Source organism: Rattus norvegicus, chromosome 13 (genome assembly GCF_036323735.1).
Source record: "Rattus norvegicus strain BN/NHsdMcwi chromosome 13, GRCr8, whole genome shotgun sequence".
NCBI classification, from domain to species: Eukaryota; Metazoa; Chordata; class Mammalia; order Rodentia; family Muridae; genus Rattus; species Rattus norvegicus.
The window spans coordinates 104,377,461-104,449,026 of NC_086031.1; the positions used below are offsets into that span (position 1 = coordinate 104,377,461).

Below are 71,566 nucleotides of genomic sequence, written 5' to 3' on the forward strand. Positions count from 1 at the left end.
CAGCAACGGTGGTTTATGATTTTTTCCCCTATTCTTACTGTCATGTAAACCCATCTTTTTATACAAAGAATGCACGTTATGACTTCTCTTCTGTATATCCCAGTTGCTGGCATCTCTACTCTTACACGCTGTGAACAGAATTAAGTAAAATAAAGGTGATCACCCTACTCAGCATGCAACTTAAAACATGGGATGGCATACTTCTGAAAGTTTCTGCTTAACCTTTTCAGGTCTTAGTTGGCCCCAGGTTAATGGGACTGTGAAAGCTGAGTGGATGGTGCAGCTTCCGTCTTCATGAGCACCTGGGTACCAGGACTCAAGTGCCTGTGTAAACACATAAGATGGCTAAGTACTTCCTGGCTGTGCCAGCCAGATAGACTCTGGGAAGGAGTACCCCAAAACTCCCATGACTTAAAGCAACAACGGTTGATTCCTTGTGTTCTTTAAGATCTAGAGCTGGTGATGTGGAGTCTGTGACTCTCTACTCCATGGAAACACCCCAGGGGTCCAGAATGACCCCTTCTAGTGTTAGCTTCTCAGTAAGAGGTCCAGGTTTGCCTGCACTGGTGCTAGTTGATGGCTATAAACAATGGAATGTTTTTGGAGAGTTCTGTTCGTTCATGTTTTGTTATTGTGGACTGCTCACACTGAGTGTAACTGATTTCAAGGTGTAGAGCGGTGCCTCTTTCTCTGTTGCTGGAACCTGAGGAGAATGGGATCTGGGCACCCACGAATCGGGCTTTACTATGGCTTCACCGTTGGTCATACTATTGCCTGTTCGTAGGTGGTGGGAGGTGAGGGGAAGCCCCATATTACGTTGCCTCGTGTGGGGAAGAGTAGAGAATAGGGGAAGTGGGTGAGTCACCAAAATCTCAGACAACTCCCCAGGGAGGAATGTACTCTAAAATACAGCCAGCCGGCGGTCGGAAAGTGTAGATCACTGTGGAGGGGTCAAATCTAGTCTCTGAGGATGGACTCTTCATCTTCTCAGGGCTTACCTTAGCCAGTGAGAACAGAGTGGAGCTAACCTGCTGCCGTCGGGCACGGCTGTCTCCTTCCCCCCACTGTGGATGTCGCTTGAGTGAACTGTCCAAATGCTACTACACATTCTTGTCATCACCATGCCAGTCATCCCATATGTGACCTTGTTGGCTTTAGCTGAGACTATGGCCCATGGCTAGAGAAAAGCCCTGCTCCTGGTCCAGGGATTGAGCCACCATCTTGATTTCCTTAGCATCATGTCCTGACTGACCCTGTCACTACATCTCAGCATCTTATCGAAATAACCAACATCTATAAAAACATTAATCAGATGTAGTTATGCACATGCGTGCGCACACATGCACACACATTCACGTACACATGTACACACATGCATGCATCCTAAACAACTATGTATGCATATTGTGAGGGTGACTGTTGTCAACCTGATAGAATCTAGAATCACCTGGGAGATGGGCTTTTTTGAGCATGCCTACAGGAGACTGTATTAATTACATGAATTGAGGTGAAAAGATTCACCCACTCTGTGTGGGACCATGTCCTAGGTGGGAACCTGGACTGTGCACAGGCAAAGAAAGGGGTTTGAGCAGCAGCATGTAGGTGTTGTCTTCTGTTGCTTGTTTATGGGTGCAGTGTGACAAGCTGTTTCCTGCTCCCCTGACTTCCTGGCCATGGTGGACTGTTCCCTCAAATTGTGAACCAGAGTAAATTCTCCTCCCTTAGGTTGTTTTTGTGCGAGTATTTTATTCCAGTGACAGAACCTAAGGACCTATGACAAACACACACACTGAGGCCTACACAGACACAACTCCCTTTCAGGACACTGGAGGTTATGCTGAAAGTTTAAAATCCACTTTAATGGAGTCTTTTCCTTGTAAAAAAAACAAGTATGGAGATCCCCCAGTCATAGAGTTTTACAGTCAAACACACGCTTTGCTCCTAAGCAGAACCTCCCTGGTCAAGACCGGTGTTGTGAACTGGATCCAGAGAGGACGCCGGGGATGGGACCTCAGCTGCAAAAGACCTAACAAGCCCCTGACCTGACAGCTCGAACAGAATGAACAAACACCTGCACACCCCAAAACCCTCACCACCTTTCAGGCTGGGAGCACCCTGACTATGGTTTCTGTTCCTTTGAGCCACACAAGGAAGGGCAAGATCTTGGAAAACTCGCACGGAAGCACAAGTCTTGACTGTCCCATCTCAGTCATGTCCCCTCAGAAGTCAGCCGCCTGGGCTTTTCTTGGCCCAGGTGAAGAGGTGACTTCCCTCTTTTGAGTCAGTGCTCATAATTGGGCTGACTGTTAGCCAAGGTGGGGAGAAAAACAATGCTAATGAGGTCAGGGGTTCAAGGCCCACGTGGGTCAGTTAGTGTTCTTCTGTTCTTTGGCTAAAAGTCTATATCCTCCATGAATACCCAGTTTTGCTGATGTCAGTGGGGGAGTGCGGAGGGCTCTCCCTGCAGCCCTGCTCTTCCTGTTAAAGAAAACAAGACCTTGCATTGATGATGACATCTCCAGGGCCAGGGACTATGTACAAAAGCAGCAGGGAAAACAATTGCAGGTTTCATTCCCCAATGGTGGCCAGGAGGCTAGAGGGATGGACTAGCAGTTACAAGCCCGGTACCAGCTTGGTCACCTAGTCTAAGGAGAACGTAGCAGCAGTGTAATCCTCATTATCCTGAAGTCCTTCTTTTATTTCTTAGCTGCCAACGTTAAACATTTTATCCACATTTGTGTAAAGACTCGAATAGTTTGCTTCAAATCCCTTCTCTTTTTCCTGTCTACGGTATTCCCTGACATGATTTGAATAACAAAGGTCTCAGAGGAGGCTGGGAAGAGCCCTGAGCATTCCAGACAGATTGTGAACTGGGATCCAGTTACACTTGGAGTCATATATGGTTCATGATTCCATTCTGCAGCTCTGGCTGGCCTAGAACTCACTATGTAGACCAGGCTGACCTCAAACTCACTGAGATCCACTTGCCTTGGGTTCTGGGATTAAAGGCATGCACCATCACTCCCAGAGGAGTTAAGACTAGAAACAGTCACTGAGTAACACTAACCCAGCATGTACCAGGCCCTCAGGACTTGAAAGACAAAAAAGAGGAAAAGGGAAATGGTTCTAAGAGCCCTGATCCCTAACAGAGAGAGTGTTAGCAAAGCTGCCACCACAGCAAGGACACACAGCAACTGTCTCACACCAAAATACCCCCCCCCCCCAGGAATCAAAGCGTGCCTCATCCTGGCCCTCACCTGTGGCAACCAGGAGACCTCTTGAGGTCTGGCTTCTTGCACTTAGCGAGGTAGCTGTGAGATTCCTCCATGCTCTTGTGTGCACCAAGAAAATAGCTCAGCATTTTATCCTGTGGACTGAAGAGAGCTTATCAAGCTTAAGGGACAGTAGGGCTTTGCCACACAGGGTGACTGAGGGTTCAGAGTGGGGGGTGGGGACTAATGCCTGCCGGTTCACTGCAGTGCCAGCACGCTGGGATGCTCCATTCGTGGTAAGGCTGTGCTCTCATCAGCTCTATCTTTCCTTTGCAGGCCTCCACTTCAGCTGTCCATCTGCACAGAAGGCTCTTTCGCCATCACACCAAACTACTCACTCACAACTCCATCACTTCCTGTCAAGGGACAGCCCCTGTGTGGACCTGATACTCTTACCTTGTCACCCCAGTCACAGCCTTCAGTGAGTGAGGAAGCCGTGAGCTACACCTGGCCCTTTATCAGACCAACAAGACATCTGTCTGATGGGTGGATGGGTGGGTACACACCTGAATGGATGAATGTTGTCATTTCATCTCTAATCCATGGTTCCAGTTGGATGTTTCCTCTGAGCATGGCCCAATGCAGCCTCTTAGACACCGCACACGGATGCCTGCTCCTTACCCTGCTTGCCGCCAGCCAAGCGCACGTTGCATGTTTGACAAGTTGGATGCCGAGTGGAGAAACTTGAATGCTTTCATCTATTTACTTTTACCACATGCCATAGAAATTAAAAATACATTGTACCGCAAGTGCTGTATTTAGTGTCTCCCTTTAATTACATTCAAGTGTGTTGCTAAATAGTCTTGAGGAAACCATAATGACCAGCTGTTCTACCCTTTTCCCATATGTCAGAGCTGGTGTCTGAAATCACATTCTGGGACGGGAAGGTTGTATAATTAGACAGTGTACAGTTAACACTTCTAGATCTCCCCCTTAAACTGTGGGGCCTTTACACTAACATATTGTACGATTCTGCCAGTTTGGCACAATACAATTAAGTGGCTTGCCAAAGAGCGAGGAGACTCTCTCAGTACCATCAGCCGTGCGATGACAGCGGAAAGTGTGTGCACTATGCAAGATTCAGTGTGCTCAGCTGACAAATACACTTAGGAAGGAGGACTTTAAATTTTTAATGTCCCCTCACAGTGCCATTTATCTCGTTAGAATTAGACGTGAAAGTAGCTTATTTTTATGAGTCCTTTCAAACAAAGAGGTATCACCCAAATACCCAGCATCCATTTAAGAAAACAGGATGTGACTGAAAATCGCCGGAGTTGGATGAGAAGACAACCTTCCCTATGGATTCTTGTGGGGGAAATGGGATTCTTTTTCTACTGCCAAACCAGAGGTGGAAGATAAGAGATGATGGACAGATATAAATAACTGACTGTTGGGGGGTAACCCGCTGCTCCCAGCCGTTGCACCTCTCAGCTTGGAGAGTCACCTCCAACCATAGTTATACCTCACCTGATCAAGTTCAGCAAGCTCTTTGATTTCTGAAATACAGACAGACATCAAAATAGAAATATAAAATAAAGAGATGTGTTCTTACACGTTTCTCTCCCGAGGAAAATGCCCTTGACGGCTGTCCTAAGCCATGAGTCAAAAATGCAGCTCGGCTCTCACATCAACATGTCCTCAAGAATAGAATCAACTCGTGGCCAAGGCTCTCTTCAGCCCTAAAATAACAATCACTTTTTGAAAAGCCTGAGAGAGGGAGCAACACTCTCCCGAGAAGACCGATTTACAGCATTTTGTCTGTACAGTTTGAATCTCCGGTGACTTATTTAGATGTAAGCGCTGAGAGCTGTAATCGTTTTAAATCTTGCTTTGTGGCCTGAGTTAGAATGCTGTTCAATTGATATTCAGAATAATGGCAGCGGTGTGCTTCTTTGAAAGGGACCTGAGCACACTCCAGTGCTTTGGGAAACAGACTCGCCAGAGGGTTAATCCACATTTAGAACTTGCATTAATAAAAACCCTACCTTGCACCACAGGGTGTGCAAACGACTTCATTTTCTGAATGTTTTAGTTCGGCGACAGGGCTTCCTTTGTCCTGACTTGTAAAGGGATTTAAAAGTTGAGCTCCTATGGCCATTCCGCACTGCCCCTTTTGCAGAGCCAGAAGCTCACAGCTTACAGGTGTGAGGGTGCCTATTGTGTGGTGCAGACCTGCATCTCCAGGATACAGCCCAGGGGTCTTGGCCAGTGATTCTATCTTGATCTTGGTAACTTTAGCTTGTGTTCCCAACCAACATCCAAAGTGTTGTCTACTTTCCTCCAGCTTTCCTCAAGTTTGGTTACCTGAACCCAACAGGTGTGTGTGTGTATGTGTGTGTGTGTGTGTGTGTGTGTGTGTGTGTGTGTGAGAGAGAGAGAGAGAGAGAGAGAGAGAGACAGAGACAGAGACAAAGAGAGACAGAGAGAGACAGAGAGAGACAGAGAGACAGAGAGACAGAGACAGAGAGGAGAGAGAAACACACAGAGACAGAAAGCAGAAGGCTGTTTTAAAAGCCATTGGATGGACTCCGATGGCACAGATGAATGGTATTTATCAACACTGATGACTGGAAAGTTTTTTAAAATACACATAAAACTCTGAGTCCCGCACATATAAACAGAGAGTTTTGTTCTCAATTTAAAATAAAATGTCAAGACAGAAAACAATCCAGGTTTTCAAAAAATGAACTGAACACTCTTGGTTTTTAGCTAAGTGCGAGCAAAATTGAAATGGTATGGTAATGAAAGCAGGGTAGGAAAATCTCTGTCCTGTCTGCATAGAGGGGTTGTTACTGTATCTGAGTAAAATGGTTGTTACTGTATCTGGGTAGAGTGGTTGTTACTGTATCTGGGTAGAGTGGTTGTTACTGTATCTGGGTAGAGTGGTTGTTACTGTATCTGGGTAGAGTGGTTGTTACTGTATCTGGGTAGAGTGGTTGTTACTGTATCTGGGTAGAGTGGTTGTTACTGTATCTGGGTAGAGTGGTTGTTACTGTATCTGGGTAGAGTGGTTGTTATTGTATCTGGGTAGAGTGGTTGTTACTGTATCTGGGTAGAGTGGTTTTTACTGTATCTGGGTAGAGTGGTTGTTACTGTATCTGGGTAGAGTGGTTGTTACTGTATCTGGGTAGAGTGGTTGTTACTGTATCTGGGTAGAGTGGTTGTTACTGTATCTGGGTAGAGTGGTTGTTACTGTATCTGGGTAGAGTGGTTGTTACTGTATCTGGGTAGAGTGGTTGTTACTGTATCTGGGTAGAGTGGTTGTTACTGTATCTGGGTAGAGTGGTTGTTACTGTATCTGGGTAGAGTGGTTGTTACTGTATCTGGGTAGAGTGGTTGTTACTGTATCTGGGTAGAGTGGTTGTTACTGTATCTGGGTAGAGTGGTTGTTACTGTATCTGGGTAGAGTGGTTGTTACTGTATCTGGGTAGAGTGGTTGTTACTGTATCTGGGTAGAGTGGTTGTTACTGTATCTGGGTAGAGTGGTTGTTACTGTATCTGGGTAGAGTGGTTGTTACTGTATCTGGGTAGAGTGGTTGTTACTGTATCTGGGTAGAGTGGTTGTTACTGTATCTGAGTAAAATGGTTGTTACTGTATCTGGGTAGAGTGGTTGTTACTGTATCTGGGTAGAGTGGTTGTTACTGTATCTGGGTAGAGTGGTTGTTACTGTATCTGGGTAGAGTGGTTGTTACTGTATCTGGGTAGAGTGGTTTTTACTGTATCTGGGTAGAGTGGTTGTTACTGTATCTGGGTAGAGTGGTTGTTACTGTATCTGGGTAGAGTGGTTGTTACTGTATCTGAGTAAAATGGTTGTTATTGTATCTGGGTAGAGTGGTTGTTATTGTATCTGGGTAGAGTGGTTGTTATTGCATGACCAGGAAGAGAAGCAACAGTTGACTGATTCCCTCATTCCCCCTAGAGAGACCCCTGTGTGCTTGGCCCATGACTGACCACTTCTCCTCCGTTGAGGAGGATTGATGGGTGGATTACCCCCTCAGTCTGGAGAGATGGCTTAGCCACATAAGCACGAGGCCCAGGGTTTAGACTCGAGCACCTATGCAAATATTGTGTAGGTGTGGCAACCCACCTGTAATTCCAGCATTCTGGAGACAGAGAGAGGGGATCCCTGGAACAAGATGGTTTGTTGATTAAATTAGTAGATTTAGAGGGTGCTGAGCTCAAATGAGACCCTGCCTCCTTAAGCAAGTCAGAGCATGATCAGTGCATTGGTACTCCCCACATCCACATGTATATATACACATGCATGCACACCAAAACACATGAATGCAAAATGCTATCCCTTATTATCTTCCCTTTCTAGAGGCCTCTCTGTGTGTTCTTCATCTTCACAGAGAAATCCTGCTCACTCTTCAATGCCCAGTTTGATGCCACCCTCCCTGTGATTCTTGCTGGACTCTCATGTTGTATCCTCTCCATCTATTTCTTCCCTCTGGCCACTGTGCTTCCTCACTGTGATGCTTATCACAGTGGCTCTGGTGACTTCCTTTTCTCTCCTACACAAATCTGCTATGTAGGGTTCAAAGTTTGTATGTCATGTATTTTTTGAAGGAGCATTTGCCCTTCATTAACTATTAAGCACATTTAGAATCTCAGCAGAAAAAAGAATATCCAAGAATGCATATCCGAGTGCTAGCTTGTTTTCCTTAAGCTAAGTGAACAAAATAGCTCAGAAATTAAGAGCTTAAGTCTACTTTTGAAATGTAAACATTTTCAGGTGAGTGTATATGTGTGTGTACACATTTCTCATTTTCAGTATCTGACCATAAAATGCAATGATACAATATAATGTGATGATTTACTTTTCTGATCTCAGGAGAAAAATAGAATGTAATCAGATTGATTTATGATTTTAACTATACCTGGTCAATTTCCTCGCCTCTAGAAACACTAATGCCTAGATTATGAATTTCCAACAAGATTTTGATCTGATTCAATTTAAGCATATAGATTACATTGAGGAACTGATAAAAACAATTTTCTGCAATCCATAATTGAAAGAAAAGTTTCCTCAACTGTATTGTTCAAAGGCAGAGGTGAGAAGGTGAGGCGTTCCTTTCTCACTGTGGAGGAGGGGCATCTTCACACACTATGCTTTCTCCACAAGCAGAAGGCAAGACTCATGAAGACAAGGGATTAGAAAGCTGCAGCCACAGGCCACATCAGGGTCCTGTTGTTCTTGCAATAATGAAAGGCCACTGATGTGCATTCAAAGTCGGTAACTCTTCACCCACCTTTCTGGTCATCTTGGCAGAGGTGAATATGAAGGCAGCAGAACAAAAAGAAAGAAACCATTCACCACCCAGCTCCTTGATGAAAAGATTTGCCAATGTTTGACCTAGGAGGTTCCTTTTGTTCAGAAAACAGTGCAGCTAGGTGCAGCTAGAAAACAGTGAGCCCTACTCTGTTTGTGTGGTCTCTTGTATCTTTGCAGCACACTGAAAAGGATCCTGATCATGACCCTAGTTTATGTATTTTTTCTTATCTGAGAAGTTATCCATAATTGACTCTGAGCATGTCAAGTATCCCTCTAATGTGAGCCCTGTGTTTGACTTTTCCCTGCATACTAGCATAGGACCTAACATGGCCCCCACCACCATCAGAAACTAATGATGCTTTGGTTAAAAGAATGTCAGTAGTCTACGGCCATACCACCCTGAACGCGCCCGATCTCGTCTGATCTCGGAAGAATGTCAGTAACTGATCAGAAAGGGGGTGCAGAACTGTGGCTTCAACCAGCTGCCACTCAAGGCCCCAGTATACCTTCTTGGGTCCTGTGTACACGTTCTACTAAGTTCTATGGGTTTTCGTTTCTCTGTTCCAACTGAACCTCAGGTAAGGAAATGCAACTGTCACCCATTGTCTGAGTCTGAAAACAAATATATAAAAGAGGATCAAATGGTGTGTGCATGCCGTACTCGGAAGAAGGCTAAAGCCACAGCCTCGTTGCTCAGGGCGTTCAGGGAAGCACAATTGTACTCTTCCTGAGAAATGGTGCAGATGGTGTAATTGGCATCCCCAGCCCACATAGATCAGAGATGCTTTTATTTCCACGACTTTGTTTGCATCGTGACCATTTATCTGGGCTCCTGCTCACATCTAACCTCTTAAAGGGTCATGAGAGAGTGAAGCATTTTGCCCTTGGGATTGACAGGTGGAAGGGATGTTTGTGTTTCCTTCTACCTGCAAAACACTCACTTCTTGCAGCATCAGAAAACATTTGGTTATGTTATCTCGTGGGTCCAGGAGGAGCATGGAGTGTGCCAAATTCAAGAGGCACTGCCAAATGCCGTAGCCTGCATTGTGTAGCCGAGGCCGCCAGTAAAACTGGGGCTAACTAGTTGAACATTCCAGCTCTTGCCTCAGAAGCAAAACAACTCTGTTAGTCATTTCCAATTGGGGCTCCCAATGCTCGCCTTTGGTTAGAAGATGTCCTTGTGTCTGTGTGCAAATGCTGGCCCGTAGGCATGGCTGATTGATTGGCTGCTTGAGTGATCTCTTTAGGCTTGGGACAGTGAGCACTGATCCCTATAGCAAATGGCTAAGACCCTCTTGGGACTTGGACATCATGTTCATAGCAAAAACCCCTGGGAGGCAGGCTCTCGACCTGACCTGAGCCATCCTGCCCTGGGTCTACTTGCAGCTCCCACTTAATCCCTGTGGGTGTTGGTTTCCTTCCCTTTCAGTAAGGGCAATCATAGGGCCCTTATGGGCCTTGCAATGGGTGGGCACACTGGATACATAATCCTCAATATCGTGGCGTGTTGGTACATGGAGGTAGCAAGTGTTTAGTAACTACAACTGTATGAGGTGCTGGAGATGGGATCCTCAGGATGGCATCACCATGATCTCCTGATCTCTCTACTTGACAAGAAGACTGTCTCCAATTGTAGTCCCATGGCTGTAGACCTTAGAAACTAGTATTTGAATACACCCCTATGTTTAATAAACTACTCAGTCCATGGTACCAATCATAATAGCAGAAAACAGTCTAAAACAGACTGATATACTCTGTACAAGACACTTGGAACAGAGTGAGCCCTCAGCTAAAAGACTGATTACCTCTTACTATTATTATCATAATTCTACTATTGACACGCAGTAGTAGAGGAAATCAAATAAAATAATGTTAACTGCACAGAATTTGGAGGGTGTGGGGCTTGCTATTGTAGATGGAAAGACAAGTACTTGAACTTTGCCTCAACATGGGACAGCTTTTGACCCAGAGTCCTCACCTATTTGAGAAGCTACTGTGCCTTGCTCTAGGCCCCCAAGTGCCTAGTGTCCAGCCCTGGGTGGTTAGTTGTGCCAAGGTGTCATCCATCTGTGATGTCCCTATGAAAACGTCCCTGAGCTGAACCAGGCCGCCTCGACTGAACTTCCTGCTAAGCATTGGGTCATCTGGAGGAGGACATTCTTCAAGAGGAACTTGGCAATGACAACAGCATGTGCTGAGAGGCACCTGCCAGCAACCCTTTGAGAACAGAACTTTCTGGCTTGCCTGCATTTGCTTTCTCAGTTGACCTGTTGGTCTAATGGTGGCATTGAGTGGCAGTTACAGCAGCTTGGCCCTCCTTGGACACTGCAAAAGGGGTGATGGTGGTGGGAGAGGCTTGGGGTTGGGGAGCTCTCCTCCTGGTTGCAAGGAGGGAGAGAAGGGAGGCTGCCCTAGGTGACAATGGAGGCCATGGCTCTCCCAGGCCATCTGGTTTATAAGCACACTTCCTTTAAAAGAAAGATTCTTACCACATCCTCTGTCTTGGTGCAAGGAGTCTTAAATTCAGTGAGAAGAGATCTCAGATGCTCAAAGTGAGTGCCAGTAGTTACCACAGTGGAGGATGGTGTCACACACACTTCCTTAAGCACAGAGGCCCAGGGGCCCCAGCAGGACCCAGCTCATGCCACCCAAAGTCCTTGGTGGTATCAATTAGTTGAGGAGGACATCATGTGAATGAGCACTAAGTGGCTCTTCTCCCAAGCCTCTAAGCACACATTCGGCATCCGCCATGAACTCAAGATTAATGTAAGAATAAATATAAACACTAGAGGCCGGGTCTCCTGCAGGAGCCTTTTCTGCATTGGGTTATTTTATCCTGGAGGTGGATTTGATAGACTCAGGAGGAAGCTGATGTAATTATTGCCCATGTTAGAGTAAAGAAATAGAGCTCTGAAGAACTTAAATAGTCTGTTCAAGGCCACACAGCAAGAAGAAGTTGAGCTACAATTGAAATGTTATCCTTGGTGTGGGGTGTGTGTGTGTGTGTGTGTGTGTGTGTGTGTGTGTGTGTGTGTGTTTGTGTCTTACATAGCCCAGGCTGGCCTCAAATTTGCTATGTAAGTTGACCTTGAACTCCTGATCCTCCTCTTCCACCTCCCAAGTCTTAAGACTATGAGTGCTCAGCACCATTCGTGCCTTCAACGTTTAGATTTTTCTATGTACATAACTAGTAAAGATCATGCACATTCAATTAACTTATAGAATTTAGAATAAAATTGGCGATGGATATGAGACCATGAGGGAAAGGAAGAAGGCTGGGGACAGGAGGAAGGGAGGAGGGATGAAAAGAAATTCTGAGACAAATTTGGTGGTATAGATTGGTGTGTGTGTGTGTGCATGTCTGTATGTATGTGTATGTGTGTATATGTTTGTATATGTTTGTATGTATGTGTATGCATGTATGTGTATATATCTGTTTGTATGTGTGTATATATGTGTTTGTGTATATGTGTATGTATATATGTATTTGTGTATGTTTGTATGTGTGTGTATATGTGTGTATATGTATGTGTATATGTGTGTATATGTTTGTTTGCATGTGTATGTATGTGTATGCTTGTACATATGTGTATGTATGTGTATATGTGTGTATGTGTGTACGTATGTGTGTGTGTGTGTCAGAGAGAGAAAGAAAGAATGAAGAAGAGAATACTATTTTTCCTATTACAAGTTTCCATGTTTTCTGTCCTTTGTTGGTGGCCTACCAGATAGAATTTAGCACTTCCTAAGGTACTGTGTTTTGTTTATTTTTCTTGTTCTTTCCCAAATTGCTGTTCTCAGAGAAGTTTCCAATAGTGACCCAGCACATTCAAACACTCCCATTCTAAGCATGTTCCTCAGAAACACAGCCAGAAGAAGTGATGGGCCAGTGAATTGCATGTTGTGTGAGTATGAGGACTTGTGTTTGGTTCCCAGCACCTGGGGAGGCAGAGGTAGCCTGGAGATCCCTGGCCAACTGGTCTACCTTAAATAGGTGTGAGTTCCATGCTGATGAGAGCCACAGTCTCTAAAGATGAGATATGGAGAAATTGAGAAAGATTCCTGTTGTTGTGCCCTAACCTCCACATGTGTGTGCACACATGTTCTTTTGAACACTCACAAGTGCTGGTGCACTTTTCACACAAATACGACCAGGGTGGAGGTGGGGCAGACAGCTATCATCCTTTCCAGCTCCAGCAGTGTGTGGTGTGTGTGTGTGTGTGTGTGTGAGAGAGAGAGAGAGAGAGAGAGAGAGAGAGAGAGAGAGAGAGAATACAACCCAGTAAACCATCATTGCTTTCTGACTTTGGTACAAATCAAACCCGCTGTGTATTTCTATAGTGCCGTGGACAGAACTGAGTGCTCTAAAGTTCGTGCTGAATCTCTGACCCACACAATGACAGGAGTAGGGAACCTGGCTAGCAGGGGTCCTAAGGGTGAGATTGTGGCAGCATCCTCCTCCTTCAGCACTGCTCTCTGTCCTTCACTGAGCAAGGACACGAGGTGAAAGCAGTTGGCTGTAAGCCAGGCAGAGGCCAAACAGGCTGGGACCTTCATCTTGGCTATTCAGCTTCCTTAGCCATAAACCAAGAGAAACAAAAAAGAGAATTTCTGCAGTTAAAGTCACACGGTCTGTATTGTATGAGAGTAGCATGGAAATGTCTGTATTGTATGTCAATACGTGAGAAGTGACCCCAGGCAGGCCTGGGTCCCAGGTGAAGAATGGCCAGGGCTTCAAGCAGGGTCCTACTACATTGTGGTGCTAAGGCGATTCCCCAGCAGGTTTGAGAACTAAGTTAGGCGTGTGTCTAGGAGGGACTCCTATTTATTTTTGAAAACTGTTAGCATTTTAAAATTTAATACTATTGTTTATATATAAATGGTGACTTCATATTCCACTGCACATGTGTAGAGTGTAGTTGTTCAGAGGACAACATTTAGAGACAGTTCTTTCCTTCCAAACCTTTTCATCGGTTTTGGGGATCCAGCTCAGGTCAACTGGCATGCAAGGCAAATGTCTTTACGTGTTGAGCCACCTCACGAGCAGATGAAAAAATGCTATGTAGAAATTAACCCTTTTAATTTGGTGCATTTGCAAAAACAAAGAAACACACACAAACTAGACAAATTTTTATTGTTCTTGTGAAGTATAGATTTCTTAGACCACCTTCAATGTTGAGTACTTCATTTAAAAAAAAAAAAGGAAATTCATGTCTCCCAGTGTTAGGAGTCTTCAAATGGCCTCAAACGAACTCGAGCATCAGAATCAAGAGATTTTCAGAGATGCTGGTAATTAGTTTTCTCCTAAGGGTAAAAGGAAGCTGATTCAATGGTTGTTATGAAGAGCAAGGGATGGGGAGACAGCCCATGTCTCTGAGAAGGAGGCAGCGCCTACCTGTGGTACTATCTTCTCACCTGCTCCTGAGGAGAGGCTGTGCTTGCTTTGTGTTCAGCTGGGAACTGTCCCCACCCCACTCTGGCTCAGCCCTGAGCTTAGCTCTAAACTGGACTCTACCTCCTGGTGTTTGGCCTCACTAAGTCTCTAGCTCTGCTTTCTTCCATCTCCTATCTACTTCCTATCTCTTACAAGACAAGGCATATCCATTTAAGTCAAGGGCTGCAGGAGAAAGCTGTACGCATCTCCTTTCTCCTCAATGCTGATGGTGTCTTGAAATGACCAGGGTTGTCTGTGTGAAGGGAAGAGCATGCAGTGAAGGGCTAAGAAGTCACCAGGGATAGGGATGGAGTGACAGGTCAAGTGGTATAGGGCCTAGAGGGGAATCTGGGTAATGAATCCAGTCATAGACTACTGAAGGTCTGCTGGGACCATCGGTCCAACCTATGTCTCTCCTCCGAAGTGGATTGGCCAATGATAGTGGATAACTCTGAGCATGATAAACTAGTATTTATTAAATGTGGGTTGAGTCGGGGATGGAGAAGGTATCACAGGCATCTCTGTGAGAAGCTCAACAGGACAAGATCTTTCCCAATAAACCCACGGAAGGGAGCACTGCTTCTTGGAGCATAGGCCATAGACTAAGTAGCCATCAATGACAGGAAAGTAGGATCCCTAAGTGGCATGGACTTAGTGAGACATTTTAGATCACACGACTCTGTAAAGAACTTATTGTGTGTGTGGAGGAGGGGTGCCCCCACACACACATGCACACATGAGCGTGTGCAAATGTAGACACATGCATGCATGTGGAGGCTAGGAGGTCAGCCTCAACTTTGGCTCCTCAGCAATCACTCACCTTGGTTTTTGACTCCTGGTCTTTTCATTGGCCTGAAGCTTGCAGATCAGGGTAAACTAGCTGGCTGGTGAGTCTGAGGGCTCTATTTGTCTCTGCCTCCCCAGAGTTGAGATTACATATGGCCACCACCGTGCCTAGCCTTTTTTTTTAAACTGTATTCTGTAACACTTTATTAAGAAGGAACCTATGTCAGTACTACTATGTAAACAATGACAAAGATCAAGGGAAACACATCAGGGATCACATAGACAATAATATTCATTGTCCTTTATATAACTAATGTATAATAGTTAAGGAAACTTTAATCCTACTTAAGCAAACATTTTTGCATACACTGCCTTCTCTTTATCTTTCTGTGCCTTTATCATTTGTTTGGCTTTAAGCAATTCTGCCGGGATAGCTTTATCTCCTGGGCTATCTCCTGAACCTTCTTGAGATCAGCCGATGCTTGATCATTTTCCTTTAATCCTTGCCATCCTCATGCTTTTCGGTATAGTACTTTAGTGTTTGAAGGGTCCACTTCAAGAGCCTCCAAGCAACTGTTAATTGCCCCCTGCCAATTTGACATCTTCAATTGACAAGCATCAATATTGAGCGCACGCCTTAAGGCTATAGGCTGTAGTCTGGACAGATCTGCTTTCTCAATAACAGCCTTTGAACTATCCATGTACTTTAAAACCTTCGCATATTTTTAATAGCCATCTCCCAGTTCTAAGATTTGAAAAAAAGTATTTCTAGTGCTTTTTAAGTCTTCAGATATTGATAAAATTTTATCTACATCTTTTAAATCTATATCTCCATCCTCGGGGAAATCTGGATGACTGTCACCAGAGCCATCTTCAGGGAATATCCCCCAGTCATCCCTTCTTTCAATTCTCCACATTCGGCAATAATACACCGTTTGGCAGGTTTTTCACCATGCCTAGCTTTAAAAATGTGGATTCTGGGGTGTGAAAATGAGATCCTTATGCTTGCAAAACAAGCATTTCACTGACAGTGTCTCCATGCCCTGGCTCTCATTTAAAAGAAGGGGAATTTGAACATCAGAGAGTTTATGAAGAGTTGTACAGGTGCCCCACCTTGTACACGGTGAGGTTGAGACACAAGCAGGGACTTTCTGTGTAGGAACTTCTTGGGTGCTCGTGAATCAGGAAAGGTCATGAACCACCTTGGCTCAGCTGGGTTTTGGGTTTTGAGAATGATGGATTTTGAGTGAGATGAATGGATAGATACGTCTCCTCCCTGGACTGTGCCACCATGAGGTCAAAGACCATGCCTTCATGAGTTATTTCACCCCACATATCTGCTGACTGCACTCTCAAGCAAGGGGCTGAGTTCAGGGATGGGGCTTCACGGGCAGGCAATTGTGTAAGCTTGCTGGCAGAGTGTGAACAAGCAGGCAACTCTCTTGGGCTCTCAGAGGGATAGTCTGGATGAGGATGTGAATGAAAATGATGGCATGGATCGGAGAGAACATGGGTCATGGGAGGCTTCCTTTGGAGCACCCACAGGCCCCTCAGTTATCACTACTAAGCTTTATTGTTCTCAATAAACTACAACATTAAACAAGGTAATGTGTCTGCTTTCTGTGGCTCTAAGATAGATATGACTTCTGCTATCCTGTACTTGCTGGTTATCCTGTGTGTCTCTTTGTCTGCCTGTCTGTCTGCCTGTACATCTGTGTGTTTGTTTCTTGGGAGGGTCAAAGACTCTTTTACTAATCTTTGTGATAAGAAAGTGTCACTCAGGTAGGGAAATAAGGAAAGAACTGCTGCAAGTTTACGTAGAACTTCATGAAAGACAGACAACCCCGACCGACAGGGAGTGCGAAGGCTCCGGGATGTAAGTCTACAGGGAATATGGAGAAGTAAACAGAGTCATGTGATGAGTGGTGCCAGGAAAAGGGTCCAGAGAATAGGGGAACGCTGAGGCCATTTCCAAGGTAGATTTGGGGTTGCTATGTATGGGGGGGGGAGGAAGAGGGCAGATTCACCAGTAGAGAAAGAATGTAGACCACACTGAACAGGTTCAATGAAATGTGAAGGTGGAGCTGGTGGAGTCTGAAGATGAAAGGACCAGAGGAGAGAGCCCTCGTCTCAAGGGCAAACAAGGAGTCTCAGTTTTCAGCTCAAAAGTGATTTAACGGAACTTTTCTAGAAAGAGGATCTCAGTTGATGATTACACTCAGAAATGTTTGACAAGGTCAAGAGCAGGGCAGACAAGTTTTATTTTTAAGGAAGGAGAAATGTGAGCAGCACGTGGGAAAGTCAAGAGGTTGGGAAAAGTGTAGCTCATGAGCACGCACTCGGAGCAGAGGCTACGGCAGGGGATCCAAAGAGAAAGAACCGGCTGGGCCAGGGCTGCAGAAGAGATGCAGGGGTGAGAAGGAAGGAGAGAAGCTGGAAGAGAGGCCTTAGAGGTATTCCCGAGAGAGAACAGTTGAGGGGACCCCAGTTTGGCTCGACTGGTAGACTCTCGAGTCCAGGGAAGAGATTTGCGTAAAGGAGGAGACTTACAGGGAGAGCTGGGGATGCTGATCTGAGGTGTTTATGGAGGCCCAGAGTGATGTGTGTACTTTGCCACTGGAAAGCAGATCGTGCTGAGGATATGGCTTCATTGATAGAGTACCTACCTACATGCATGAGGCCCTGGGTTCAATACCCAGCACTGCATAAATGAGGCATGATCACACCTGTGTGCAATCCTAGCACTCCGACCCGGTAGAGGCAGGAGGATCAGAGGTTCAAGGTCATCCTGTCCTGATGGCTCAACAGGTAAAAGTACTTGCTACAGAAACCCAAAACATGAGTCTGGGCCCTGGCATACATATGAAAGGAGAGAACCAACTATGACAGCAAGTTGTCTTCTGACCTGATCTTGTACATGTCCACACAGAGACATAGACAGATGGATGATAGACAAGGTAGACAGACAGACAGATATAAGAAGAAATTCAACTCCATCCCCAGTTTTATAGCAAGTTCTGGCCTAAAGCAACCTTGTCTTGAAAGATAAATAAAAATTTAAATGGCTGTACTCAGAGTCAGTGTGACCCTCTTCTCCTGACCAACTGGGGTCAAATACACAGGAGTCACCTAGTCCAGGACTAAGTCTGGAATTCTCTTCTCAGTCATGCTTTTTAACCTATAGCTTCACAAGAGAAACCACCCACCTTTCACATGACATCAGCCCCTTCATCCGGTCTACATCCCATCTGGATACGTATTGTTAGGTGCCATGCTTTCTCAGGCAAGCCTGAGTGTCATACATCACACTGCTGTGATGGTGGTGAGATAGGCAGAAACATCATGGCATTGAGGGGACACAGAATGTCATCAGATAGATGGCCCAACTGACCCAAAGTAGAGAGAGCATTTCTGTGTCCTGGGTACAGGACCAAGTCAAGGCTCCATCTCTGGAGAAGCACTTGACTCTCCAAAGGGAGCTCATGGTCCAGTTAGGACAAGCACGGGGGCTGGGGAGATTTGTCAGTTGGTACGATTCTTGCCTCACAAACGTGACTATCCCACATGAATAGGCCAGGCCAGAGGACTGGAGAGATAACTCAGAGGTTAAGAGCACTGGCTGCTCTTGCAAAGGTCGTGAGTTTGATTCCTACCACTCATGTGGTGACTCACAACTATCTACAGCCCCACTTCCAGGGAGTCTGACTCCATTTTCTGATGTGTGTGGCCATTAAGTATGCACATACAGGTAAGAATGCTGCCCCCACACATACAAATGAAAAAATACGAAAAACCAGGCTAGTGGGATTGGTGGGCTCCAGGTACTAGTGTAAGGCCTGTCTCATAAAATCAAGGTTGGTGACTCCTGAGGAACACCCAGAAATGACTCTCTGCATTCCACATGCACATGTTTACACACACACGCGCACACACACACACACACACACACACACACACACACACACGTGTGCACACACATCAGAACAAAACAAAGCTTTGGGCCGGAAGCTGCTGTGTCTTTCTCACAGTCAAACAGGCAATGTCTGGGGAGATCTAGTCAAGACAAAAACGTATAAACGGAACTTCACTCATCAGTTTTAGAAATTCTTTGTAATCTAGCAATACAAGTGTTTTACCTTGAGGCAACTTAAGATTTCTCTCTGAAACCCACAGCCAATATCATGCTTCAAAGTAAAATCATAGGAGCGTTCTTACTAAAGTTAGGGGAACGGTAAGAGTGATGTTGTCATAATTATTTAACACTACCGGCAGTGAAAGGGGCAGGAAACAAGGTAAATATTATTGGAGACGAAAGGAAAATTTGTATTACTTACACATAATATGACTGCCTGCTTTAAAGGCCATGAAAACAAACTAAAACATTTCTAAGTAATTAGCAAGTTTAGAAAGACATTTAGTTACCAGATAAATATATGGAAAGTTTACCACATGCCAGAAACGATCTCCTAAAAGCACAATGAAAAAGAATGTTCTGCCTACAAGAGAAATAATTTAAAATACAGAGGGATAAATTAAATGAAAGTTCTACAAAAGACACATAAAAACCAACTGGAAATTCTTACTGAGAGATGTTTAAAAAAAATAAATAAAACTCAAGCTTCTGTTATGTCCATAAAATGAAAGTACGGTGTTATAGAGAAATGATAGTCCCTGAAGAGAAATATTAATTTAATGTGAATTTATCTGCAAATTCCCAACTGTTTTATGCAACTGGTTAAAATTATCATGACTCTACCTTTATACATGAGCTTTTGAGGACAGCCAAGGGAAAAAGAATTTTTTCTTTCGAAAAGAAAAATGGGTAGAAAAAAAATCTCCAGTCACAGCTGAGAGTCACGGTAGCCCCTGCATTTATGCATTGACAGAGATTGGAGATGGTGAGTAGAAAATGCTAATCCCACCACAAGCCAGCACGATTGGGTGACTGCGTTGGGGTGGGGGTGGAACTGCCCCAGGGGAACCCTGGGAAGCTTCAGTTTGTCAGATGTAAGCAGTCTGAGCTCACCTGACAAGGCTTCTCTGATCATACGGCCTCTGTCCTCCGTCCTCTGTAGTGCTCACAGCCATCATTTCTTTCCTGAAAGGTTTATTTGGTTCACAATTCTAGGGCACAGTCCATACTAGGGGAGTCAAGTGGTGGAAGCCAGAACCAGCTGATCACCTCATATTCACACCCAAGAAGCAGAGATCAACGCATGCTGGGAAGCAATGAGCAATGCATGCTGGGAAGCAGAGGGCAATGCATTCTGGTACTCAGTTCACTTCCTCCTCTTTACACAGTCTGGGATCTCAGCCCAGGAAATGGGGCCGCCCACAGTGATGGGGTCCTCCAGCTTCAATGAACCTAGTCAAGATAATTTCACACACGCATGCCCAGAGCCTGTCTTGGGTGATTCTAGATTTTATCAATCAACAGTTGAGATTAATCGTCATACTGGGCAATGCCAGTCCGGTGCAAACTCCAATCCCTGAGAGCTGATTGATGATTCCTTGCCCCTCCCTCCACCTCTATGTCACTGGACTGACCCATTGATTTCCTCAGTCTCCAAACAATGCAGTGCCACCAGCGGTAGGTACAGTAGCTACGCCTTCTTGTGACTCCAATCTCCCCATTCACCCTGACATCCTGGGATCTCTCTCTACCCAGGCCTTGAAAGGACATTGCCTCAAATTCTGCTTTGTAAGGGAGTAGCGCTGAGACACACTCCTCTTTCCGGCCTCATACCAAAATAAATCACAGACAAACCAGAACACTGCAGTATCCCAAATCCCTAAAATAAAAGGAAAAGCTATTACCTTAGCTATCCATAAGTGTATGCCACTGAGATAAACTGATTAAATGAAAGTTAAATAAATTTGACTTTCTACAGAACTGAGTGGACCCTCTGCAAGTTAGAAATACCATAAATAAAGTTAACGACAGAAAACCAAGAAGACATTCGAATCGCTTCTGGCAAAAGTAGGACTGCGCATGATAATGGGCTGATAAAGTTTAATATATAAAAAGCATTTGGACATCAAAAAAAAAAAAAAAACAGAAAACTCATGAAAAGGGAAATAGAATATGGGCCTGAGTAAGAAAAACGCTTTAAAAAAGAGTATATGGAAAAGATGTTCCACTTCATAAGAGTCAAGCAAATACAAACGAAAGTGATCCCTTCCTTTTTCCTATTAACATATTTGCCAAAATTAATACGGGATGTGGCTTAGTGGGTAGAATGCTTGCTTAGCCCTGGGTTCCATCCCCACCACTATATAAACAGGGTGCATTCGTGTACAGTCAGTCATACAACTCAGGAAGTAAAGACAGGAGGATCAGACGTTCAAGGTCATTTTTGGCTACATACCCAGAATGGCCAGGGACACTCAAGACTCTGTCTCAAAACAAAAATAAAACAACCACCACCAACAAAAATCCCCAAGGTTAGCTTCAGGAAGGCCGGTGGAGCCTATCCAGGTGAACGTTGCTTTTGGAGTATGTTGGGAGCTTTAAGAGTGCCCTGCTCCTGATAGATAGAGCCATAGGCTATAATTTAACCCAAACCAATATCAGAGAACTCAAACTTTCACCCAAGTTTATTCAGGACAGCATTGCTAATAAATAAAAACAGACAGTTCAGAGCCACAGTGCTTAAAACCACAACCACTAACACGGAACCAGAATCGGGTCCCAGGGCCTCTACATGTTAATTAGATGTGCTTTCTTGTCTTGTTTTAAGGTATTTTTGTTGTTCTTGTTGTTGTTCTTGTTGTTGTTTTAAACACAATGGGAAAGTTTTCAAAAATATTTCAGAGCATAAATGTCTGCATATGAAATTATGGAAAATAAAATCTTAAATACAAAACCCTCCAAAGTGGCCACAGAGTGAGTGCAACCAAGACTTTCCTGTCCTGTAAGACCAAGGGGAACCACGCAAGAACCGGAAGCCCCTGGCTTTAGGGAACCAAGGGTCAGTGTCAGTGATTTTTTTGACTAGAATGATTCTTGTTAACTTAGTGATATTATTAAAACGCTTTAAGAACATTTTAGACTATAGACATAAATGTAAAAGCTAAAACTATAAAAATTGCTAGAAGAACACACAAGAGAAAATTTGGGAGACCGTGAGACAATTTTTGTTAATAAGATGTAAAATCTTGAACCATCGTGGAAAAAACACTTTATCAAAATGTGACCCCCATGTGTCTCAAACAAGACCGTCGGTCTGCAGGAATGCAAGCTGCAGAGTGGACGTATCTCGCTACATGCCTTTATCAAAGGCACTATATGCACAAGGCGTGAACGCCATCTGTGTTACTATGATGATACCTCAATGAGGAGAAAAGGGCGAAAGATCTGAACAGACTCCACAAACACACACACAGGAAGAGGTAACGGGTGCACTCGTTCATTGGGAAATGCAAATTGTAGGACAGGGAGATGACACCACACGTTTGTAACATACCCGGATTTAAAGGCACATGACACCAAGCGTTTGCAAGGAGGTGTCACAGCCGATCCTACCCACACCATGCCACTGCCACTGGGAAAATGGAGCACGTACAGAACAATTCTATTTCTATAGGGACCCAGAAAGCATGTGCTAGACTACAGCTTCAAGCCAGGGGTCACTGATGACCAAGGGTGGGATTGGGGGAGAAGTGGAAGGTTCCCTAGTTTCCTTATGTTGTTGTGAGAAGTCATCCCATCTTATAGCTTACAGTCTATCATGAAAGGACGCCAGGGAAGGGACACAGGAAGGAATGTGAGGCAGGAACTGAAGCAGAGACCATGGAGAAACACTCCTTAGTAGCTGCTCTCCACGGCTTCCTCAGATACCCCTTTTATACAGCCCAGGACCACAGTTGTCTGGGCCCTCCCATATCCAATCAAGGAAATGCCCCCACAGACATGGCCATGGGCCAATCCAAGGGGAGCAGCTCCTCGGTTGATGTTTCTTCTTCCTAGGCGTGTCAAATAACAGTCAACAATGGTTTCACAGAGAACAAAGAGACATGGTGGAATCGGGGAGTTTTGAACACCTTCTGTCTCGCCCATGGTGACAGTTTTGTACTGGATAACATACACGCTGGGCACCGGGAAAGTTAGAAAATCTTGTTTTCCTTCTACTGTGGTACTGTAGTCTCTGTTGGAGGAGAGCTACAGAAATGACACCCTTGGCTCATGACCTTTGTTCTGCCTGATCTTTGATTGTCTTGAATTGCTTCTGTGGGGTTTAATATATCCATCCACAAGTGCGTCTCTGTGTCTGTGTGTTTGTGTGTTTGTGTGTGTGTGTGTGTGGGAGGGAGGCCCACAAAGATTCTCAAATGTTTCAGTGAAGAGAAAGTTCCCTATGTCGTGGCATCTGGAACACAGATGGGGATTGGGGCTTACTGCATGGGAGGGCAAGCCACTCGGTAGAGCTGAGATGAGCTGCTTTGGCTTGGTGCTCTGTAGAAACCAAAATGGGAAGAATTCAGCAGAAGCAGAGCAGCTCAAAGCAGGGTGGAAGGTTCCAGACCTTAAGGAGCTTCCATGCCCACCCCCTCCTCAGCAGGCTTGGTCAGCTATTGTTATCCAGTCCTGTGTCTGAGTAGACTTGGAGGGATGAGGAAAGAGAGGGTCTTATGTCTGATGACAGATGGGTCTTTGTCTGGTTTGGGCAAGTGTCACCAAATCTGGCCTCTCTCCAGCTGATGAGAGGACAAGTACTGGCGTGGAGACCCATCTCCAACGAGCAGCCCCAGAGCCTTCCCTCGCTAAGTGTCCTATTATTATACCTACAATATGTGCATTAGAGACCCTTTGCTGTCCACTAGCAGAAAGTGTAGCCTAGCTGAGGGGAATCTCACGAGCCTGCTAAGAGACAAATGCATCTTCTAATCACACCTTTGTACTGTCACCAGTCTTAGTCTGTTGTACTGCAACTGATATAACTTTCCTCATCCAGACGGGGATGAAACACAGGACACAATGGCACCAGATTAGTCAGGTCCAGTCCTCACTGGAGAGCTAAGAGCCACCCATTCGCCAGCTTTTATCCCTGCTGTAAAATCTAGCTACACAGCACACAGGAGTGCGCCGTCCACCCTAAAATATATTGTTAAAAATAGCATGGGTGGATCAGCAGGTGCCTCGGTGGGAAACACTGAGACCTGAGTTCAAACCCCAGGAGAGAACCAAGTCCTAGAAGATGTCCCCTGACCACACACACACACACACACACACACACACACACACACACACACACACACACACACAGAGAGAGAGAGAGAGAGAGAGAGAGAGAGAGAGAGAGAGACATGCATACATACACACTTCTTTTAAAAAGAAAATATTAGCAGAGCAACAAACATTTGGGTCCCTGGACCTCTATAAAGAGGACAGTTGACACGTGACAAGTGGGATCTATTTCTGTTATTCCAATTTGAGATCTCAGAATTTGTTGGTGTGAGGATGTCACACTGTTTATCCAGATTGTTAGACGATTCCCCTTCCACCTTAACTCGGCAGTGGCAGCATCAGTAGACGTTCTGAAGAAGAAGGGAGGATATCCGAGCCCCACCCTTAGACAAGGAACTGCCGGCAACTTAGGGCTGCTGAGAGACGAAGAGTCAGCCTCCCCCCACCCCACAATGAGCATCCTGACTGACATCTGAACAAAGTGGTGATCCCCAAAACCATGCACACATCTACAACAAAAGGGACTAAGTGGGTGGTGTGTATGTATGTATGCATAGACATACATTTCTTTCTCATTTATCTATGTCTATCTATATAGATGTAGATATAGATATACATACAGATTTAGATATAGATATAAAGTATACACACACATTGACAGCAATAATTAGGAGAGGCAATGCTATCAATTAGGAGGGACATGGAGGAAAAGGACTTGGGAGAGGCCAAAGCAAAGCAAAGGAAGGTGAGACTTAAATTAAACTGGAGGCAGAACAGTCTGGGAGAGCGGGTCATTGAAAGTGAGAATAAATGTAGACACCGCGTGTTCACATTGCTGCTGAAGGACGCTGTGCAAATGCTGGGACTGGTCCTCTATGGCACCACTGTGCCCTTGATTGACTGCCAAGATAACAGGGAAGAACACCTTTACTCGTTTTTTGATGTCCTGTTTTTGATCAGGGTGGTAGCAGGCCTTAGAAAACATAGCTTTGAGAGAGTAATTAGTCAGCTAATTAGTTGGTCTGTTTATGTCTTCATTTCACCGTGTTTATTGGCCCCCAAGTATCCCTGGTTCTCTGAGAGTAAGAAGACGATATGATGGTATCTGAGAAGGGCGTGTGCAGGGCAGGGAGCCCAGAGGGTCTGACTGGAATCCAGATGGGACCCTGTTCTCTTTTTATTTTAGGATCAGGAAGAAATGGTGTCACCCCCACCCCTCGAATGCTGAGGAAGCAGTTGCTAGGTGGGAGACGTCTCCTAGGGACTCCAGAAGCACAGAATCCAGGAATGAACAAACAATGCTCTATTAAGGTCTGGCTTCTAACCCTCACACCCAATGGGCGAAGTAGGAAATAGACTTGTCCATATCTTTCAGAGAAAAGCGAGGTAGGGAGTGAGTAGGTCCACCTTGACTGAGATGGGAAGCGGAGGGACCAGAGTTTACCCAGTGGTGTGGGATGAAGCCCCTGTAGCCATAGCCATAGTAAGATGGGCTCTGAGCACCTGGTGAGGCTCCTCACGCACCACACCGTGGCAGTGCTCAGGAGGAGGCCAGCGGTGCTCTTTAGCATTCATAACAGACTCACCAGAGTCTCTGAAGATCTGAAGGTCTTCAGCCAATGAGAAAACAGAAGCAGGGTGTTTATTTAAAATAATAAATGAGCTTTACCCTCTGCTCCCATAATCCATGCAGTTGGTACTGACTGTTTTCTGCAAGCTGGAGTCACACTGGCGTGGGTGCTTCAAAACCACGTTGTAAGGTGACAAAGAAGAGGGGACCCTTCTCCCTAATCACACGAGGAAAGCGCCTGAGTTCTTTGTTCCTCTGTCTGGCCCAATGACTTCAAAACAACCAGATAAGTTAGTAACCACGGTCTGGCAGTGGGGAGAGTCAAACCGGGTAGCCACTGTGTTGAAGATACAAACATTTCTTGGCTGGGTCATTTCCAATCAGTGATTGAAAAGACATTTAAATAGGTTTCCTCCTCCTCCTCCTCCTCCTCCTCCTCCTCCTCCTCCTCCTCCTCCTCCTCCTCCTCCTCTTCTCCTCCTCCTCTTCCTCCTCCCCCTCTTCCTCCTCCCCCTCTTCCTCCTCCTCCTCCTCTCATCACCATCACCACCACTACCACCACCACCACCACTACCCTCTCTCTCTCTCTTCCCCTCCCTCCCTCCCTCCCTCCCTCCATTTCCCTCTGATCTCCTCCCTGTACCCCTCTGACCTCAAATCCACAGCTCTTTAGCTAAAGGGCTTCAACGTAAAGCTAAGTCTTGGTCCTGTGGTGTCCCCATCTTGGGGGGGGGGTATAGAGGCAGGGTGGGACTGGTGGGACTCTATTCCCTAAACTATGGACATTTAGGGGACTGGTTCCAAAGTTAGAGTAGAGACAGGTAAGTAGACACCTTCCTTCCTCCCTCCCTCCTTCCCTCCCTTTTGCTTTTGCAAGGTATGTCTGCCGGACTAGCTCTTGTGCTTTTATACCTTTGAGGTAGTGTGTCATGCAGCCCAGGATATGGTATGTCACATAGCCCAGGATATGGTATGTCGCATAGCCCAGGAGACAGTGTCCCACGTAGCCCAGGAGGACTTGAACTTGCTTACACAGCTGAGTATGATTTTGATTTTTATCCTCAATCCTCCATGCCCAAGTGCTGAGATTACAGGACTGTGCCACTACACCAGGCCTGTGTTGGATTTTGAGAAACGTAATTCATGATAATTGGCGGAAGACGTCAAGCAATTCACGCCCTTGTTCCATTCACGCAGAGCAAAAATTTTCTTTCTTAAGCATTATCTTAATGAACTTAATGCCTGGATCATTATGTAAAGGAGGCCTGTGATTCTCAAGTGAAAATCTTGGTCTCTTCTCATTTTTATATATTTATTTATTTTTTTGCTTTTTCACCCTTCTGTCTCTTGCCAATGACTTCTGGAAGAACCTATCAGGGCTTACACGGTTAATAACGCAAGCTGTAGCAAACGCTTCCCCTTCCGGGACGTCTTTCAGCTGATTCTAATTTTTTAATGGAGAAAATGCATTCTTAAATTAAATATGCATAATAAGGAGTACTAATGATAAGGATAAAGTGGTATACGTGAGAATGAACCGAGTGCTGTAAGCAAAAATGCATTTGATTTGCGGAGGCTAAAAGCTAGCTCGAACCGGTAAGACTTGGTGCAAAAAAGAAAAGCCTCGCAGTGCTCACAAATTGTCCATAATTGTATGGATTTTAAATATAAAAGTTGGCAGTGGCAAAAGCTAAAAGCCATTAGGAGAGACACTATTGTGCGGTATACTGGGAGCAGCGAGTCACGAGCTTATGAAAAACTCTCCAGCTTGAGTTTTCTAAAATTTTGATAACTGTACTTGAGGCTCATCTTGATGTTTACCACAATGCTCCCATTGTTCTCCCAGGCATGGCCTAATGCCTATAGGAAGAGAGCGACTAATTAGCATGAATAGTCATCTTCCCCGAAGGTCGTTTATCGCCAAGTTCATTCTTCCTTCTTTTTTCCCCCTTTGTAGCTGAACATCACTGGAGGAGTTTTCAACGACAGCCATTAGCTTAAGAGATCCGTCTGTTTTCTCTCAGACACCGGGCCACCGTTTTTAAAGAGTCTTTTTCCTAAGCCAAGAAGTCATACAAATAATATTTAAAGGCAAAGAGGTGGGTCAGGGAGAAACCCACCTTTCTCTTGCGTGGGTATCCTCCCAATGAAGGCGTTATTTCCTCTCATTAGCTTCCTGCTACAGGCGTTAAGAATTATCCTGGGACTGGGGAGATGGCTCGGTGGTTAAGAGCATTCCCTGCTCTTGCAGAGGACCTGGATTTGGTTCCTAGCACCCACATCCTGGCTCGCATCCTGTTTGTAGCTGTTGGATTCCAGTTCTTGGGGATCCAATGCCCTCTTCTGGCCTTCTTGGGCACTGCACACTCACGGTGCATAGACATGCATGTAGGTAAATGTTCAGAGACATAAAAGTGAATGGATCCTTAAAAGGGGTATGCCTCAGACGTCAGTAGCGGCAACGGCAGCCAATCCCTTTCTTCTAGGACTTCTTTCAGCTTATTTTAGTCTTTTCTTCTTTCAAATGAAGCTCAGTAGTTCTCAGTGATTTTCTGGAACTTAGTCGGATGGTTCTGGAGTGTCTTCTAGATACAAAAAGCACTTGGAGACCTTCTTCTGCTATTCTGGGCCGAGAGACAGTAAGGAGTTCCTCCTGTCTCATAGTGGGACCAGTGGGGTTTCTGGTTTAGATGATTTAGGAATTATAGCTAAAGTGAAGGGATTCCCCACATTTGTTGTGAAACACTTTCCCCAACATCTCTAAGACACTACGTTCCTACAGCTGGAGCCCTTGGTCATCACAAATGACTGACTTTGTCAACTCATGTGTTACAAAGGAAGGACAGAGCCAGCCCACATGTTGCTGTGACTAACATTTCCAAGTGGACTTTGGATCCACCTCATCCAGTCTATTAAAGGGCCTCAGAGCAAACACCATGTCCTGAAGCAGGGAAATTCTACCAGGTGGAAACCCTGTCTGTTTTCCACACTACAGATCTCAAACTCAAGACTGGCAGACATACCAGTGCCTCCCTGAATTATCAACCTGCTGGCAGGTTCTACAGATCAGTCAGTCCCTTAAGTTACAGATAGACTTCAATTCTAAAAACCATCCAATTGATTCTGTGTCTAGTTTGTGGTAACAGAATGCACAGATGTAAGGGATAACGGTGAAGACCGCCCGACATGAAATTGTAAATTCACTTAAAACAGTGAGATGGTTCTGTGATTTTTAAATTTCAGTTGAGCAGGTCTCAAGTGTGAATGCTGTAGATGACAGTGCTGAAAGGTGGGACCCCCACACACAGGTGGGACCCCACACACACAGGTGGGACCCCACACACAGTTGGGACCCCCACACACAGGTGGGACCCCACACACAGTTGGGACCCCCACACACATGTGGGACCCCACACACACAGGTGGGACCCCCACACACAGGTGGAGAACCTCAACTACTCTAATGCATCACTTAACTAAAAACAAGTAGTAAGATTCCGGGACAGAACATAATCTTTTAGCTACTTGGCCTATAAGAGATAATCTTGGGGCCATATGTGCTTTTCTAATGTGGCAACGGGGAAATGTATTTGGCAAGCACACATTGTGCTACCGAGCTCTCTGCCCTGCATCCAGATGAATCAGCCTGAGAAAGATTATGGTTCTGGTTTTGGAGGGTTCCATCCATGAATGTTTTAGGTTGGAGTCAAGGGAGAAACATGCGGTAGATGAAATATTTATCTTCTGGCTTAGAAGTAGGAAGTGAGAGGGAAAAAGGGAGAGTCAGACAGACAGAAAGACAGACAGACAGCATTCATTAGGCTTCTTGGCTTAAAAGGACACCAGACAGAAGTCTCACACTGAATCTGCAAAAGTCCCTTTAAGTTTTCAATGATGAAAGTACTTTACAATTTGGAATAAAATTAAAAGTTCCTTCAACCTAACCCTGCCTACCAAAATATCTTGCAATGCCAATTAGTCAGAGAAAGAGGTACCAATGTCAAAGATCGGTTAATCTACCAAAAAAAAAATTAGTGTACTTATCGGCCTCCTCCTGTTTGGGGTGCCTCATTGTACTCATCTTTATAGAAGGCATTATTGGGGGCATATATAATATGAGGCAGGACTTCATTCATGCTAAAGAACAAGAGGCTATGCCACCCCAAGGAACCCAACAGCCAGCATCAGCCAGAGCCCCAGAGTTCAGCACAGGGGGAGCTGTAGTCTGTGACGGGTGAAGAAAGAGCTAAAGACCATCGCAGACAAAGCCGGGGAGGAGAGGAACATCCAGACTGAAGTGGTCCAAGAACACAGGCGGGTCTGGCTTGTCTCAAGTTCACTGTGAGCAGAACAAGAAGGATGGTAAGAGGATGCAGAAGCCAGAGGACCCGGAGGCTGAGACACAAAGGACCAGCATTGGGCGGGAGTAAGGTTCACGGGGCTGTCGCCAGGGAACCGCTGATTTCTCCACCATCCTCCCTGCAGCTGCCTCTGAGCGAACTGCCTCCGACATCCTCTCTGGGAAAGTCTGATTTTATCATCAAACAACCCCAGTCCGTAAAACTTGTATCCTTCCTTCTCCAAATGGAATCTTGCCCTGGTGCAGAAACATTCTCCTAGGATGAACCCAACCAGACCTGGGTGTGGGGGTGGAGTCTGGGAACGAAGGGTTTCCTCGGAAGCACAGCGGCAAGGATGGTGTTCGCGTTTTCCTGTTTAGGGAGCTTAATTCTTCATGCTTTGCTTGGCTGTCAGAACATTTCGTGTTTTTATTTGTGAACATACATGGTGATCATGCTTAAGGAAGAAAAAAATCTGACGGTCGGTCCCTGGATGCCCTTGTTTTGCGCAGATGTTGCGATCGGAACTCTACTCTCAGTGCTCACCCGTGAGACGCAGTGAGCTGAGTTAAGCAGGGCCTCTCCTCCACAGTTCTCCCTGCACAGACCGCTCACTAAGGTAATGTTGGAGCCAAGGAGTTGAACCCCACAAACCAAGTTGTCTGCAGATTACCAACACAGAGCACCATCAGTGTAGATGAGAACACCACAGAGATGCTGGCTTGGAATAATTGAAGCGTTCCTCTTCCTTTCGGGAGATGGTGCAGGACTGATGGAGCTGTGAGTCTCCGATTCCAAAGGCTGTGTGTTCCCTGGCGGAAGGGGAGGGCTCATAGAAACACAAGCTTCAAGAAGTAGAGAAAAGGGCTATTTGTGGGAAGGTGAGCCTTCTTCCCTAATCCCAGAATCCCACTGTGCCCCACTCTCTTCTCTTCAACTCTTCCCAGGACTGGAGTCCTACATTCTGATTTGTTTGCGCCTCACAGGGCAGGACTAACTCTGGATGGCAGGGTGAAAATTGGATAAACAGCCACACTGACTCAAGGGAGAATTTTTTTTTTAACGTGAACATCTGTTTCTTGAATTTGGCCATGGTAAGGACCTGGGGGAAGGAAGAATGCCAACGGATGAAGTAGAGCCAGGAAGACATAGCCCCATCTTTGCGTAGTTCAGGATACAACCTGGCTCCTTCCAGCGTGACAGAGAGAGGAGATTCATTCCTTCTGAATCCGAGTGGAAGCCTGATTTTCCTTTAGGTAGGGCCCATAGATGCTTTCTGGGGCTTTACTAGGTCTACTAAGGAACCTGCTTTGAGCAAAATCCCATGGCTGCATCTGCCCACATAACCCTAAAATGAGGAGGAGCAGAGATGCTCACAGGAGGCTGTGAGGTGCTTGCCGTTTTCCAGGCACTGGACAATGCACTGGACAATGCACTCGGGTCTGTCTGTTCGGGAACATGGAAGACAGAATCCTTACAGATGGAGCCTGCAATTTAGAGAAGATTTGGTGATATGGCTTAGTGTTGTGGTGCCCAGATCGGAGCTTACAGGCGCTTATAAGAGAAGAGGTGGGGGTTGCTGCAGTAGGGAGAGATAACAGAAAGGAAGTCATAATCTTTCAGGAGCAGGGGTCAGGTTTGTTTGACAAACACCGGCACCTGAGTGTGGTCCGCAGAGACCACGTTTTAAAAGTCGTGTGTAAAGCTGGGGCTGGAGAGATGGCTCAATGGTTATGAGCACTTGTGACTCTTGCAGAGGACCTGGGTTTGGTTCCCAGCACCCACATGACAGCTCACAACCATCTGTAACCCCAATTCCAGGGGGTCCAGTGTCTTCTGAATGCCACAGGCACCAGACATGTACACGGCACACATACATACATTTGAGAAGCACTGTCACACACATAAAATAAGTAAAACAGTAATAAGAAATCTTGAAAGCCAAGTGCAATAGCATTCACTTGTAGTCCAAGAGCTAGGAAGGCAGAGACAAGCAGACTCCTGGGGCTAACTGGCCAGCTATCCCAGGAAGAACAGGCTACACCACAGGAAGCTCCAAGGTCAACAGGAGTTTAGACTAGATGGTCCTGTCAACATGACTTCCTCTGTCAGGTGTCACGATGCTAAGACCCTGGCCTGAGGGAAACCTGGCTTTCTGTAATACAGCTGACTGAAATAAACTTATGGAATCTTATCCAGAGTTTTGAACACAGAATTTTAGTGGAAATTAATTTTCCTCAGACGAACTTCTATGTAGTATCCTAATTCTTAAGAAAAAAATGATGAATTCATAAAACAGAAGAGAGTCAGGCTCGTCAACAGAGGAGGTCCCGTTGCCAGCCTCGGGTCTTGGCCTACCTTCCCACCCATCCCTGACTTGCCATGGGAATAAAAATAGAGACCTGCAAGTGATGGCCTGTCACTGTTGGCTCATGGTTTGGAGGTCTCAGAGTCAATTAATTTCTGCTCTTTTTGATTTTGGTTTTACAGTCTGAAAGATATTGCTTCAGCTCCAGACGTCACTTTTACTCAGGGAACAAAGAAAGAGGGAGGCTGGAGCCTGGCTGCATGTATAAGGCCCTGGGTTGGATGCTCAGCACCTTGTCAAAAACAATCTACTCTAGGAAACCAGTGGCTTCTCTCTTGGTTGGAGCAGCAGCTTATAGGTGTGAGGAAAGATAGAGACAGGAGGGGAAACTAACCCACAGCCCCCGAGGTTCTCTGCTGTTCTGACTGAGCAAATATGTCATGTAATGAGGATATCATATTTTCTAGAATGATGAAACTTAAGAAAATAGTATTTTGTCTCATGTGTGAGCAGCATAGGTTGTTCAACCCAGTGAATTTGCCTGACCAGCCAGAGGAGCAGCTTGCTGAAGCAAAATGAACTCAGTGCAGTGCGGTTAAAAAAATTGCTGACTGTCAATTAAGTGAGATGTGTCTTGAAGCCCATATGTGTGCACTCACTCACACACGTGCACACATGCACACACACATGCACACACACACACATAAACGCTCACACACACATGCACACAAACACATGCACACACATGTAAACACATGCACACGCACACACATGCACACAAACACACACACGTGCACACTCACACAAATGCACACACACAAATGCACACACACGCACACATAAACACTCACACACATGAAGGCAAGCACTCATGCAAACGTGCACACTCACACACACATACACATGCACACATACACTCACACACACATGCACACACACAAGCACTCACATACACACACATACACACATGCACACATATGTACATATAGGCACACATAAACTCACATACACGTGAACACACACACGTGCACACACATGCATAATCGCATACACACATGCACACACATGTACACACATGCACACTCACACAAACATACATGAAGGCAAGCACTCATGCACATGTGCACATGCACACAGATGCACATATATATACACACATGCAGATTCCTGACTTAAATACTCAGGGACCCTTGACCAGCCTGTCTCTGGGTGCAGTCCTAGGGCCTTCTCTGTGGAGTGCCTCAGTGAACAGGGAGTGGAACTGAAAGACCTAACAAAAAGTAATGCTTCATCGCACATCCCTTTGTCTAGTACTCCTTTGCTTCTCAAGAGTTAGTCCAGGAAAAGATGCAGAATTTGAAGACAGGCCAGATGGGCAATTAATGGGATTTTAAATTTGTATAGAGAATGGAGTCATAGCTTGGGGTTTGTCGAAGCGTCCTGTAAATCCATCCAGTCACAGACCAGCATCTTGTACGCGGGCCTTGCCTCCTCTTACCTCTTAAAGACCGACACTCTGGAATGGAAGCCCCAGCAGCAAGGAGACAGACTGCCTGAGGAGCCCCCCGTGCTTCATTTCAGTGTAGCCAGCCAACCAGCTCCTCCGTCCTTGTTAGGATTTAATCCACTTTCTATCTCTAAGCTGTGGTTCCCGCCCATTCATAAGCTCCTCAGCCAAGCACGCATGGGACGGGTTAGAATGGAGTAAGGTTAGAGTGGAGACTCATGAGCAGGAAGGGCCAGTTCAGTTATAGAAGGGTTGCTGGGTAATATAAATGTGTCTACAGAGATCACCCTGCCTCGGTCAGACAATCTGAAAATGGCTGCAGCCAAAGTGCAGGGAAGTGGTCCCTCATCAGCCTCTGACACAGCTGGAAAATGAGGGAGGTGAAGGCAAGGCCAGGGAAAGAGGAAGAAGAGGAAGAGGAGGGAGGGGGGAAAGATAAGAAAAAGGAGAAAGTGAGAAGAAAGAAGAGAGGATGATGAAGAGGTGAGGGAGGGAAGAAAGAAAGAGGAAGGAGACGGGGAAGAAAATGAGGAGGAAAAGAGGAAAGAAGAGAGAGAGAGAGAGAGATGGGGAAGGGAGAGGACATATGGAAGGGAGCCCTTCAGAGCTGTTAAGAATGCATCATAGCTGCTAAGAACCCACCTTATGGGTTAAGATTCTGGTCATTTGTTAAGGACATATCTTGCATCTGCTCTTGCAAGATCTGTTGCTCTAGGCCGGTTAGACACTCTGGAGTCCGGGGCAGAGTTTTCCAGCCCAGGGCTGCAGCAACAGTCCCCAAGTCAGACAGGAGTGTTGTAGATTGCTGACTCAGGAGTCACCACTGACTGCAGTGTCCAGAGCTTGGAGGAGTCCATGATGTCTCCTCACACGGGGGAGTGGTCGTGGTTTGGCTTTGCCAGACTGCAGATTACTGTTCTAGTGTTCTGGACTCTGCAGCACTGCCCTAACCTATGTTGGGTGTGTCTCCTTCTGCTCTTGAGAAGGCAGGAAGGAGGTCTAAGGTCCTCCTGTTCCCAGAGAGGATTAGCTCATGGGGAGGCCACCTTGAGTGGAAGTGTCGCCACCCATTCTCTTGGAGCTCAGGTAACTAAAGAGGAGGGAAAAAAACCAGAAACTTGGTTGCAGCAGGCACCCCACCCCACCCAACCCCCATTCTCTCCCTTCTAGGATGGAGGGAACCCTCTGGTACTACGAAAATTCTTCCTGAAGTTGTTTCTCTCAGGTGGTGTTGGCTGCACTGGAGGTGGAAGGCTGGGCTACTACAAATAGTTTCTTATTTCAATCTCAGACAGAAAGCAAAAGTTTATTCAGAATGAATTACTATACTATACTACTACTAATTAATAATAATAATAATAATAATAATAAAAGCACAAATCTTTGTTTCTAGAGAAAACAGCAAACTCGTTTCCTTTTGCTACTGAAGCAAACTAGCATACACTCAGTGGCTTAAAGCAACGTGCATGTATATGATCTCACATTTCTGGACTGTAGAAGCCTAAATTCAAGGTGTTAGTGGGCCTGATGCTTTTCCAGCTTGCAGGAGGCACCTTTCCAACCTCTGGCAGCCACCTTCACTCCATGGCTTGTGGCCTCTTCCTTACTCTACGCTGAGAATCCACGTGCTGTCCACTACTAATATAACTAAAAATTCTTGTGCTCAGAGTGGACCTAACTAGACAACCTCTGTTCTCAGGATGCTTCCTGTGCCCACATCTGCGGAGCCTTCTGTGCCAGCGACAGTGAATCTTCGCCTATTTTTTGGGGACAAATTTTTGTGTTTGGAGGAGAGAGTATCGTTCTATCTACTCTAGAGAAGACTGGAGCAGGGGAGATGAAATAGACAGAAGGGAGGGTTTTAACCAGAGCAGTCCAGTCGCAGAGCGTGGGGATGGGGTCTCCTGCATGCACAAACTTCAGTGGCCACCGGCTGTCAGCAAAGATAGAGCCCCCTTCTCCTGCCAGCACAGGGGTCCCTAAGCTGCCTGGAGCGGTATGACCAACACAGATGGCAAGACCAGCTCCGGGATGCAGAGGCCGCAGCAGTAGCAGCATCCATCCTTTAGCTAAAGCAATGGCTGTAAGGGCGATGAGCGTTAGGCCAAAGTGCCCACCTGCCCGCCAGCTTTCTAAAACCATATAGGCAGCGTCCCTAAGTGAGCACATAGAGTCTAGAATAGGGGGAGGTGCCCCCTAAATGACACATAAGGAATATCTGGACAGGATGACAGAGAAGACAAAGCGAGACTGGCTGATCGATGACTATCTTTAAGCAAGTGTGACTGGAGACCTAAGTGTTGTGCTTTAGAACTCACACTTGTTGGTGTTCACACATCGTAGTGTTCATGCCAGGATCGTAGAGGGCAGAGAGCAAGGTGGAGGTTGGTGCTATCTGACCCTGGAGGAAGTCCCACAGCAGGGTCAGCCGGAACAGGACACCTCCTTGCATGAGCTCCTTCCTCGGGGTCTAAACCCACACAACCTGCTAGCTAGTCAGGCTTCTTCCCCCAGCATAGGATATCTGAATAACACTAACCATATTAATCAGAAGAGGATGGGAAAAAAAAGGTGGTAGGGTATTCCCAAGACGAAATTAATTTCTTTTTATAATCTGCAATAGTTTATTTCGCAAATTCATGACCCACCCCAGTATGTTTGTTCTTTATGACGAGCCATAAAAATGACAAAATACATTAGCCAAGTTCTCCATTCTGCTAAAATGACCATATTCAAAAATAAAAACAGAGACTTGTATCCACAATGCAAAAGATGCTTGAAGTAATTGGGGCTTAATTTGTACACAAACTGTCAAGGCAGTTTTCCTCACGGCCTGCATCTTCTGAATTCATTAGTCTCTAATTACGGCCAGTGGGGACCAGCAGTTAGAAGGTTAAAGAGGTTCTGACAGGCCTAATCATTGCTCAGGAAGCTGAAAATGTATGCGCAGTCTCGGCAGATGGGGTGAGAGCGGCTGCTGCCAAGTGATAACTGTTTACTCCTTTGCACCTCCAAAGCTGTCATCCTAATAGGCGCATTTTAAATTTATTAATGCTCTAGTTACAATGCATACCCAGTCTCTAATGGTATGTCAGCCTCAGTATATAAACGGAGCAATTAACACGGATTACCTGGTAATGGTAAAATTATTTGTTGCCTATTTGATATTTTGTGTGTGGGTGTGAGTGTGTGGGGGTCTCCTTTCAGGAAGAATTGTCCCAGGAAAGCCCTCTTTTAGTTATTGAGAGAACTGCTGAGGTAGGCTTTCCTCCTCGGGTGGAACAAACGAACCAGAATGCCTTCTCCTGGCTTCTCCCCAGCCAGTTTCATCCTGCTTCTGATTTCCAACCACTGCTACCTGAATCTGGTGGCTGGGGACAGTTCATTGGAAAATCTGGTTTGGATTTGGGGAAAAGGCAGGAAGTTCCAGGCTTCTCTAGGAGAAGTAGGAGTTGGGTCTTTCTCTACCATACCGAATGAGTGAATGAGCTTATTGAAGTTACTAACTTCAGCTGGATGACACAGGTTTCCACATTATCAAAGTCACTCACCGAGTCATGGGAGATGATTCATGAAAGCTGCCCTACAGAAGTTTCCCACTGAACCCACAAACAGCTACACCTTAGGGTCTAGACTACTGAACATGCACTTTATGAGTCTTGTGAGTTTCCTGTGTTTCCTGATCCTTGTGAGTTGCCTGTGTTTCTAGTAGTTGGAGAGTCTTCTTGCTCCCTCCTGGAGTCTGCAGGCAACAGTTGTAGAACAGACCCTTCAGGGTGAGAAGCCAGGGCTCCAAGTCTCAGTGTAACTTCATGCTAACTCATAAAAGCAGAGGTCTACCCATGCTTTGTAATTCACTCTTCCACAGTCACCGGCATCACTTCCTTTTTTCCTTGTAGCCTTTGTCCTGTAGCCATGGCTCTAAAGATCACTACTCACCAGCAAGAAGTCCCTCAAAGGGGGAGGGGGGTGTCCTGTCTTCCCTGTGATTGCTGTGGTGGCCCTGCACAGACCTTTAATTAAACACAACGTTTAAGGCAACACTTGTTTTTGTGTAGGAGGTTACAGATGTGGATACAGCCAGAATGTACAGTCCCTCCACTGTGGGTCTCATGGAGACAGCAAGATTCATAAGTGTCCTGAGAGCGTGGTGAGGTGTTAATCTCAGCAACAGAGCAATTATCTGCGTCTGGCCACCACTCTGTTCTTGCTAGCGGTCGCTAGTCCATGATGGCTAATTGATTTACACCATCTAGAGGCAATACAACAACTACAATAGCAACAACAAATGTCTTGAGGACTTTGCACTCATTAAAAGCTACCATTACATCTCCCCAGAAGGTGATCGATTTAATTTTTTCTTAACCACAGTGGAAAGACACTCTGCTAGATAGCTTTTTTATCAACTTGACACAAGCTAGAGTCATCTATGAAGAAGAACAGTCGATTGAGGAATTGCAGCCATCTGATTGGCTTGTAGGCAAGTCCGTGGGGGACATTTTCTCGATTAATGGTTGAGTCTGGAAGCCCAGTCTACTGTGGGTGGTGCCACCCCTGGGCAGATGGTCCTGGGTTGTATGAAAAAGTAGGCTGAGCAAGCCATGGAGAACAAGCCAGTAGGCAGTGTCCTTCCACGGCCTCAGCTTCGATTGATTGCTGCCTCCAGGTAGCTATCTATCTAGAACCTTCCCCTCAGGATGGAGTTGTAAATTGAAATAACGTCTTTCCCCTCACATTGATTTCTGCCACGCTGTTCATCTCAGCAACAAAGAGCAAACTAGACAGATACCAAACCATTAGGCGAGAAGTATTCTTTGGCAGGGACCAAATAACTCATCTAATGAGGTTCCTTCAGTGGCCAGATGACTAGCACCTGACTATATATAGCTCTACTGTGTGGCCTCAGGCTAATGTCCTCATGTCTTTGGGCTTTAGTTTTCTGTGTTTCCTCAAGATGAGAAGTTGAGTTACCTTACTTGTGACATCTGAGATTGTACTTTTGGTCTTTTGGGGTTTTGTTTGTTTGGTTGGTTGGGGTTTTTTTGGCTCTCAAAATCCATAGTCCTATGAATTCAAATGCCATGTGGCCAGGAAGGGGTCACATAGTAGAGCTGATTCCTCCTAGTCAGGATTACGTCATGGCTTTCATGTCTTTTATCTTCATTTCTCTTTCTCAACTTGGATGTTTAATCTGTCTTCTGATCGTTCTGTTTATTTATAACATTTTTTTCTATCTGTGCACTGTGGATTTTTCCAGTCACTCACTGCAGTTTTGCTGTATGAGACAGCCATTCATTTTTGAAGATTTTTTTTTAAAGGAGGAAAAATAAAACTGTTTTCAGCTCGACATCAATGGAAAAGCCAGGCACGAGGGTCCAGACATGGTCTGCAGTGGGTGTCTGCTGGTGACACATGGTACCACAGGCAGAAGGGACACCCTTTGGGTCTGTAAATTGGGAGTATGTGGAGTTGGCCTGTATGGTTTCCTATGTCTCTGTTCCTGGTCAACCATTTGGCCTTGAGTCTTCCTTTCCTTGCCTATGGAGTAAAGAAATTAGGCTAAATAACTCTAAGATCTGTTTCATCATCAGTCTTGATGAAAAAGGGAATTTTATTCAAAACTATAGCAATAGAAACATAAGACATAGAGGAGCCAACAACTGGAAATAGGAGGGTAAAGGAGGTGGCTTTAAAAGCTACTCATGGAGAAGTTATCCAGAAAGCTTGTTGTTAAGTAGATAGTAGGTCACATTGTGGTACAATTTACATTAGCAAGAAGTCAAATATTAGTCAGAGTTGTTAATGTAAACATTTAAAATATGACCCTGTGCACTCCTGTTCACCTAGGAGTCTTAGGGTACATCTCTTAGTCTCACCCTCTAAGCTGCCTGTGTTCTAAAGGTGCTGCAGCCCCCTCGATGCTGGAGCATGGGTCAGGAGTGGCCACCAAGTCTCCTGGAAGCTCCATCTGTTAAAGCCTCCATTCCATAGTGGATATTTCAAAGGATGCACCATCCACATCAGCATCCTGGAAGCTTGGTCTTGGGTGATCACAGAACCTAGATTTCTTCAAAGCATTCTTAAGAGATGCTCAGGCAAGATTGAAGTTGGAGAACAAGAGTTCTAGAAAGAAGAGGCACAGGACACATGCAGGTCTTCTCTCTGAAAACTTTGCAGTTCTCTCATAGACAGCATAGCAGCTTTCTAGCTTTGTCCTTGGAAAGCGAGGCACCCGGGATGTTGGAACTTGGAACTTCTCAGGAACAAGGTCACAGCTTTTATCTACAAGTCAAGGCAGATCTAGGCAAACTTAGTCCTGTCCACAGGCTCCATTCTTCCAGCATGCAGTGGTTTTTGTAACTGGAGCATGGTGGGCTTTGTATGACATGAGTCACTTTTACTGATGGCCTTAGATGTTGAACTTCTACAAACACTCACTGTGGAGCATCAGTGGCATGGGGAGATCCAAGAGAAACCACTTCCTGCTCCCTACAAGCACATTTCAATGTGCAGCCTAAGCGTGTAAAAGGTTCCCTTCATTGCAGTTCCCTCTGTCTGTGGCAGCCTTGGACTTCCTCAGGATGAGCTCTTGTCGTAGATAAGGAAGACTACATGAGATGGAAATCTTAGAGTCTGGGTTTAGAAAAGTGATCACAAGATGTACCAACCTAGTACAGTACCCTCGGTCTAGTCTGCCTAGGCACAGAGGCTGGTTCCCCACGCCCACTTCCGAGTCCATGGAACCAAAGCTAGATGTTGCCCTTCCTGTGCCTCCAATTCTATAGAAATACTAGGGCTTACCTTCTAGAGTTTTGCTAAGGATTCTCTGAGCCGATACATGTAAAGTTCTCAGAATTGTGGTCAGAGGAAAGCAAGTGCTTGCTAAACATTAGTGATGGTTAATTCTAGACCATCTGTGGGCGTGGATAGGACGTGTCCAACAACAACAGATCTCAAGCTCAGCTGAACCCCGTGCTTGCTTTAATGTTCTATTTTTACTGTCTCGAAATCTTAGTTATTTTTGGCAAGGAGCTCCCCCATTTTCACATTTATTTTTTTCACCAAGCCTAAAATTGATGCGGTAAGTCTTACCCACAAGGTTGTTGAGGCCGAAAGCTAAAGTCTACATGATGTTGAAATTAAAATGGCCCACCTTAGCATTATCAGAAAAGGACAGATGCTCCCTAAAGAAAATGTGTTTGATAATTGAGCTAATGTAAATGCTCTTTGTCTATTTGCATGGAGCAAACGATTATCTGGTTTCAGTTGTGCAACTTAACGATAATACTATGGTAGATAGTCAACAATGAAACACACAGACGTCAGGTCTCAGACTTAAAAAAATTTATGGTATGATTCTAAATTTCTTGTATTAACTTGAGTTTTTTTTATGTATTCAATTTTTTTTCTCCTAAACATAAAGACAGTGTATCACTCTTCTCTGCATTCTGTGAAGGGTCCATCGAACTCCTTGGCAACCAGCCATTACTGAGTAACTTTAAGGACAACCAATAAGATGATCATATGTCACTCATCTTGAGAATGACAGTGAACATATCTTGGGTGAGGACGAAATTGATGTGCAGCCAGCCCTCCCTCCAGCACATATTTTGATGGCTTTCAGTCCATTTGCTTTAGTTCAATTTAAAAGCCCAAGGAGACATATAATTTATACATTTAATTTAAAAGGTTGTAGGGAAGGGAGACTTCAGTGTTTATTTTAGTGGAAATTGGTAGGACCATCCCACACTGAGCAGAGGATCTGTCCCCCTAATATCCCAATCATAGGATCTTCTAAATTCTCTGATTATTTTTTAAACTATTTTATTTATTTAATGTATATGAGTGCACTGTAGCTGTCTTCAGACACCCCAGAAGAGGGCATCAAATCCCATTACAGATGGTTGTGAGCCACCATGTGGTTGCTGGGAATGAACTCAGGACCTCTAGAGAGCAGTCAGTGCTTTTAATCACTGAGCCATCTCTCCAGCCCCAAATCCTCTGATCATTAGAGCTGTGTGTGAGATCATAGCCATTTTATCTGTGTCTGACTTTGGGGATACAAAGACTGGAGCCCATAGTGGTTGGGATTTCCAAAGAACAGACAGCTTATCAGTCCTTGAGAAGGGCTTCACCAATGTCCCAGGTCACTGGCAGATGACCTATGCGGTGGGGACCAGACTGTGGTACAGAAGAGTTCAACCTTGGCAACAGGTTGACAATGGACTGGGTGTCACTGGCTAGCACTGACGACCTCCCAGAACAGTATCAAGGACATCTTACTCTCAACTTGCTCCTCTCCACAGGCTCTCTCTGGGACAGATTGGATAGTTCAGCAGTCAAGTGGTTTTCTGTTCCTGCTTGTTGACATCTCTTGTTTTTAATCTACTTTTGTGGAAAAGCAAGGCAAGTATGATTTCAGGTTTTCTGCATCCACATTGATTCTACACCAGCTTTTATGATGAGTAGCCGAGGGTTGGTCGTCTCTGCTTCCGGTCGTGCAGAGGGTCGTCTAGCTGTGGGAGGGGACTTTGGGTCTGCTAAAAGCATCTAAGGACTGGAAGGGAAGGGTGGGTGAGTGGGAAGCGTAGTCTTTGATGCTTCAGAGCCTCAACTGTAGCTTACAAGTCCTGCTTCCTGTATGGTCCGTAAGACCTGGCTTGGAATTTCTCCCATGGAGTCTTGCAATGGCTCTCTTACTTGGGAAGCCAGTCTCCCTGCTCCTCTGCCTCTGGCCAACACCATTGGAGAATGCTGTCACTATGCAAGCAGCTGCTCATGCTTGCCACAGTCAGGGTGAGGGAGGTGGACAACCACACGGGATCCCACCTTCTTGTTTCTCACCAGTGCAAACCATGGCACACTTTTCAGGAGGGATGTTCTTAAGTTTGACTGTCAGTTGGCCAGGGGGGGCGGGGAGGGGCAGTGAGTCCAGGATATTCGAACTCTGGTTTGCCAGGTGGAGGTGAGTTAACAAGAGAGGCTGAAAATAAATGAATTGCAACACAGATCCAAGTTGTTCGCCTGGAAATGTGACAGACCTGTGTTTGTCCCCTGGCTGGGGAACAGGGCCTACATGGATGGAAAGAGTCGTTACATATCAGTAAAGGAATATAATTCCATTGTCAGTGACATCATCATATTTTCAGTAGGGTCACGTTGCCTGAGGGGATCCAGGGTCTAGAATCTTTCTCACTGCAATAGGGGGTCATCTTAATGCTCCATGTCCATGACCTGAATTCATCAGAGTTGGATCTGCCAGAGAAGAGAGAAGGAAAGTGAGACTTAACACGTTTGTCTCCTTAGAGGCCCTGTTCCAAATCACAAACCTCATAGACATTGAATCTCCACTCTGGCTGTCTATATGAACTGGGAAAAGTCACCTAGTCTCATTTGAGTTCCATTTTCCTATTTGTGAAGTCTAGACCTGCAAATTCATGTACAAAGGAGAAAACACCTAAAGGTTCAAAATAGTCCTTGGTTCTCTGTAAGATCTTAATGAAGTTCTCTTATTAGATTGTCTTATTAGATTGTGTTTGTGTGTTTGCATGTGTGTGTATGTGTGTATTTGTATATGTGTGTGTGTTTGCATGTGTGTATGTGTGTATTTTTATATGTGTGTTTGTGTGTATGTATATGTGTGTGTTTATGTGTGTGTTTGTATATGTGTGTGTTTGTATTGTGTGTGTATGTGTGTGCGTTTGTATGTTTGTGTGTTTGTATGTGTGTGTGTGTGTGTGTGTGTGTGTGTGTGTGTGTGTGTGTGTGTTAATGATATTCTACCCTGGAGTGTCATGGCCACTACATTAAGGGTAAAATTGTAATTTTTTGGGCTTCATACTCTACCCTGGAAGGAGAAGGAAACAGAAACAATCACATTTAAGGAAAGTGTTCTAAATAGTACAAATTCATTTCTTAGTATAATCCCAGTCCCCTCACACACTGTCATTGAACCATTGGTCCCCTTGGACTGTTCATCAAACTCTCAAAAGATGCAGCAAAGAGAGCCTGGCTCACACGCCCACCAGTTCATTCATTTGCTTAACAAATAAATATTGGGCATTTGTTATGTGTCAGATGCTAGAAAGGACCATGCCTGAACCAAAAATTATCTTTGCTCTCAGAAAACTTAAAACCTAGTAGGACTGGAAAACACACAAAACAGACACTTAGATAATACTATTATGTCTCAATTCTGTGAAGTAAGTCAGGGTAGAGTTACTGAGACCAGGATAGTCTGATGAAGCCCATACAGGTGCTCCATGAAAAGTCTTGGGTGAGAGGAGAGAGAGCATTAGAGGTAGGGAAACAGGAATTGGGGATCCTGGGGATTCACAAGATGGACAAGACACAGGAGGGAACTTTTATTTCACTCTGAGTATTGTGCGAGGGAAGTGGAAAGGTGGTGTGGTGTGAGGTAGAGTTAAGGATGAGGAGATATCATGGTGGGATTTATTCTAAGATTGTTGTGCAGAGACAAGACTGTAAGGGTTCAAAAGTAGTCACAGGAACCAGTTTGGGGATGTTGTGCTAGTCCGGGCAACACTAGGAACTTTGGTCTAGAATGATGGGAGTCTAACCGTGAGAAGTGAAGCTAGAGTTACAAGACTTATGCAATGAGAGATGGGGTGTTGGGGGTCCTGGTGTTGGGGAATAAGCAAATAGAAGCATGAAGCTGTCCTTAACAAAGATGGGGACTTCACAGAGGGGAGCACAGCTAGCAGGGACGCTGACATCTAGGGTCCTTCTCTGGACAGGTCCTGTCAATTAGAAGATGGTTAGCAGACCCTGATTTGGGAGTTTGATGTTCAAGCCAAGACCAGTGAATTGGAAACAGATCATTAGGAGTTGGCATAGTCACAGCAGTGAGGGTGACCCATGGAATGGCCATTTTTTCTAGGCAAGAAAGAACAATCACGAGACACTTCTTACATTCAATCCAACATCGAAATCTATGATCGAGGTGGGTAGGTACGAGAAGAAGGGGCCCAAGGGATGAGCCCTGACTTGTTCAAACAATTAGGAGCTGGGAAGAAGAAGAAAGCACAGCAGAAGAGGATCCTGGGGTACGGGGGCACCCAGGAGTGCAGTGACTTCTACAGATCAACTCCTTGGAGGACAGAGGACGTTTACAGTGAGTGCAGTCAGGGAAGGACACAGAATGGACAGTGACGGTGTTAGGGTGTCAAGTCAGGTCCCAGGGACAAATTCAAGGAGAAAGCAGATGGCCAGCACCGTACCACAGGGAGGCTCCTCCTCCAGTGAAATTAGGAGAGGGAAGTGTTCACATTCACAAATCATATATTAAAACCACTACAGAGGCAGCCTTTCCCAGTGCCTCAATTTGACTGAAGTGTGGGTCCTCCATTCTCCCACCTCCGGGTCATCACCTCCCCATACAAAAGTATCTTGCAGATGGCTCCTCTTCTTGGCACTTTCCCCATAGTTTGTGAATTTTAAAGCAAATAAGGTGTGTGGCCAGTGACATGGAAGCAGGAGTCTGACACCCAAGGGGCAGCTGGGAAAAGAGCAGCTGAGGAAGAGGGGGTAGGATGTAGGGCATTGACTTAACAGAAAGTTAGAATGTAGGTTACATTTTTCTGTCCATGTGACACATACAGGATCCAGAACAGGAGAGAAGACTAAACTACGGGGCAACCCCAGGTATTTCTCTGGGAAAGGCAGTGGGTTTTAAACTTACTGCTGTGAGGCAGCACTGGGGTTCCAAGAGGGTGACTGTGGAGCTGGGCTTTGGGTAAAACATTAATGGCCAGTCTTCGTGCTCTTGTGTCCTTCTTGCCTAGAGTTCTCAAGGGGAGAAAGATGACTGGGAAGTTACAGCTACCCTGAGTGACTCGCCATTTCCACAGGAGCACAAAGGTAGCTGTGCAGGCCCAGCCCCAGCTTGACATTGTGTGGGGTTCACAGACAAGAAAGGAGATGCATAAGGTGGGGACAGAGGCAGATAGAGGTCATGAGGAGATCAGAGTTCAAAGGAAAGACAACGATAGGGAGGAGGGTGTTGGGCTGGCCTATGTCTTCCCCTCCCATTCTGAAACATTTTCCCACTGCAGGAAATCGATGACCTTGACTCTTGCCAGGGGCTGGGATACTCACACCAGGGACTCTGATTCTCACACCAGGGGCTGGGGTTCTCACACCTGGGACTGGGGTTCTCACACCAAGAGCTAGGGTTCTCACATGAGGGGCTGGTGTTCTCACACCAGGGGCTGGGGTATTCACACCAGGGGCTGAGGTACTCACACCAGGGACTCTGGTTCTCAAACTAGGAGCTGGAGTTTTATCCCAGGGACGGGGGTTCTCATACTAGGAGCTGGGGTTCTCACACCAAGGACTCTGGCTCTCACACCAGGGGTTCAGGTTCTCACACCAGGGGCTTGGAGTCCAGAGGAAGTTTTCTGAAATATTGTTCTCAAAGAGGACTGTGTGGGGATAGAAATGGTCAAGGAAAGGGTGTTAGTTAGATGGGGTTTTCGGGGTGTCTCTGCATGCTGTGGAGGTGGCTGACTAGGTCCCTAGAGTAGAACTGTTACCCAGATGAGGAAGGCAGAAGGCACGGCTCTCTTCATCTCAAGCCCTGAGCGAGACACATGTTCCCCCTTGCTATTGGATTCTGGAAGTGTTGGTCTATTAGATAACCGAGGACTTAACTGTCAAGCAATCAAAATGCAGCCAAAGGAGATTCTAACCCATAACTTGGGTTTAGGGGGTCTAGATTGTATCACAGAAGAAAGGCAGCCTAGTAAATGACAGTTTTTCTAAAATTCTCTCTGACAAAGTTCAGTTTACCCATCCCAGACAGACTACTGTTGTGGCTAACAGCCCCTCATACCTCACTAGATATTTCTGTCAAGTTCCAAAGGCAGATCAAGAAAAGATGGGTGGAACCAGAGAGTGCCATGTGAAGTGGAAAAAGCCAGAGACAGAAAGAGAAATAACACATTTTCTCTCTTGTGCAGGTTCTAAAATAAAAAGATGTAGGGTACACCATTTGGGAAATGGTAGGGGAAATATGGGAAGGGGAGGGGAGACAAGAGGGTGTAGGAGGTGCGCATAGTCAAAGTGCATGAGGTCCATGTACAAGAGGTGTGCTGGCTGGTTTTGTGTGTCAACCTGACACAAGCTGGAGTTATCACAGAGAAAGGAGCCTCCCTTGAGGAAATGCCTCCATGAGACCTAGCTGTAAGGCATTTTCTTAACTAGTGAGTAAAGCGGGGGGGGGGGGGATTACCCAGCCCATTGTGGGTGGTGCCATCCCTGGGCTGGTGGTCTTGGGTTCTATAAGAAAGCAAGCTGAGCAAGCCAGGGGAAGCAGGCCAGTGAGTAACATCCCTCCATGGCCTCTGCATCAGCTCCTGCTCCCTGACCTGCTTGAGTTCCAGTCCTGACTTCCTTTGGTGATGAACAGCAGTGTGGAAGTGTAAGCTGAATAAACCCTTTCCTCCCCAACTGGCTTGTTGGTCATGGTGTTTGTGCAAGAATAGAAACCCTGACAAGAGGTGACCAAAGAGGTGACCATGGTCAAAGTGCGTGGCACCCATGAAAGTGTCACATGAAACCCTTAATTCTTGCACAATTAGTAAGCACCAGCTTTTCTGAAAGAAGAGAAGAGTCAGGTAGGGTCAGGGTGTGGGACATGAGGTATCAGCAGCTGCTGCCACTGCCCCTGCATGTGGGTCATGGAGTAGACGGTAGGATTTGTTTATGTTCCTCCTTCCAGGCTCTGGGACAGCTTTGTGCTGAGCTTGCTCTAGCCAGACCATTCCCTAACAGAGTGGACCATTCACTCCACACAGACCTAAGATCAGTTGGCGGGAGACTGGTATCCCAGGATGCACTTGAACTGGAAGTTCCAGCAGGGTAGAGGGAGATTAGGAAGCAGCTGGTCGTAATGGGATGGGCTGTGCACGGCCGTGACCTGTCAGAGCTGTCTGCCGTGAGGTTCTGGGCGGATCACACCAACTCAGAGCCAATTCCCAAGAAGCCCCTCCTGGCATTCCCACCAGCTCCCCTTTCCCTGCCATTCATCAGTGTCTGCTGATGAGGAGAAGGTTGCCAATACCCTCACCCAAGGCAGCTAAATCAGGATAAATGAACCAGCTTCAATAAAGGGGGATTTCAATTTATCAGATCCTATTTATGGCTCCATGTCTCAGTTTTCTATAGATGTACTGACTGCATGAGAAGACTCCAAGCTACCGTCAGAGGCTGGTCCGCATTTCAATAGTGCTGGTGACTATAGCGGTAGCCGTGCTTCACGGCTACAAATATCTTGGAGCACTTAGCATTTCCTGGGCACTGTGTTTGCTGCTTCACAGATATCATCTCACTTAATTCTCAGAAATGATACAGTATATCCTCATCTTAACTTGCATATGAGGAAACCCATGTTCAACAGGCTGTCCCAGTGTTCAGCAGTGGTTGGGTTTAGCCCAACCCAGGTCACAGCTACTTTCTATCCTGGCTCCCCAAGTCCAGTGCTTTTCAAAGGCCTGTCCTTGAACCACTGAAATAAAAATCTGGGGGCCTTATGAAGCTTCCTGTTCCTGGATTCCTCTTAGAGCTAGGCAATCAGAAACCCCTGGAGACACGACTCTTGTAATGTGGTAGTTTGGATGAGAAATGTTCCCCCCACAGTCTCAGATACTTGAACACTTGGTGCCTGGTTGATGGTGCTGTCTGGGGAGCTCATGGAACCTTCAGGAGGTGAGCCTTGTGGAGGAAGTGTGACACTGGAGACAGGCTGTGCAGGTCTATAGAGAGAACCACTTCCAGTTCTCTCTCTCTCTCTCTCTCTCTCTCTCTCTCTCTCTCTCTCTCTCTCTCTCTCTCTCTGCTTCCTGCTTGTGGTTGGAGATGTGATCTCTCTGCTTCCTGTCCCGAACACCGGGTGCCTCTCTGCCATTACGGACTCGCTCTGGAACCATACACCCAAACAATCCTTTTCCGTAAGTCATTTTCGATGTTGTATCACAGCCGTAACTACCACATATACACACGCCAAAGCCAGAGAACCACTGTCCCTGACTTCCTAGATACTATAACCACATGGTATAATTTCGAAAGCAAAGGTGTCAGCTATGGGCTGGGCTTGTGTGGTTACTCTGGGAGCTGAGATGGCTTCCCTCCAGAGGAGCAGTGGGGAAAACTGGAAGCAGAGACTTGTGTTTTTGTCTAGATTGGGTTTATGTGGTTTACTCAAGCTTGCTTGGCCTCCGTTCTGTGGTCTGTACACCAGGAGGATTACTCTTCCTTTTCAGGAGGCTCTGAGGAGCAGTGAATATGGCGTTAGAATAAGACTTAGGAAATTCAAAGTGCTGTGAGTGTGAATGTAATACTAATGGGGTTGCCTGGGACACGGAGGCAGTTGTAGCACTATGAAGAATGGTAGTATAACGGTGGTATCTTTAAAAAGATACAGCGATGAGAAGGAAACACAAATGCTCAGGGCTGGGCACCTTGAAGATGTGTCAACCTCTAAGGAGGGCCCTTTCCTACTACAACCCAAAGGAATTCATTTCTACCAGGCCAAGTAGCCACGTGCTTCCTCTGCTGTGTCTCTCATTTTTCCAAGTCCTTTCTGTGGAGTTTGGATATATTTTCTGCCTCAGTTTCTCCCCTATGAATAGGCAAAAGATAAGCCCGGGATCCTTCTTGGCTATGTCTGCCAGAATCATTTGCTCTGGTGAGACATTATTAAATGCTTTCCATGTGCTGGGGTTAGAATTACCATGGTTTGGATAGGTGTCTATTAAAGGTGCTACATTAAAGGCTGGTTCTTAACCTGCAGGGCCACTGATAGAAATTAGGTTAGGCCTGTCGGGAGGAAGTTAAGTCATTGGAGGCATGTCTTCAGAGGGATATTGGGGCCCTGACTCCTTCCTGTTGGTCTCCTAGTGTTCTTAGCCTCCCTGAATGAACAGACACCCTTTTCCATGGGCTTCCACGGAGATACGCCTCACAGGCCCTGTCGTACACTGGAAATTGATGAAGCAGGAAGCCAGCACGAACCTTTCAGCTCTGTAAGTTGATTGTCTCGGGTAACGTTTTAGAGCTATGGAGAGCTGGGTAATGCGGACAGCATTTCAACTACTCCTCACCCCTTATAGACAAGGGAATGGATGCAGGGAGCTCCCTCCACCTGAGCCAGTAAGTGGTGGAACTCTAGATCCAGCATTCTTTCTCTCTGTCTCACCCACCCAACACCCAAGGATTGGGAGAAGGGCTGGATGAGAGTGTGTTAAACTTCTTGCTAGGCTGAGATTCTGCAGGAGTGTCCATATTTGAAAGCAAACTCTTCTCGCTGGTCTCAGACACGGTGGCCTGAGTCATTCAATTAGAGAGAAGTAATTGGTGGTGGAGAACGCCTCTAGCAGTGGTAATTACCTCCAGTGCCTTGTTGAAATAGCCAAGCTACATTTCAGTTTATGCTGTAAAACCTTAATTATAATATAAACAGCTGCCCTTCAGCCCCGCAGGGGCAGCCTTCCCCCGCCTGCCTTCTCTGGACTGGGAATGGCACTCCCTCACAAGTGGTCAGAGAGGTCCAGGAGTGCAGAGGGGGAGATGTGGGAGGTGGGGCTGCTCCTGTGTGTGCGGTGGGCTTGAGTGACTGAGTCAGAGGAAGCCACTGTCCAGGGCCCACCTTCTCATAAGGAAGCAACTTCCCCATTTCAGCAGCAAGGCCCGAGGGAGGGTTCAAGAGCTAGCCTCCACCTGGCTCCAAGCTGGTCTCCGCCCTCCTGGCTGTGTGGAAGGATGCAAGAATGTTACAGGAGAGCCTGCCTCACTTTCCCCTGTGACGGGAACTGGGTCTTCCCTTCTGGAGTCCAACGCCCTGCTTGGATAGAACCCTATTCCACTCCCAGAACAGACATGGCTCAGGTAGTTTAGTTCAGAGCGTGGGGAATGGAGAGGGTCCAGGACAGGGTGCCAATGAGGAAGCAGGGGCTGAAGCAGAAAGGACACTGATGCTGGTGGCTGCTCTCACAGGCCAGCCTATTCCTGAACCTCTATCCCACAGGTCAGTTCTGTGCCATCTGATGACTTCATTTACAGACTGATCAGAAGGAATCACAAGTCTTTTGAGATAAAGTAAGACAGCGGTCATCTGGTGGCCAGAAATGTCTTTTCAATAGTCATGAGCTAGGTGGTATCTTGGTGGCCCTCAATACTGAATGACCAGGACGGTCCCCAAAGGGCAGGCATAATGATCAGAAGCTCTTTTTGTTTCGTTTTGTTTTTTTCCCTTTACAAGTCTTACACCAGTATAATACTATGTGTGTGAATACAAGAAGACAGATATCTCATCCATACACGAGTCTCTGTGAGTCTAGCTAATGTAAGGTGTATAGTTACATACTAAAGAATGTTTTAGGACTTCGGATGTGAGGTCAGAGTTTTGGAGCCCTCTGTGTCACACAGTGATGTATTGCATATTCTGGTTTCAGAAGCCATGCTTGAGGACAGTGACCTGTTCTGATGGCTTGGCATGAGAGCTACCATTCCTCGTAGGTATTCCTGAGTGTCTCTCGTTTAGCTTTACAGAGGACAGGTAACATGGAATGTCGCCTGGATGAGCAGACAGCCTGGCTCCGAGTCCCTGCTCCCTGCTGAGGGCCTGGGTTAGATGTTCATATTCTGATTCTCGGGATCGTGGTAGACTAGAACTTAGTCCTGTTTTCTTTTTTCTTTTTTTTTTTTTTTGTGGTTCTCTTTTTTTTTTTTTTTTTCTCGGAGCTGGGGACTGAACCCAGGGCCTTGCGCTTCCTAGGTAAGCGCTCTACCACTGAGCTAAATCCCCAGCCCCTAGTCCTGTTTTCTTAACTTGTTCTTGTATGTGTGTGCACCTGCATGAGTTTATGTGCACCGTGTGGGTGTGCCGGTGCCCGTGAGTGTAGAGGGAGTCTGACCCTCTGAAACTACAGTTATAGGCCATTTGTAAGCCTCCATACAGATGCTGGGAATGAAATCCAGGCCCTCGGCAAGAGCAACGAATTCTCTTAACCACTGAGCCATCTCTGCAGTCCCCAGAACACACTTTCTATAGACTCCAGCCTGCCGTGAGAGTGACACAGAAGTGACAGTGAGTGCTCGGCCATGGGTCCCTCAGTCACAAATGCTAGTGAGGCAAGATTTTACTGGTCATGGAGTGGAGCCTCACGGAATCAAGGGTAGGAGTTTGTACTGCCACCAATGGGAGTGAGGCATTCTATTTCTTTTTCTAAGAATCTCTCATTCTCCCCTTCTGCCTGCTCCATCCTCTGCACCTGTCTCCCCAAACCAGAAAGAGAGCATGGTACCTTCCTTTCATCAGAAAGATGCCCAGCAGGCTTCCCCATGCCATACTCCATGGTTTGGCAGGACTCCCCGGATTCCTTGGGATATCCTTGTTCTAAGGATAGATTCCAGAGCCTCCTGGAGCTGCAGACAGGACCATCAGGAGAGCTTCAGGGGAGGAGGTGCCCCTGGGGACACAGGAAGCTTCCACTGAGTGCAGTTGGTCTGGCCAGATGAGACTGGGTTAGAGCTTACGCCGCCATATTTCCTCCTGTTGGCTGCTGGTTTTCCTTGAAAGTCCATGGATGCCATGCCCAAATACTTCTTATAGGTGTCATGTCTTTGTTACAGAGACCTTGAGCCCTCTTGTTAGGATCTAGTGATTCTGTGCTATTTCATATGGTTCTACGCCCTCCTCCCACCCTGACAACAGCTGCTGGCTGTGTCACCCTCAGTCTACGGGGTTTGGGTTCATGTAGATCAGGTGCTGGTCATCACCTAAAGAGGAAGCCACCAGACCTGAGGCATCTCGACACTCAGAGGAAGAAGCCAGCTCTGCAAGGCTCCTGGGATTGGCACTCCCGCCTCTCTGCCCAACTCCACCTGTTGTTCAGCCTCCTCTGGACGCCTCACCAGCTTTCTACGCCACTTCTTCAGGATAACAGTGCCACTGAGAGCTCCCTGAAGTTTTTAGTGTGCGAAGTGATCAGAAACAAACAGTAAGTAAAAGTAGAATTTCCAGGAAAAAAGAAAAAAAAAAGGCAAACTTGCAGAAGTTCCTCGCGCTTTAAACGTCGCACTTAAGACACATTAGGATTGAAATTAAAGTCCGTGAGTGGCTCTTTATTTCGCAGTAACCTGACTACAACGTTCCCTTCTCCATTCATTTCCTAGAAGTCCTTCTTTAATCAAAACTGAAGGGCCGTGCCTATGTTTGCTGAGGCTGGCACAGGCTGGGGTAGCTTCATCTCAGGGCTTCTCTCTTGATAGAGTGTGAGGCAGGACTAGGGCTCTCCAGAGACTCTTAAAAGAGAGCTTTAAGAAAGAAGCAGCCAGTAAAAAGTTGCCTGTGGAGTTATGAGGCCTGGCTGTGTGGCAGTTTTCTTAACCTCCTCCTCCTCCCAACTGTCAAATTACAGTTTACAGGCCCTTGGGGACTGTGGCATTAACTAAAGGAAGAGCAATGGATGACCACATGCTGTGGGAGCAGACACATTCGATGCTAGTCGGAGGAGAGGTGCACCTATTAGAACCATCACGGAAGCAGCCGCTGACGTAGACAGAGCAGTTCCCCCAAGACTGCCCTCCGCCTTGCCTTCATGAACAGCTCATATTTATAAGCAATTTATCTGGGCATAAGTCTCTTAAACACATCCAGCTAACTTCTGCAGGAGGCACCCCATGAGACCCTGTCTACTGAACAAACTGTCACAGAAAGGGACTCATGATTCCTAGCATCCCTATCTCCAAAAATCATGGTGCCCTTCAGTCCTTTTGGCAACAGAAATCATGGGCTTAAGTAAACTGAAAACTTCAGACCCTTGAAAAAGAGTGCTTTGGGCTTCAGTTAGGGAGTCGGCTCTGGTGAGGAGCAGACTGTGAGCCTCAGAGCGTCCGTGTCCGCAGTGAACTCAGGTGGCTCTTGGCTTTCTGCCTGTCTCAGTCTCTCCCCATGCACTCAGAAAAGAGGTAGATATGGACTCTTCACCGTGAGAGGTCCCCTTCTCCTCCCTTTCTTACTATACCTCCCCCCTTCCTTTCAAAAACATCCTAGGCAAACATCTCTAGGGTAAAGGAAAGGGATCCCATAGAAGCTAAAATAGAGCCTTGAAGATTGGGTTTTGTTTGTTTTCTTTGATTCTGTGTGGCGGTTGTCTTCTCAGAGGGAACACATGCCATCGTATCTAACAGAGCCCAGCAGGGCCTTGCTAGATATGTGTGCTGAAGTAGTGATCCACACACAGCAAAAGTATCAATCGTTTGGAGTCATGAATGAAATGGGATTAGAGGAAACACCACGTCCAGCAGCACCTCAACTAGCGCTATGTTGAGAGGGAGGAAAGCAGCGTTAAGGCTGCAGAGTTTATGGAAACCCTTGACGGTTTTCCATTCCCTATAGAAGGGTCTAGAAACCAAAGTGCAAGGCGTGAAGGCTCACTAGTTCAGTCACCACAACTGTATCTTGCTGGTGACTGTGATACACTAACCACCCGGCAGATGAGAGCGAGGGCCAGAGGCTGCTGTTAGCTCCACACTTCCTCTCACCGCTCTATTTCTGTTCACCAAATGCCTTTCCTGTCTGTCAGGGTCAGAAGCCAATTTCACCCTGGAATTCGTTCTCCTGCTCTCACCGCCTAGTTATAAATTTCCCTTTCTCAGTGGTGTTTGTATAAGAGTTGCATCCCTACAATGGTGGGCCAGATGATGGACTAACCAAGATTAGCAACTTAAGAAGAGGAAAGGTTGTCTGGGTTCATGGTTTCAGAGGAATTAGTCTGTTGACTAGTTGCTTTGGGTTGTGGTGAAACAACATGGTGGGTGGCAACATGTGGTAGAGGAAACTTCTGAGAACCTAGAGGGGGGGGGGAGAGAGAGAGAGAGAGAGAGAGAGAGAGAGAGAGAGAGAGAGAGAGAGGAGAAGGGAGAGAGGAAGGAGAAGAAAAAGCATGGGAGTGTGCTACACACAGGCAAAATTGGAGAATAAGTCTTGGGCAGATTAAGTAGCACTTCCAAGATAATCAATGACGCTTAAGTTATGGAGGAGCAAGAATAACACCGACCAGGGCGGGGAGGGTCAGGCCTGGATGTGGTGGCAACAGTGACCACCACTGTGTGTTCGCTGTTGTTTTAAACATTATTTTATGTGCGCAGTGCTGTGCTTGCTTGTATGTTCATGTAGCACATGCATGCCTGCTGCCCAGTGAGACTGGAAGGGGGGCACTAGATCCCCTGGAGCTGGAGGTACAAAGGGTGGTGAGCTAAGCCTGTGGGTTCTGGGAATCAAACCAGCACAGTGTGTTTAACCCCTGAGCCCTCTCTCCAGCCCTGGTTTGTGTGTTTTTAGGTTAAGATCCAGGCATGTCTTTGGTGACAGGAAACCTATTTCTAAGTCCGAACGTAAGCACCATTTTTTAGGAGTGCTATCCTTTATCCCTCTGTGAAATCTGGGTTTGGATTCTAATGCAGCCACTGGCCAGGCAAATGCCCACTATAAGAGACTTACTACTCTCCGTGAGGCTTACTTTCCTTGGGTATTATTCAGGGATGTCAAAGTCACAGAATAGGACTTTTATGGGTATTACACTAATAATGAATTAAATTACTAAATGGTGTTGCAGTAAAAAATAAAAAAGGGTGGAACGGTTCCTGCATGTATCCTTGTGATTCTCTCTCTCTCTCTCTCTCTCTCTCTCTCTCTCTCTCTCTCTCTCTCTCTCTCTCAGATTCCGGCTCCTGCAGGCCATTGGAACTAGCGCTAATTTATTTCAGCAGCTCCACGCTGCCCCCAAGTACTTCTGACCCAGGCAGTCCGAGAGCCATTCCTGTCAGACCACCCTGCCCTCACTCACAGGTCTCTTGTCTGGTTGCCACCACTCCAAGCATACACATCCCAATTCTGTGGGAACCCAGTGCATCCTGCCACCATAAGCTCTCTTGAACTCAATTTAGTCACCACATGAAAGAACACATCACACAATAACCTCTGATCCAATTGATAAGATATAATTTGCCCATCTAGACAACACAAAGTCCTGTACACACCCATCCCTTAAGAATAGTCATAACAACCTGTAACTATGAGCAGAGAAGAATCTTAACATCTGCCGCCATGTTCTCTCAGCTGCTTTCTCCTCGCTCCGGCCTCCTCTGCCTCTCTAAAACTTTTCTCCCACCCATCCTCCCTTCTCGTCCAATGACAGGTCTCGTTCTATCCTGTACCTGCCTTCACCTGCATAATGACATCATCCTACAATATGGAAACTGCTGGACGTGCTGCCCATGGTGGGAAGAGCTGGTTCTGGAACAAACACAACGCTTGAAACATACCCACATGTTGCAGTGGACACTGCTAATGGTCTCTGTGTCCCAAAGCAGTCATCTATAAACTCCATCCCCTAGTGATGCAGAAAAGCTCTCAATCTTAGCCTCCTGGGTTCTCACTTCTGCATTTGTCAGTGACCCCTTGGATCACTTTGATGCATCAAAGATGCAAAGCAATACTAAGTCCTTATAATTTTTGGGATCTTCTCTTGTCAAGCTTTTTGTCTTCTTCTAAGAAGTCTTTTTTAAAATGTGTGTATTGTGTAAGTGTGTGTGAGAGTGTAAGTGTGTGTGTGTCAGTGTGTGTGTATGTGTAAGTGTGTCAGTGTATCAGTATGTGTGTAAGTGTTGGAGGATGTCAGGCTCACCAAGTAGGCTAGGCTGGCCAGTAACCCCAGGAATTCGTGTGTGTGTGTGTGTGTGTGTGTGTGTGTGTGTGTGTGTAGTGTGTGTGTATATGTATATATGTATGTGTGTATGTATATATGTGTGTGTATATGTGTATGTATGTGTATATGTGTGTGTATGTGTGTGTATATGTGTATATGTATATATATTGTGTGCTACCATGTCCAGGTTTTTGTGTGGGTCCTGAGGAGGGAGCTCACAGCCACATGCTTATACAACAGACATTTGACGGAGTGAGCCACCTCCCCAGCTTAGTCATATTCTTATAATATGAATTATGCTCACATTTCCCTGTTCATCCTACATGAGTGTTCTCCCACCTGCTGTTAGTGTCCCCAGGGACCAGTTCTTGTCCCTGGATAGTGACATCCTTTCTGCTGAGTCAGTGTTGGCAACTCTCTCGGCCTTACTGGATCAAACCCTCCTCCTTCTTGGTTATGTCGCAGATTACTCCTCCAGGAAACAACTTGCCTGACTCCCTGTTACGTTCACTCTACAGGAGTGAGGTTCACTAACCGTCCTCATTTAGAGCAATAAGAAATCAAATAGTGAGGATATATTGGTGTCCCAGCCCTCAGACCCCTGGAATGGTCCTTGGTGGTAGGGGTAGGAAGACATGGAGTCAACAACACAGACTCAGGTGTCAGGTGAGAAGTAGAAGCAGACTTGTTTGTTGTAGATTTAGGGAGTGCCTTTCTACCTTTCACCTGGATTTTATTAAGGGAAAGGTACACTTGGAAGCCATGTTGGGGACTCAGGGTCAGCTTGTTTGTCTTGTGGACGCTCCTCATGATCACATCTGATCAACGTTTTGGCGTTGAGAAGCTTCCAGGTGTCATTTAAAGCATCAACAAGTAGCACCCAAAGTGCCACCACAACACGCGTGCCAGCAGTGTGGAAATTAGCACACTTCCACATGATTCTTAAAAGTGAGGGGAGTTGTGAAGGTGGAGTGAAGACCACATGGTAGATTTTGGCCGTCTGGAGCATCCAACTCATGATGTGGACACAAACTTAATTCAACACTGTAAGTGTTTACTGGTCATCTGGTCTTTGCTAGCTGTATGTTAGACTTCCTGTACCAGTGCTATATTTTCTTTTGGCACATGTGTGTGCTTACATGCATGTAATCTGTGTGTGTGTGTGTGTGTGTGTGTGTGTGTGTGCATGTGTATATTAGTGTTTGCATGTGTGTGGAATCATGAGTGTGGGTGAGTGTGCATGGGTGTGGTTATGTGTGTAAGGACTAAAGGCTGATATCAGGTGCTTTCCTCAATTGCCCTTCATTTTGGTTTACTGAGGCAGGGGCTCAATGGTTTGGCTAGCCTAAATAGCCATCTCACTTCAGCCATCCACCATCTCCAATCTTCCCAATGTTGGATTTACAGGCAGATAACATGCAAATGAAGTTTTGTGTAGTTCTTAAGGATCTGAACCCTGGTCCTTATCTTGTGTGGCATGCTGTTTTATCATGTATCCCTTTTCCCAGCCCCTGGAAAGATGCTTCTCCATCTGGGCCTGTGGTCTTAGATAGGTCTAGAAATGGCCTTTGTGGCTTTGAGTCCTCTACACCCAAGGTTGAAATATTCTCTCTCTCTCTCTCTCTCTCTCTCTCTCTCTCTGTGTGTGTGTGTGTGTGTGTGTGTGTGTGTGTGTGTGTGTGTGTGTGTGTGTGATATAATGTTTCTTGGCTTTATGAGAGAACTCATCCCATTCAGCTGATGTTCTGAGGGTAGGTGGTCGCAGCCCCGGGCCCTCAGTCAATCGACACCTTCGCTAGGGTGAGAACTTGTGAGAGGGTGCTGCAGTGAAGAGTATCACAGATTTAAAAACAAAACAAAACAGTTTCCAATTAATAACTAAAACGGCCTCTTAAAAAGTAAGTAATTTGAGAATAAAGTTCTGGTTCCGACAGCATAACTGCAAAAGTGAATCAATCGGTTCTCACATTGTTGAAATAGAAATGACGTTTGAGGAGAAACGGATCTGGACCCTGGGATGACAGAGCATTTAGATCCACTCCATGTCCCTCAGCACAAACCCCCTTTTTCATTTCTCCACAGACACCTGTACTCTTCACTTCCTCCGCTTTCACTTGTGTGCCCCAAATTCTTCCCCCTGCGGTTCCCTCTCATGTTCCCTCCCTGTTCTCTTCCTCTGCCCTTGGCTGCAAACCCACGCCGTTCACAACAGGGCAGCTGTCCTTGGCCAGGAGAATCAAGCTCCTTGCTTTCAGACAGCCCCGGAACAAGGCAGCGACTTTGGTCTCTGGGTTCCTCAATAGACAGGACAACAAAGGCGTGGTGAAAGGAGGTGTCTTCTAAGAAGTTCACATTACGGCCCGTAGTGAAAGAAAATGCTGATATTGTTACCGCCGCCAGTTTCTTCCCATTGTGCTCCTTGTCAAAAACATGCCCCCTCCAAAGGGATGGGATGCGTTTCAGGACAATTTGAGAATGTTCGGTAACCCAATATTATCTGCGTTTCTCTCCTTGTTTCATGTTACTTTCTGATCCTTGAGTTCTCCCAAGTTCACAGTGGTCTGTGACACTATGGTGACTCCCTCAGTCCCCATTATCCTTCCAGTCAATGGCAGGACAATGAGTTGTGTCATTCTGTACCCCGCCTCCCTGTCATTCAGTGTTTTATCTCCGTTGATACCCCGGTACCAGACACAGAAACCAAAGTAGGTTGTCTTGTCTTCGGGGGATCTTGAATGCCTTTTGTTCTGAGAGGTGTTTTGTATTCCTCAGTCAGCTGAGGACTCAGTCCGGAGAAGCCTCCATCAGCGCACAGCCTGGGTGAAAGGGGGATGTCTGGGCTGTGGAAGATTCACAGTCAAGGGCGCCCCAATCATGTTCACCTTTTGGCCCCAGGAGACCAAAGGGGTCCTCCTGATGGTGCCTGCCAAAGCTTGCAGACATGACTGTCTCCTGGAGGAACTAATGTGTGCCCCTCATATCCACTTTTGATATTAAACCTATTCACACAGGCACATTTATCTTCCTTTCCCATCTGTCAACCAGCAGCATCAAACATCTGTGATAAAAGTCCAAAGGTGAGGTGACAGCGATCAAAGGAGCCATGTTCCTCCTCCTATATCTTCGAAAGCAGTAATAGCCTTCCGCCCCTCCCATAGCCTGCATCTTTAACAGTCCCTAGTGGGGTGCTCACACAGTACAGATGCAAAATTAAATGGCATGCTATTTGTGTTGCTGAGGGACAAAAATCTTAGCAGATCAATACACTTGTGTCCAAACAGAAAGCAATGGGAGGAAGTAATGGCTGTTAATTTGAGGTCATTCAATTGTGACTATTAAGTGTCTAGTCTAACCAGAAAACAATTGACAGATACCATAAAGATGCCGAGAGAGGGAGATGGAAACAACGGAAAGAAAAAATATAAAAGTCCTTATTAGAATATGCTCATTGTGCAAAATTGGTTTGGGGGCGGAGGACCAGACTTATAGTTCCTGCTGTGCAAACATGGGGATCAAGTTTGAGTCCTGTACCCTCCAGAAAGCCAGGCCTGGCAGTGCACACTGATAAATCCCACTCTGGGGAGGTAGAGACCAGCAGGTCCACAGGCTTGCTGGGCATCCCAGCTAACCAAACCTGCAAGTTCCAAGGTTAGTGGGACACTAGCTCAGAAACTAGGGAGGGGAGGGAGATTCAGAGGAAGAGCTTAGTGTCCATCTCACCTCTACTCATGTAAACACAGGCATGCACACCTCCACACGTGCTCACATGCTGTCCCATACACACAAACACACATAAAAGAGTATGTGTCATGTTATCTTCACACATGTATATTATATACCTCATTCATGTTCACCCCATGACTCTCTTGTTCTCCTACTGTTACCGTGTCTCCTTTCTCTTCCCAAATAGTCCCCATTATGGGCCAGGCATGGTGATGGAGTACACCTTTGATCCCAGCCCTCTGGAGGCAGAGGCAGGCAGATCTTTGGGAGTCTGAGGACAGCCAGGGCTACCTAGTAAGACCCTGTTTCAAAATAAATAAGTATATAAATAAATAAAATAGAACATTCTCACCAAAGAATCTCCTTTCCACTCTTAGGTCTTAGGTTAAAACCCAGGTTCTACTTATGGAAAAAGACACATGACATTTTTCTCTCTGACTGACCTATTTTAACATGGGCTCTCCTGTCCTATCCCATTTCCTGTGAACAACAGGATTTCATTCTTATGGTACAATGCTCTATCGTGTAGGTAGAATACATTTCCTTAGGCCATTCTTCTGTAAATGGGCACCTAGGCAGATTTTCCTATCCAGGGTAATGTGTGTCGAACCTTATCCAGGACCTCTGCGTTGTGCTAGCTTAGCTCTCTGGATCGCTTATCCAGGAGCACTGGGGACGCATCTTTAGTGTTCTGAAGTTTATATTCCAATCAGCAGCGAACCAGGCTTCCTCATTCCCTACATTCTCACCAGTATTTGTTATGATGATAATCAAGTCGTGGACCTGGCCATGGTAAGCAAATGTTATCCATTACATTCTAGCCCTTAAGCGTCACTTGCAATGAAATTTACTTCCTTGTCCTCAAGGAAATAAGAAATAAACATTCAGAATTCCAAGGCTTACAGGAAACTGCTTTCTTGCCATTTGATGGAAGCTTTTCTTTTTATTAATGTAGATGTAGACTTCCTCGACAAGAAGAATTTACTTCCATGGTAAAAATGTACATAGACTGTAAAAAATACTGAACGGCAGTTGATGAGATGGTTTACTGGTGAGTGTATTGGCCTCCAAGCCTGCGACCTGAGTCTGATTACTGGATATACATGGTAGACAGAGAGAACCAACTCTCTCAAGTTGTCATCTGACTCCCATTCACATGTCCTGGCCTGTGTGCATGTGATTGTGCCATGTGAGTGCATGCACATACGTGTGTGTGTGTGAGTGCAAGTGTGTGAGTGCGTGGGTGTGCATGTGCATGCGTGTGTATGTGAATGCATGCATGTGTGTGTGTGTGTGTGTGTGTGCATGTTTGTGTGTGTCTAAAATATACAGTAAGTAAGCTTTGTGTTTATCCTGGCTAATTCATACCAGGCAGAGGTGACACATAACTATTGTTTACTCCATGTCTATTATGTCAGGAATTTCTGTGGGCATTGAACATGCAAACACAGGATGGTTCAAAAAAGTCCAAGAAATGTATTCATAGATCTAACTATAGGTCTTTGATTTTATCTACTCCATTACTGTCCATTTCACCACTATCCAGTGTGGTTTCTGGCCAAGTTCGTGCTCAACTAGACAGGTCTTTAAAGGAGAGTTAGGGACAACTTGCCTGTGGGTGTGGAAATGAGAAGCATTTAATTAGCACATAGCAAAGAGCAGTTCATTCAGAGTCTCTCATAGGCCTATGTTAGAGGGTTGTCCATGTTAGAGGGTTGTCCGTGTTAGAGGGTTGTCCATGTTAGATGGTCGTCCATGTTAGAGGGTTGTCCGTGTTAGAGGGTTGTCTGTGTTAGAGGGTTGTCTGTGTTAGAGGGTTGTGTGTGTTAGAGGGTTGTCCGTGTTAGAGGGTTGTTCGTGTTAGAGGGTTGTCCGTGTTAGAGGGTTGTCCATGTTAGAGGGTTGTCCGTGTTAGAGGGTTGTCCGTGTTAGAGGGTTGTCTGTTTTAGAGGGTTGTCCATGTTAGAGGGTTGTGTGTGTTAGATGGTCGTCCATGTTAGAGGGTTGTGTGTGTTAGAGGGTTGTCCGTGTTAGAGGGTTGTGTGTGTTAGAGGGTTGTGTGTGTTAGCGGGTTGTCTGTGTTAGCAGGTTGTCTGTGTTAGAGGGTTGTCCGTGTTAGAGGGTTGTCTGTTTTAGAGGGTTGTCCATGTTAGAGGGTTGTGTGTGTTAGATGGTCGTCCATGTTAGAGGGTTGTCCGTGTTAGAGGGTTGTCTGTTTTAGAGGGTTGTCCATGTTAGAGGGTTGTGTGTGTTAGATGGTCGTCCATGTTAGAGGGTTGTCCGTGTTAGAGGGTTGTCCGTGTTAGAGGGTTGTCCATGTTAGAGGGTTGTCCGTGTTAGAGGGTTGTCCGTGTTAGAGGGTTGTCCGTGTTAGAGGGTTGTCCGTGTTAGAGGGTTGTCCGTGCTAGAGGGTTGTCTGTTTTAGAGGGTTGTCCATGTTAGAGGGTTGTCTGTGTTAGAGGGTTGTCCGTGTTAGAGGGTTGTCCGTGTTAGAGGGTTGTGTGTGTTAGATGGTCGTCCATGTTAGAGGGTTGTGTGTGTTAGAGGGTCGTCCATGTTAGAGGGTTGCCCGTGTTAGAGGGTTGTCCGTGTTAGAGGGTTGTCTGTGTTAGAGGGTTGTCCGTGTTAGAGGGTTGTGTGTGTTAGAGGGTTGTCCATGTTAGAGGGTTGTCTGTGTTAGAGGGTTGTCTGTGTTAGAGGGTTGTCCGTGTTAGAGGGTTGTCCGTGTTAGAGGGTTGTGTGTGTTAGAGGGTTGTCCATGTTAGAGGGTTGCCCGTGTTAGAGGGTTGTCCGTGTTAGAGGGTTGTCTGTGTTAGAGGGTTGTCCATGTTAGATGGTCGTCTATGTTAGAGGGTTGTCTGTGTTAGAGGGTTGTCCGTGTTAGAGGGTTGTCCATGTTAGAGGGTTGTCTGTGTTAGAGGGTTGTCTGTTTTAGAGGGTTGTGTGTGTTAGATGGTCGTCCATGTTAGAGGGTTGTGTGTGTTAGAGGGTTGTCTGTGTTAGCGGGTTGTCCGTGTTAGAGGGTTGTCCGTGTTAGAGGGTTGTGTGTGTTAGAGGGTTGTCCGTGTTAGAGGGTTGTCTGTTTTAGAGGGTTGTCCATGTTAGAGGGTTGTGTGTGTTAGATGGTCGTCCATGTTAGAGGGTTGTGTGTGTTAGAGGGTTGTCCGTGTTAGAGGGTTGTGTGTGTTAGAGGGTTGTGTGTGTTAGCGGGTTGTCTGTGTTAGCAGGTTGTCTGTGTTAGAGGGTTGTCCATGTTAGAGGGTTGTCCGTTTTAGAGGGTTGTCCATGTTAGAGGGTTGTGTGTGTTAGATGGTCGTCCATGTTAGAGGGTTGTCCGTGTTAGAGGGTTGTCTGTTTTAGAGGGTTGTCCATGTTAGAGGGTTGTGTGTGTTAGATGGTTGTCCATGTTAGAGGGTTGTCCGTGTTAGAGGGTTGTCTGTGTTAGAGGGTTGTCCATGTTAGAGGGTTGTCCGTGTTAGAGGGTTGTCCGTGTTAGAGGGTTGTCCGTGTTAGAGGGTTGTCCGTGCTAGAGGGTTGTCTGTTTTAGAGGGTTGTCCATGTTAGAGGGTTGTCTGTGTTAGAGGGTCGTCTGTGTTAGAGGGTTGTCCGTGTTAGAGGGTTGTGTGTGTTAGATGGTCGTCCATGTTAGAGGGTTGTCCGTGTTAGAGGGTTGTCCGTGTTAGAGGGTTGTCTGTGTTAGAGGGTTGTCCGTGTTAGAGGGTTGTCTGTGTTAGAAGGTTGTCCGTGTTAGAGGGTTGTCCGTGTTAGAGGGTTGTGTGTGTTAGAGGGTTGTGTGTGTTAGCGGGTTGTCTGTGTTAGCAGGTTGTCTGTGTTAGAGGGTTGTCCGTGTTAGAGGGTTGTCTGTTTTAGAGGGTTGTCCATGTTAGAGGGTTGTGTGTGTTAGATGGTCGTCCATGTTAGAGGGTTGTCTGTGTTAGAGGGTTGTCTGTGTTAGAGGGTTGTCCATGTTAGAGGGTTGTCCGTGTTAGAGGGTTGTCTGTGTTAGAGGGTTGTGTGTGTTTGAGGGTTGTCCATGTTAGAGGGTTGTCTGTGTTAGAGGGTTGTCTGTGTTAGAGGGTTGTCTGTGTTAGAGGGTTGTCTGTGTTAGAGGGTTGTCCGTGTTAGAGGGTTGTGTGTGTTAGAGGGTTGTCCATGTTAGAGGGTTGCCCGTGTTAGAGGGTTGTCCATGTTAGAGGGTTGTCTGTGTTAGAGGGTTGTCCATGTTAGATGGTCGTCCATGTTAGAGGGTTGTCTGTGTTAGAGGGTTGTCCGTGTTAGAGGGTTGTCCATGTTAGAGGGTTGTCTGTGTTAGAGGGTTGTCTGTTTTAGAGGGTTGTGTGTGTTAGATGGTCGTCCATGTTAGAGGGTTGTGTGTGTTAGAGCGTTGTCTGTGTTAGCGGGTTGTCCGTGTTAGAGGGTTGTCCGTGTTAGAGGGTTGTCCGTGTTAGAGGGTTGTCCGTGTTAGAGGGTTGTGTGTGTTAGAGGGTTGTGTGTGTTAGCGGGTTGTCTGTGTTAGCAGGTTGTCTGTGTTAGAGGGTTGTCCGTGTTAGAGGGTTGCCCGTGTTAGAGGGTTGTGTGTGTTAGAAGGATTACGGAGACGATTACTATGTTCAGAAACAAGAAGTACAATGTGGGCATAGAATGCCGACTTCTGGCCAGCATGAAATATGACCCTGGTGGCAGAGCTGCTAGGCTTCTGCCATGGAGCTTAGATGTGAGAGTTCTTGGTTTCTGAGCATGTTTAATTTCAGAGCACAGGAGAGATGGAAATGCTTCCAAAGCAGTTGACTTTGTTGGGGAATCTAAACAGCCGTTTCCTCCCAGGCACTGAGCTTCTCAGGACAGAGGCCTTTGCCAACTGTCCCAATTTGCTTTCTAGAGCTGAGATAAACAGCATGACCAAAAGCATCCTGGGAAGAAAAAGATCTGTTTCATCCTAAAGCTCACAGTCCATCATGAGGGAAGTCAGGGCAGGAACTCACGCAGGGCAGGAAGCTGGGGGCAGGGGCTGAAGCAAAGGCCATGGAGGAGTGCAACTTGCTGGCTCACTGCTCTTGACTTGCTCAGCCTGCTCTCTTGTACACTCGGGACCACCAGGCCAGGCACGGTACCAACAACAGTGGGCTGCACGGTCCCACTTCAATCCCCAACCAAGAAAATGCACCACAGGCTTGCCCAAGGCCAATGTTTTGAAGGTAATTCCTCGATTAAAGTTTCCCCTTCCCAGATGATGCTGACCTGTGCCAAGTTGACAATAAACAGCACACTAACCTAATGAATAAGTAAAGTATAAACAAGCCTCGTGCTCTAGCCCATGTGCAGAGAGAGAGAGAGAGAGAGAGAGAGAGAGAGAGAGAGAGAGAGAGATCTTGTGAGCGCTTGGGGTCCACACCAAGGAGACCAGGACTCATGAGTCAGTGCTCAGGCTCCTAGGTCTGTCAGAGGCAAACTCGGCCCCCAGGAAAGTAAATAAGTACGCGTGGCATTAGGAAGCCTGTGAAAGTCCATCTCTGCAGCTCTGCCCCACCCCGCTGTTGGTTTGGCTAGGAGGCAGAGTGTTTTTTACACTAAAGGAAAGAAAAATGGAGAAACAGAAGTTGTCACACCAGGGCTGCTGAGGAGGGAGTTCATGCGACCCAACTCTGCGCCAGTCTAAGCAGTCAGTTCAGTCCCCTTGAACTGTCTTCTTAGAAGTCATCCCTAGAGAGGCTATCGTCCCCATCAATCTACGGGACCACAGAACTGCTGGGCCCAGGGCTGGAGGAAGCGAGGCACTGTAGGCCCAGAAGGCCCAGAGCTCGCCTATGGCCTTAAAATTATGCACTGAGTCTTTCACTGTCTTCCTTCAAGGATTTCCATGCCCAGTGCTCAGTGACCTCAGATTGGTAGGGTCTTATCTGGGTAGAGGGATGAAGGGGATCTATGAGACTCACACACACTCACAGGTAAATTACCCAAATGTTCCATCCAGGTTACGTTTTGGAGAAAGAGGGAAATGCTCAATGGTGGGGTTTGGGGTTCAGTTGCCCCAGTGTTGAGGGACAATGTATCAGACTCTTAAACTTTTTCCTTTTCCCCAAATTAAGTTCCCTATCAAGGCCGGGACAGAGCATTCCTCTGTGTTCTAATGTAAGTCAGATCCACAGCTCCAACATGGTGCCAGGTTCTTTGGGTTCTAACTTCTAGACTTAAGCTGGGCTCTCTTGGCTGCTCTGGTACACACGAGGACCCTGGTCTCCTCCAGCTCCAGACCGTTTGGAGTTAGTGGGAAAATAGAGTTGGAAATGCCTATAATGGGGAATTAATTTGCACAGGGTGAAGCTGACTCTAAGTGTCCATTTGGGAAAGTTGCCTGGCTGTTTCCATTAATTCTCCCTCCCCTCTGTCCACCTTCCTGCCGTCGACCGGAAATAAGCATTTCACTGGGTAAGTTTTTCATTTTCACAAGACCATGTTCTTTCACTAAACTTATTTATCTAGCCGAGCCCTGATGTGATGTAATTTGAGTAAGAACAACACTGGGTTGGTGTAATTATTTCTTAATATTTAAAAGCTCCTTTGGTTAATGTGTTTTCGGAGACAAGCTGTTAAATCATTAGGGATGGTGTTTTGCAGCCTTTTTTCTAAGCAGCGGCTAATGTGGACTTGAGCTGTTGGGTCCGAGGACCATCCTCGTTCCGATCCCCATTAGCACTCTGGTTAATGAGCCGGCCACCTTCTAACAGGACCTATTTAAAAAGAAAAAAAAGTTAGGAAAGTTTCCTTGTGAAGCTTTACAGTGTGCTCCACACGCTGGCAAAGGAGAGAGAGTGTCGGGAAGCTCATCCCCATAGGGCTCCTTCAGGTGGTGGCGTGAGACTTCAGGATAGAAGTGGCTTACCTAGAATACTGTAAGACCACATATCAAAGGGACACTTGCACCTCAGGGTTTACCGTATTCATAGAAGCTGAGTCATGGAGCCCACCTGGGTGTCCAGCAACAGAGGGATGCGTAAGGAAAACACGGTACACACTCAACGGACTCTCTTCGGCCATAAATAGGCATCAAATTATGCCACTTGCAGAACGATGGTATGACGGGAGGCCATCATTCTGCTTAATTTAGGTTAGTTTCTCCCAAGTGTCTCGTTCTCTCTTGTTTTATGAGATTATATAAAACGATGTATGTATATGTCCTATGAGAGTGGAAGTGACTAGAGAAGGAAGACTGGAGGGGAACAGGGCTGGCAGAAGGGAGAGGATGGGTCTATAGTCTCAAGGCTACAATTTCCTCATACAAAAGCACGCTAGTACAATGAATGCACGCAGTGAGGATGTTTTACATACTAAAAATAGTATAGTGTGGCTCTAGAGAATAAGGCCCAGGATAAGGTGTGGCTGGCATGGCTTAGTGTCAAAATCTGTCTCTAAACCATCAGTGCCTTTATCCAGTAGATTGCTCTAACAAGCTACTAGGGTGTGGCTTCGACTTCCCTTCTTTGCAAAGTTCTGGACATGAGGTGCCAGTATGGTGGGTCCAGTGAGAACTAACACTCTCTTTTGCAGGCAACTGCCATCTTGCTTGCCCTTGCACGCAAAACACTATGGTGCTCCTTCTACTCCTTAGAAGGGCACTAATTCGGGTTGGGGATTTAGCTCAGTGGTAGAGCGCTTGCCTAGGAAGCGCAAGGCCCTGGGTTCGGTCCCCAGCTCTGAAAAAAAGAACCAAAAAAAAAAAAAAAAAGGGCACTAATTCTATCATGGGAGCTCCATCTTCCTGACCTCATCTAAGCTAAATGACCTCCCAAGGGTCATACTCCCAATACTTTTGTGTTAGGGCCTGGCCTTCTGAATGTGGATTGGCCAGTGAGTAAGGGTGCTATCAAGATAGATCTCATGATTCTGGGTTGTCAGTGTGATACAGGAGAGTGGACATCAGTAAATGACTGAAGCAGAAGGGGTTACCCATTGGATGGGCTGTTGGGGTGGTTTGTTTCCAATTCCACCTCACAACACAACACCTCCTTTGTTCTGTGAGTGACTAGGAAAATGAGAGACACAGGAAGGAGGCAAGGATTCAGGCTGAGGTGTGCGTTGAAGGTCACCACCAGGGGTGATGTTCATGGTCAAGTTGGACAAATCGGTGAGTGGACATGAGAGCCACTGTGAAGATAGAGGAATGAACTCACACTTCTAAGTCACAGTTGCACTGTGCTGTCTCGTGTAGGGGTCATCTGGTGACCTTTGAACTGAGAGTCATGGAGCTAATGGACTGCAGCAGAGGGAGACCAGAAGAGCCACCAGCCTGGAAAGTACATTAGCCTTGTTGCAAACACTATCAGTCTTTTTAGCGGGCGTTAAGCAGTTGTGTGGAGAAGCATCAAAATTGCTCTCCAAGCCAAGAGCCTGTGGTGGGAAGCGATTCCAACTCTAATGTGTTCTAATCAGAATTAAGCGACTTCTTCAGCATTAGTGGTCCTCAGATGTGGGCTTCATGAACTGCACATTGGAAGCTTCCTCGGGGAAAGAGGAAGCTCAGGTGGGCTCTTACAACCTAGGATGCTTCTCTCAGGCTGGTGCTCCAGCAGCCAGCCCTCTCCCTCCATTTCCTCATCCCCATCCCGAGGAACTAATGAGAAGCACGGTGGCTTCTACTGTTCTGCTGAGCAGCTCTCTCTTCCTCATCTCCTCTCTGTTGGGACCATTGCTGTTTTATCATCTTGGTGACACCTCAGTGCAGCCCCTGTGCATGAACTGATGTCAGTGACAGACTTGTGATATTCTTCTAAGAGATCAAACAATATGCAAGGAGAAAGAACCCTCTTAAAATGGCAAGTGTACACACAAACACACATGCACACACATACACACATGCGTATACCTACACAAACACACATGCGTACACATACACACACATTACATACACACATGCACTCATACATATATACGCATACATATACACATGAGCAGCTTTAAAATGTGTGGTTTATCTTCTCTTCATCTCGTCTCTGAGATATAATTGTAACTCCAATGGTAAACTCACCAGAACTCACCAGAAAGGGGAAGGAAGTAGACAAGTGGGTGTGTTAGTGTTAAACATTTGAGATTTTGAAGCCTATTGTTGTAGGAGAAAGCTTCCTCTGAGGCAAGAGAAAAAAACAATTTGGATGAGGAGAGGTGGCCACTTATAGCTCAAACTCGATGCTGCTGGGTTTACCAAAGAGAAAGCCTCTTAGATTTCTTACCCTGGGTTCATCTCCAAAGAAAGCCAAGGACTGGGGCACAGAGGAGACTCTACACAGGTTTAATGCCCAGTGTGACTTGGGTAGCCTCCATTATTGTCACAAACTGGGAATGCAAATGCAGAAAAAGCAAAGGTCCAGTCTCTATCCCTGAAGGTAGGTGTGTAAGCTATAAAAGGTCTCTCTCTCTCTCTCTCTCTCTCTCTCTCTCTCTCTCTCTCTCTCTCCCTCTCCCTCTCTCTCACACACACAGACACACACACACACAGACACACACACACAGACACACACACAGACACACACACACACAGACACACACACAGACACACACAGGCATTTCTGAGAAACAGAAAGAAGCAAGGCAGTGAGAACCTCACTAGGTCAGCTGTGTGGGGTGTGGCCTTTGCAGGGTAGAGCAGCAGGCCAAGGGGCAAGGCAAACATTGAATGAACCAAGCTCCATGGCCACTAGAATTTGCACATTTTTGAATCACTTCCTAATAGAGAAAACACATGCAATAAATCTTAAACTGTTTAATCTATGGGGCTCAGTGGGTAAAGTGCTTGCTGTGTAAGAGTGAGCACATGGGTGTAGTTCCCAGAAGACGTGTAAAGCGGGGCACGGTAGCACAGATGTGTGATGCCAGCACTCCTATTAAAAGATGGGAAGTGGAGGTGGGGAAATCTTCAAAAACTCACGGTCCTCACATCTGTTCACACACACAGACACAGACACACACAGACAGACAGACAGACAGACAGAGACAGAGAGACAGAGAGATTAATATTAAAAATGAATTAAAACATCAATCCAATCCACAATACAACTCTGTGATGCTAATTCTCCGTAATGCGTTGAGTTTTAGAGTATTTGGTATTAGGAAACCTCCTTACCAGTGAGAACCTCCCCCAATAAAACTATTGATTATTGACAATGAGCTTGGCCTTCATTATGAAGACAGACCTTCTAGTACCAGGGAGATCACAGATATTCATCTCCTGATTGGCAGAGCTGTGTCTCATTCTTAGAGTGTAGTTTTATAGTTGTGCGGGAGCGGGGATTACCGAACCTTTGTCCTCTGCATAATGACGAGCTGGAAAACTGCATTTCCAGTGTAGTCCTAACTTGCAATGTCTTAAATCAGATTGTAAAAGACTTAAAGTTACTATGGTATTCTCAGCTTTCGAGCGAGACGGGTCCTCCGGTCTAGTGGGGGATGAGGAGGAGGAAGGGTCAGCTCTCCACTTTCACCTCCCATGATGCTCAGGAGCAGGGAGAGTCTAGGAGCTGTGGTCCCCTGCAGCTCATCGTCCACAATCTAGTTTGAAAGAACTGAGGAGATTGAGCCTGGTGAGGGGAAGATTCCAGGGGAAGACGGTTACTCTCCAAACCCATGAAAGGGGTTGTGGAAGAGGGCAAACAAGGGAGAAAACTCTTAGAGATGGTTTCAGTTCCTTTTCCTATTGCTCTGGTGAAATGCTCTCACTAAAGTGTCTTTAAGGAAGAAAAGTGTGTGTTTTCTTTTTCTGGCTCCAATTTCAAGCCTACAGATAGTTGATGGTTTTGGAGGAGGTCAAGGCTGTAGCAGGAGCCTGAGGCACCTGGACTCAGAGCCAGCAGCAGACCGTAGGGAAGCACCACCCCTTTCTCCACTTACACGGTTCAGTGTCCCAGCTGAGGAACAGTGATGCCCACAGGTTAGCTCTTCCCTCAATTAACAAGATATTTATCAAGATAATTCTCCACAGGCATGCCTAGAGGCCCTGTTTCCCAGATGACTACAGATTCTGTTAGTTAACAATTAGCACTAACTGTCGTACTGAGTCACTCCAACATCACAGGCACACTCCTCGACGTTTCCTCAGGCTGTGTTTGGTTCTCAGGACAGCCTTACAAGGCAGTTAATTTAGATTAAGAAGCCAGAATGGAAGCCTCAGTAAGTGTACATCTAGTGGTAGAATCGAAAGGTCAGACGTGATCCTAAAGCAAGGTCAGATGCAATCCTGAAACAAACATTTTAGGGCCGCACTACAATCCAAGATTCTTCTAATCAGAACCACGGTGTCTACAGGCAGATATTACAAGACAGTAGATTTTATACATCTAAATGTAGCTGGAGAATTGCAAGAGGGGAATCCAGAAAAGGGAAGGCTGACTGGGAGGGGATGTAGCGTGCCTGCGTGCGTGCCTGCGTGCGTGCCTGCGTGCGTGC

The 71,566-nt window shown here is 46.2% G+C and overlaps 2 long non-coding RNA genes and 1 pseudogene across 7 annotated transcripts in view; 2 read left to right on the plus strand and 1 right to left on the minus strand.

The window, feature by feature from the left end:
• The window catches only part of LOC120096347 (uncharacterized), a 6,687-nt gene extending 1,405 nt beyond the window's left edge, over positions 1 to 5,282 (plus strand). For 3 of the 4 annotated variants that reach the window (XR_010057143.1, XR_010057144.1, XR_010057145.1), the window contains one exon: positions 3,549 to 5,282. This is a non-coding gene — a long non-coding RNA (uncharacterized LOC120096347). The remainder of the gene's footprint in view (positions 1 to 3,548) is intronic. The other variant, XR_005492743.2, reaches the window with a different exon arrangement.
• Positions 5,283 to 13,665: 8,383 nt separating this feature from the next.
• Positions 13,666 to 16,076, minus strand: Ppid-ps9 (peptidylprolyl isomerase D, pseudogene 9; annotated as a pseudogene).
• A 9,163-nt stretch (positions 16,077 to 25,239) lies between these two features.
• On the plus strand, positions 25,240 to 42,090 carry LOC102555128 (uncharacterized). 3 transcript variants are annotated; one of them, XR_005492745.2, is made up of 3 exons: positions 25,240 to 25,341; positions 27,483 to 27,624; positions 41,987 to 42,090. It is a non-coding gene; the product is annotated as an uncharacterized LOC102555128 (long non-coding RNA). The 3 variants fall into 3 exon arrangements; XR_010057146.1 differs by lacking the exon at positions 41,987 to 42,090 and adding an exon at positions 25,649 to 25,815 and having other exon boundaries at positions 25,285 to 25,341; positions 27,483 to 27,957; XR_005492744.2 differs by having other exon boundaries at positions 25,290 to 25,815.
• Positions 42,091 to 71,566: the final 29,476 nt, after the last annotated feature.